Genomic DNA, 72,089 nt, shown 5'->3' with positions numbered 1-72,089 from the left:
CACCCCCTGCCTCACACACTGGGGGCCTGGGGGTGGGGGGCAGTGGGTCAGGAGTGAGGGAGGGCCACTGATAATGGCAAAGCTACCTTTTGACAGTCCTGAACTCTGGGACATTTAGGATTCAAATGTAACAACCAAATTCTGCATCCATATGGGGGGTTTCTCCCACAAGTCCTTGTACCAGTGTTTCTATAGAAGACCCTACATCCACTAGCAGTGGGGCATAGTCTGTGTAGGCCTGGGCCAGACAGTCAGGCCATCAGCAGCAATAACTTCAGGCCTTACCTCTCCCAGGGTTTCAGTTATGGCCTGCCTGCATTTGTACTCATCCCCAAGAGATTGTACCAGAGAGCATGAAAACTTAACAAGTCTACAGGTTTCAAACCACATTATGTTGTACCACTGCCGGTCATGGCTCTGATGAAAGAAAGTGTGTGAGCTTATATTGATGTTTGACTGGGTCTTCAGCACATGCTTAAAGTTAACCACAGGATTTAGGAGTTGGATGTTCCCCTGAATCAGGCTTATAAAATCCACTGGTGGGTATGGGTATGATAACTCAACATCCCTAGTGTTTTGGGGATGGGATAATCCTGAGCATGCTCCACATACCCACCCCTGCTCACAAGTGCCAAACCCAGACACAAGATGATGGAGCTGCTTCAGAGGCACCCCTGTAAGTGCTCTCAAGATCTTGAGAACCCCAGAAATGTCTTCACTGCCTCATTTCCAGAGCTGGCACATGCAAGCAGGAGTGGCTGGGTGCAGGCATGCTTGAGATCAGCCTGCCCAGGATAGCTGGGAACAAGGTATGGACATATACTGTCTGCAGCCATAAACCAGATTGTGTCTTGACTTGAAGCACATGCATCTGTACTGAAATCGAGGCTTGCACGTGGTATGAACATAGGGAAGATTTGGCCCTGTGGCCTAGTGCTGGAGAGTCTGTCTCCCATGCAACTGGCAGGAGAACTGAGTCCACACATAGGGGTAATCACAGTATCCTTATAATCCAAGGATACTGTAGTCATCCCCACTTACTATTCCCAGTTCCTTGAAGCCTGGTCATCCCCTTCAGGCCAAACCAGACTGTAGCAGGGGTTGTGGACCATGATCAAATCATTTTAATTAAACACTTAATGAGACACTTTTTCTTCCTGCCAATACTTGTTTCTTTCTTCCCTCTAAGCCCCTGGCAGGTCCAGGTTTGTCATTAGAGGAAAGATATTTGAGATAAATATCCCAAGCTGAGCAAACATCCCAAAGTCCTGTTACTGAGATAATTAAATCAACAGAAAGTACTGCCAACAGCAGCTCAGCTATGCCACAGGGAACAGTATGTATCTCACTGATGCCAGGTTTGGTCCACCAGGGCTCCAGCAGGGTAAGTGCCCTCCCATTAGAGCCCCGCAAATCACCATTCGGGTTCCAGCAGCAGGTGAGCTGCCTCCCAGAACTGCTTTCTTGGTGCCAGAGGCAGTTTATGACAGCAGACCAGGCCCAGGTGTGCCCTGACTTTGACTGGGCAGGGAGGTAATGAGCTAGTATCAGTGGGTAGAAGCCAAGGGGTCAGCACTGTCCGTGGTAGGTGGAAAAGCATGCTCTTCAACACAGCTGCTGCTCCCTCCCCTCCACTGCTTCTGCAGTGTTCACTCAGAAAGATCAGAAGCATGAACCGTAAGTAGGGCCTGCTCAAAGGAAGACTCCACCTCTGCGTCACCAGAAAGCCAGCTTCACCTTATCCACCTGGGAGAAGCCCACCATTCCTTCCCTTTCGTAAGGCCTGACTAGCAAAGGGAGGATTACTCTTCTTCCTCATAGTGGTGTTCCCCTCACTCTTCTATACATGTCCACCTGCCCTCCTCATCTCGGAGCTGTATGTGCAGGCAGATGACTAATTGGTGCAAGCATCCTCCACATTCCTGACTGGTCTGTGAAGCTGAATGGTGAGATATGAGCTTAGTGACCAGTGCTGGGAGACCAAGAGGTTCACTGCAGCACTGCACTGCTCACTTCCTAATAGATCAGTTTGAACTATTCCTCCTCCCAGGGGCCCTAGAAGAGAACAAGGATGAAGTAAAGTGTGCCCGCCCAGTATTGGGGCACAGTTCCCATGTCCCTATCTTAAGGTACTGGTGAGTTGATCTGCTTCCCAGAAGGCATGTGTGAATTCATGCCCTCCCTTGGCAATGTTGCAGTGGAGTTATGTCAGGCTTATAAATCCCAACTAACTGCACCTTCCCATTCACCTTTGTGTTTGCCCCCAGAAAATGAGCAGGTCAGAGTATACGGGCAAGGAGTTTCCACTGAGGTGGTGACAGCTCAACAGAACAGCTGGGTATGGTAGGGCTGGGAAGGGGCTGCAGTTACGGAAGTGTCTCCTTATGCCAGGAATCCCTTATTGGCCCAGCCTGGAGTCAGCAGCTGCAGTTCCTCTCCTCCCTTGGATAGCTTCAGATAGCTCCAATCTTGGTGGTAGCTCAGCTGCAACAACAGGGGACAGTCAGTGAACTCACCTCCATGCCTTCAACACAGGCCTGACTCTCACACAGTAGGATTGACATTTATGGATAGGCCTCTTCGGGGCATGTATCCCTGTGCTGCTCAATCTGGGCACTTCCTAGTCATTAGCTTGCTTGTCTATGGAACGTCACACTGGCTCAGCCAGATCCTGTCTTATTATGTAGAGGAGGAAATTAGCAAGATTAAACGACTTGCTCAAGGTCATGCAGAGAGTCTGTGATGAGGTGACACCAGCACTGGACAAACAGCCTATACCTTGTCTTAAGCCCAGAACCATCTTCCTTTGGTTCATCAGATACGTGTAATTACAGTTGTACTGCAGTGCTCAAGCCATAGGCATCAAAATGTAAGTAAGGCAGGTGCATCACTAGAGGTGAAAGGAGGCATGGTAAGCAATACTGATATGCAGTATGTCCACGGTTTCTGATACAGATGTGGAAACAAGATGCATTTTCTTTCCATACCAACTCGTCTCCCTTATACACTCACAGCTGGTTCCTTCCCAGAATGCAAACTCATGCATTTCTTACACTGTTATTCATTTACACTTTTGCCCTCTGCACTTTGCCTTGTTGTTTTCCCAGTGGCAAAGAGAGTGTGAAATGCTGCCACTCTGACTCAACACTGTCTTTCATCACCATTACATTCCCTTTGAATTACGTACGGAAGGGGTGTGCATCAGGATCTGGGGGAACGTATGTTCATGAGAGCGCCCCAAGGGATAACAATGACCAACAGTCATAAACTGCTCCATAACCATTTTAGGCTGGACATAAGGAAAAACTTGTTTACTGTCCAAGCCCCCAAGGCCTGGAATAGACTCCCTCCAGAAGTGGTGCAGGCACCTACTCTGGACTCATTCAAGAAACATTTGGATGCTTATCTTGCTGGGATCCTTTGACCTTAGCTGACTTCCTGCCCCTGGGGCAGGGGGCTGGACTTGATCTTCAAGGTCCCTTCCAGGCCTGATGTCTATGAAATCTATGAATTGGTGAAGACAGTATGAGATGCAGAACAACAGCAAATTGGCTCTGTCACACCAAACCATTTGGGAAGAATGTTGCTCATGCTCTTCTACACTCGGTCTCTGTGGATGGGGGAGCCAGAAGGTGTGGTATGCTCAAGAGTTTATTTTTTAACACAGCTGGGGTTTGACCCAGCTCCTGGCATACAGGAGCCATAAGAGGGATTCAGAGCTTTTCTGTCAGTGCAGGGACCACTCAGAGATGTGGGACATATGGACCCTCCAAGCTACAAGAGGTGGGGACAAAGGCCAAGAAGGGAGCATGTCTGAAGCACTTGGTGCTGCAGGTGGTTTTGGGCCTCAGGGAGGCCCCTAAACTGATATGGGCAGCTAATCTCAGGGTGCTAGAGATTAGCTGTGACTGGGGTACTACATCTCTGAGGGGAGCTGGCCACAGGATCTGGCACTCCACGTTAGACAGGATTAAATTTAGGGTGGAGTGGGAGCTTGTTGGAACTCACCTGGCTGAATCCAGTAATAGCTGTTAACCTTTCAGCATGGTCACTGCTCATCCCAGAGTGGGGCCATGCAAGCAGAGCCAGCCTTGGGGGTGGGCAAAGTGGGTGACTGTCCAGGGTGCCATGGACAGAGGGAACCAACCACACACACACACACACACGTGTGAACAGCCCGCGCTTACAGCAGTGCTCTTGCCCTGTCCCGCTCTGGCTGATCTTCACCCCAGGCAGGAGAAGCAGTGTCCAGCCCAGCCCAGCCTGCCTCCAGCCACTGCCCAGGAGGAGCCAGGCCAGGTACGTGCAGACAGGGTGGCCTGCCAGCCTCTGCCTCTACCTGCACCAGTACTGATGACTTGGGAGGGGTGCCAAAATACAAGTTTGCCCAGGGCTCCATTTTCCCTAAGGCCACCCCTGCTTGCAAGGTTGAGGAGTAGTTTAAAGCTGTGTTTCTCAATGTTTTAAGCAGCAAGAACCCCCTAACGTCTGAAAATGTTAATAAGTACCCCAACACTCAATTTTCCAGGAGATTTTCTATTTACAGACTAATGTGTGCTATATGTTGGAAGAAGGGCTGTGTATATAAGGCTGTGATATGATAGATGTCTGATCTGGTGTGGGTAGGGTTGCCATCTTCTATGCCAGGGGTGCACAACTCAAGTATGTACCCGGGCTAGAGGTGATGTTGCCCAAAGCCAGGAGGACTGAACCCAGTGCCGTACAAAGCGTGGCATGCCGAATTATTTCTGGGGAATTTAAAGTGCTGCGCAATCTGTGGTGCACCAAATTTTTTGCCATATTTTTGAGAGGAAAAGAGGGTAGGGAGAGAGAGAGAGTGTTGGGGTACCCGCGTACACCCTGCCTGTGTCTCACATACCCCCAGGGGTATGTGTACCACAAGTTGAGAAACTATGGTTTGAAGGAGTCTTTGACTGGGAGAAGAGACTTAAGTGAAATCTCCATCTGTGGCACCTTCTGGCAGCTGAGTGCCAGTGCCTCTCAGTGCCAGACCAAGTATTTTTACATTCCCAATGTGTCTACAGCTGCGGTATGTTCCACAAACTCGTTTTCATCTGCATAACAGTGCGTGGCTGCATGACTCGCCCTTCACAGCTTCCTCGCTTGGCCCTAGATCACCAGGTAACGTTGCCTGAGTATCTGCTGTGCTCTCCGTGCTTGGCACTGCGAATCCTCAGGGAATGCAGCTTTGTTCTCAGAGGGACATCAGTGGCTATCACTGCTGTGGTTACAGCAGCAGTGTACCCGTACCTGAGCTAACTTTTAAGCTAGCAGTGTGGCCACAGAAGTCGGGAGCTTAGCACAGATTGCAACAACTGCCCAAGAAGACAAGTAGCTACGCAGGCAGTCAGGCCAGGCAAAAGTCGACATGACTACATTTCTAATCTAAAACAACTATTCAAAACAACAGTGTCTGCAGAATGAACATACTGCCTCATCAGGGCAATCCAACTGGCAGCCCACAGGCCAATGGGTTAAGTTGCAGCCCCTGTGCTCCTGCTCCATCAACGCTCCCCCATTGTTGCTCCAGTTACATCAGCAGCTACAGTCTCTGGGTTCCCTTTCCCTTTTTCGGCTTTTGCTGTCCTTTCCGGCTTTTGGCCCCTGCCACCCTAGGGAAGGGACAGCCCAGGGGAGCTGAGACTGAGCCTGGGGCCATGCAGGTACACAGTTCAGCACTGGGAGGTGGGGCATCTGTGCAGGGTGGAATCCATGGCTTGCCTTGGGGGGTATGCAGACATGTGGCCCCCACTTAAGAAGGGCATTTGGCCCCTGGCCACTTAGAAGCTGGACAGTCCTGCCCTAAACCTAAGGCAACACTCCATTTTTAAGGATGGCTAATTTCTTTTTCCTTAGTAATTCCTCTGTGCAGATAAAGCTGGACTCAGCATCTGCTTTTCCATGCACTGTGTTTTACCCAGTTTTCTAGCTGGATGGGCCTGAGACCTAGGAAGGTCGAGTACAATGTCCAAGGTCAGGGGCAAAGCAGGGGCTTAAGTCAGATTTAGATTGCTGGCTTCTCTTGCCTCAGGATCTAATAATTTTTTTTCTTTGCTTTGCTTTGCTTTTTTTTGTCTGCTCTTTCTTTATGTTTAACTCCTGTGTTTGGGTGCAGGAGTTTCTCATTATTCAAAGAGTTCAGCTGCGGTTCTCCACCCTATCCAATTTAGCACCCTGGACTTTCCAGCATATTCTGCTCTCAGCTGCCTTTTCTCTTGTCAATAGAAAATCTCATTCTTCCATCAATGCTGCAGAAAATTATCCCTCCAGGCTGGGATTTTCAGAAGAGCTCAGAGCCAGATTTCCAAGGGCTCAGGACCCACAGTTGGGTTAGATTTTCAAGAGTTTGGCTCTCATTAGGGCAACAAAATTAGAGCCAGATAGAAATGGGCATCTGGGGTGCATGCTCTGAGGGTGTGGAATGCTTTCAAATGTCTGGCCATATTGTGTGGGTGCCGGAATAAGATTCAAGATCATCCTTTTCCTTCCCTTTTCATTCAGCCTTCCTGATGTCATCTCTAAAGTATCATGCAAGGACAGCACCTTGTTTCATTCAGGCCTACTACTGGGTTTTGCCAGCAGTATGTGCATGCACACTCAAAGCTCCTCTGGACTCAAAAGTCCACAACTTTTGGAGTGAAGGTGTGTGGAGCTGCTTGAAATATTCAGGTGGGGTTGCATGATGGTGATGGGTGCCGTCCGTTCTCACAAGTTTTAGCAGCAGGAGCTGCTGAGTGTAGGCATAGCTCTTATCAGAACAAGGCCTGTCCTGGGATCTCGTTTGAAGACATGACTCCATTTACCTAACAAGGCTTTCTGGCCTAATCAAGCAGCTCCCTTTTTCAGGCTCAGGTTACATGGCTGCCAATCACAAGGCTTGTTCTGTGGTTTCACTGAGCAGCTCAGAAAAGGCTTGACAAGAACTCTTATGGCAACAGCCAGGTTGGCATGAAACGCTTCCCATCTCAGTGTGGGCTGGGCTGAGGTATGAGAGAGAGAGATTAGAAGAAGCCAGGCTGAAATGATCCCAATTATCAGATCCAAGGTGCTGAGGTCCCTATTTAGGAATGGGCCATGTGCTGCCCCTCTGTGAGGAGGACAAGCAGGAAGCCTCCCACCTCACTGGTGTGGCTCTGCAAGGTTGCTCACTGTAAGGAACCACTCCACTCAGCGGACTGCTTTCCCCTGATCTCTCAGGGAGAACAGGTCTTTAGGAAGGGGATTGGGAAAGATGAAAAGATGAGACTTCAACCCTTCATCCCTTTGCTACTGGCTTGTAGCTCAGAGACACTGTACAAGGACTCTCGGAGAGCAGAGAGAACAACAGAGAGACCATGCCTGCCTCATGGCTGAGGTGTACAAGGCTCAGACAAATCGCCCCTGTAAGTAACTCTACTGAGAAACTCAGCCTCTGGCTTTGTTCTCCCGACCTTCATTTACAAGTCACCAGAACCAAGGCAGAGGCTGAGCTCAGCTCTTGTCTCCATTAGCCTTCCTCCTAATTCAGACACAGCGGCAAGCAGAATCCCATCCACCACTGTCTTGCTGCCTCCTTCACTTCCTCTCTGCAAATCCCATCTCAGTTGCACCAGCACTTTGAAGCATTTCTGAACTGCCTAGCAGGGGGGCACGTGTTCCTTTTCCTCTCTTTGGCCTTGTGTAACCTGTTCACTCGATACCCAGATTGGACAGTGTGTGTGTGTGTGCCTGTGCATGTGTAAGATACACTTTCCCTCCCCTCCTGTGTTTTGCATCTAGGCTGTCACCACATGCTTGTCCTGTCCCCTCCCTGTTTACAGGAACATTGGATTCCTGCAGTGCCATTGGAATGCAGTTTCCGGGCAGCACATTGTCCGAAGCTCAGCATGCACGCCCAAGGCCATGAAGTGGCTGCAATATTTTTCTTCTCCTCCCATTGAGACTTTTTGCCTCTGATAAGCTCTAGGCATTCATGTTTGCTAGCCTCTTGGCAAAGCAAAGGGCCTCTTTTCTTCCATTATTTAAAACCCTTTTTAAAACACTGTCCTCCAGCCCAAGGGCAGATTCTCTAGAACACAAAAATCCACTCTGGCAATTACCCGCTGTGGTCACTTCAGCAGAAAAGGCAAGAGATTGAGAGTGTCATGAAGATGGAGGGTCCCTCTCCAGACTCTGCAGTTCTCTGCAGAGCTGGGCTGGAGTCTACTTGTGGAGAAGTCTTCATGGCTGCAGCCCAGGCTGTCTGTACCCATCAGTTGGGAGCTGTCTGGTGCATGGGCTGTCTGTGTGTGGTTTGTACGCTGGGGCCCTGATGTCTGTGCAGTCCCTATGTTACCAAATTTGCCCATTACTTTGGGGTGTGCTCATTTATTAGGGATAGTTTCTAGGGTCTTGGTGATTCTGTCAATGTGCTGCTTGTGTTACTATACGGAGCTGTATCTCTCCCTTCTGCAAGCCCTCATCCCCAGTGGAGCTATCTTGCAGGACTCAATCTCAATGGGACTGGGTTCCTCCAGTCACCAAATCAATCATACACATAAACACACACAAATTAACGTGACACGCCTGACCTGGCCGGGCTGATCAGCATGGACAGGCTGACACCCTCATATGCCAAGAATCAGTTCATAAGAGCAACAATAAAATGCAGTCAGACACAAGCACACAGGTAAACACAATCCCTCTGAATCTGGCTGGGTGTCCAGCTGACACCCTCATGGGCCAGCATTCAGTTCATAAGGGCACATCTGAGTTAAACTGGGTCAATCAGCTTGTACAAGCTGATCCCCTTATGTGTTTCAAACTCAGCACATCCCAATCTTTGGCCTCTTGATGAGCAGACCCCACAATATTTTTGGGCTTCACAGGGATCTTTAGCTTAGGTAAAAGAAGCGTTGCTGCAGAGCACGGGAGGAAAGAGAAGCAGAGAAGGAAAAATATACCCAATTACTACCAGTTTGACTATAAAAGTTATTTATTGCTAAGCATATGAAATATATAATGGTACTAGTAGTAATAGACATGCAAAAGAAAAACAAACACAAACAATGACAATACTACCCTGGTTTCACTAAGTATTTGGGGAAACTTAGCTCAAGCTTAACTAATACAGTTCAGGTTCAGAAGTTTATGCCTAGAGAGGAGAGAGAGAGAGAGCTGGGATCTCACCTAGTCCAAGATACTCAAGCTGCAAAGCTAACAGGCACAGTCCGTAGCGCAATCCTTGAAGAGAGAGACGATCTGTTCTTCCAGCGTCCCAAGAATGACAGGGGATGGTGTCAGCACAGGAGTTTTCTTCTTCTCTTCCTTCTTCTTCTTCTTCTTTCCTCCTTCTTCTTCTTTCCTCTTCTTGAAGCACACACACTTTTTACAGATTTTTATACCCTCAGTTCAGCTGCTTCGAAGCACCCTCAGTAGTGTAAATCATTGTCTTTTCTATTGACAAGGGGTTATCTGGTTTGGAACATCTCAAGAAACTGATTGATAATCAGGAAACACTTAAGATTAGGGAGTAACCAAATACTTGGGAGCCAGCTTGAGATTCCTATGGATGGCAGATATACTGATGGGATATCTCATGGTTTCTTCAGGAACAATAGATAGCTTGCAGCATCAGGATTTTGGATTTTTACTTGTTGTGCCCAAGCCTCAGCTTAGCATGACTTTTCCAGATTTTACTGTAGTCTTTTAACAGACTTAAAGCAATTATTGGGGTGTTCATAACCTTTTGTGGAGAGGACTCCCACCAGTCGTCTTGGGAAAGGTATGACAACACCTGTGATTAGGGTTCCAACGGGATGGACGTTGTGATGAACACTTAACCATTGTTCAAATGTTGCCCATACCCCCTCTGACTCAGTCTCTTGCCTCAGCATTCCCTAACCCGGCAACCGAGTTTTAGTCAATCAAGTTTAAATAGGCCTCCCATAGTGGGACCGGGGAATGTACTGCCCGAGATGCCTATTAAACTTAGAGGTATGTGTGTGTCTGGGGGGGAAAAGTCCTTAGTAAATCCAGATTAGAACTGGTCTGATAAATGCTGAGCTGGGTGTGTGTGAACATGGGTTGATTAACATTTGGAGCACAGATTCCCCATCATGCAGTGCTCCCCTGCTTCTCTGGTCCCAGAATTCAATGCAGTCTCTGCTTCAGGCTTTCTGTTCTCCATCTCTCATGTAAATGAATGGTCATCTGGTTCCATCTCGGATGTAAATGAGACCTAGGGAAGTTGGTTCACTCTTGTCGCCCTTATCTTGAGGGTCTTAGGTACGTCTCTCACTTAATCAGTTTCGTTTAGGTAGAGGAGGGGAGGGAGGGGGGTGAGTCCTTGTGAGTCAGACAGACTGCATCCTGTGCCAGGGTTGCCCAAGAACACAGAGCTGAGACATAACACCTAGGCAACTCTCACAAGGGAAAATAATAAAAAATAACAAGAATGTGTTGATAAGCAGAAGATTGCAGGCTCCAAGGCTGTCTATCTGGCATGTTTCACTCTGTTGTGGCCCCATCTGTTGTCTGAGTGGATATGTCATCAGCTTCAAATTTACTGAAAAAATGTAGCCAGCAAAAAATGATCACTCATGGATGGGAAGGATGAACTCAAGCTGATAGAACCATGTGTGGTGCTGGAATAGCTGGGGCAGGTGCAGCATGCTGAATAGGGGAGGAGAGCATTTACCTCCTCCTTTATGGTGCACCCTTTGGTAATCACTGCATTAGTGTACTTCAGTGGTGAACAGCCAGGATGCTGCAGCACTCTGGGGTGCCAAGAGATTCTTTTAAGGGTGTCGCACACATTAGCACCAACACGTGATTCACAAGATAAACCCAGAGATTTCAAATAGGAATCCATACTGTCAACAAGTTCTGCTCTCTTTCAGTCTTTTTGAGTCTATTATTTTTCTGTAGACTAGAAACAAGTGAAAGCTCAGAGCTGGCATTTTCTGAGGAGTGCCTTGAGTCTAATGAGGGACGCCTTGAGATTAAAAAGACTGAGAACCACTGGTCTACATAATACTAGAAACCCTGGATGTAACCTAACTAATCATAACAGTCAGAGGCAGCAATTGTTAATAACTTATTCTAATTGCAACCTAATTTCTTCCTTTATAGCAGGTATCCAAATTTTTTACTAATATTTTCTATATAGGAATTTTGAAATACCAGGGCTGTTCCATTGTTACGATCATTCAGGACAAAAAGGCTACTGAAACAAGTGCCAAATTTCTTAAAGGATCAAGGATTTTTATGAGTAATACCTTTATTGGAAAAACTGCATAGTGGGGATAGACTTAGACAAGTTTTCAAGCATTCATGTTCTTCTTCAGGTCAATGGGCCAATGCTTTCTTCATTTTAACTCATTAACTAACTAATATCCTTACTTGTAAGTTCTTAGGTGTTTCGTTCTGAACTCCAAAAGCCAGTGCTGTAATGTCAGGGAGGAAACACTGTATTTATAAAGAGCCCAAATCCTTAATGGAGCTCTGGAGCCCCATAAGTAGGTACCCAACTTATGCTGATGTCAGCTGGCCTGTGGCAGAAATGAATGGTTGTGGTCATTTGAGGGAGATATGCAGGTATGGGTGCTTCTAAACCAGAATGTTTCTAAACTCAGGTTGCAGGTCCCCTTGTGGATGGCACGGGGTGGTCCTGGATTTCTTTATCCCTGCAATGGCAAATACTTCCCTCAGTAAGTGACTCTCAAAGTCCCACCTGTGTTCAGAATGGATTTGGGCAGGCAACCCAAATACAGTGAAATATTTTTCCCATAATACTCTGGCCACTGTCCTAGCCGTCTGATTATGAGTGGGAAAGGCCTTGGCATACCGTATAAAGTGGTCTGTTATCACAAGTATCCACAAGTGCTCAGTTATCACAAGTACCCTTTTGATTATCTTCCCCTTCTACTGACAAAAGGTCCATACACACCAATTCTAGCAGTTGCGAGCTTTCTATGGTGTGCAAATGTGCTGTTCTTGTGGGTAGTCATTCTCTTTACACACCTCTTGCAAGAGTTAAACTTATTTTTAATGTCGTCAGCCATCCGGGGCCAAAAGAACCTCTCCCTGGCCAATGTTAAAGTGTGTTCCACGCCCAGGTGGCAAAGTCATCATGCAGGGCTCGAAGAGCAAGCTCTCGCTGACTTTTAGGTAGCACTAGTTGCAACAGGGCCCTTCCCTCAGGATCTTGGATCTCATGATGTAACACCTCATCAATGAGCGGCCACCAGGTCTCAAGCAGGCAGATCACATAGTGCTTGGACTGTTTCTGGGGATATTGCATCTTGACCCATGGGTGGAGCCAAGCAGGAGAGCACATCCACATTTCAGTGGCCTGCCCGATAGTACAAACCAAAAGAGTAGTTGGCAAGAGCAGCCACCCACTGATGTCCCGTGGCATCAGGCTTTGCACTGATCAGAATATATGTCAATGAGCTGTTATCCATCCATACTTGGAATGCAGTCCCATATAGATAATCCTTAAACTTTTCTGTGACTGCCCACTTGAGAACTAGAAACTCTAGCTTGTGGGTCTCATTAGGAACCAAGCTAGTGATAGTGAGTCTAATTAGCTCCGGATAGCTCCGGAGTCTCATTAGGAACCAAGCTCCGGCTAGCATAGCCCACTGGGCGGCGGTGGCCCTCATGCAATTGGTAGAGGAAGGCTCCCAACCTGGACAAGCTAGCATCGATGTGTAAGATGAAGGGTCTGCTGGGGTTTGGATATGCCAGAATGGGGGCCTTCGTCAGCCAACAGATGACCTCTCAGAATGCTTCCTTGCACTGAGCATCCCATCGGGGTCCAAAAAGTTTGGTGGGACTCTGGGCCTTGTGTACTCCCTCTGAGGAGTACAGACCCTCTCAACATTTCAGAGGTCTCCCTCCTTGGTATCCTTGTGTGAGCTGATTTCGGGGGCATGTGATGGCTGCATAATTTTGAACAAAATACCAATAGAACCTGGCAAAGCCCAGAAACCTCTTTAGTTCCCTATAATTAGAGGGGCACAGCCAAGAGGTCACCACTCAAACCTTCTCTGGGTCGGTGCTAATTCTGTTATGTGACACTATATGCCCCATGTATTTGACAGACTCTTGGCAGAACTTGCATTTATCCAAGGCCAGTTTTAACCCTGTGGCCTTGAGGCAGTCCAGTAGATGAGGAAGCCTCTCATCATGCTCCTCAAGCATCTTTCCGTAAACTATGATGTCATTTAAGTACCCTAACACCTGGGTTAGGTGCATGTCTCCCACCACCTTGTCCATGAGGCATTGGAATGTGGCCGGGGCTCCTGAAATGCCCTGAGGCATGCGTTCGAATTGATAAAACCCTAAAGGACAGATTTCTTTTCCTTGTCTCCCTCCCTCAGAAGGATTTGATAATAGCCACTTCTGACATTATAATTGTCCAGGCTGTAAAACATGTATAAGAGAGTCACTATAACATGAGTGGAAGAAAAGGTTGATTATGGTGTCAGCCATCACCCTAAGGTCAGTGAAAGAGAGAGTGTGGCAGAGCACAGGGTGTGTCTGCCACTTTAAGGGCCTGGAGCTGGCAGCCTCCAGGTGCCTGATGAGGGCAGCCATTTTGAGGCAAGGGCTGCCTATATAAACAAGGCAGTTTGGCCTGGCTAAAGGGCTGCTGAGAACAACCTGGAGGTAAGGGGGAGCTGTAAGGGGTTGGTAAGGAGGCTCCTGGTCCTGGGCATGACCTGAAACTGCACTTTGATGGGAGTGGGTGGTTTGGTGGGGCTCTCAGTGGTGTGGGAGCCCCCAGGAAATGCCAGGCCAGTGGTCACCCTGGTGAAAGGTGGGTTGGGGTGCTTTAACCCCTAGCTCCCACTGCCACTAGGTGGGTTACCCATATGTTTGTTGGGGGGCCCAGAGGGCCAGTGTGGTGGGGGGCCCAGAGGGTGGACCCTGAGAGAGACAGTGACAAGGGTGTGGTGCTGTGGTTGCCCTGGGAGAAAGGGGGTAGCAGTGCGGTGAGCCTGGAGACAGAGTGAGGGGCTAGAGGCCTAGCCTGAAGGAGAGAGTACCCTTGACTGGCCCAAGCTGGGGCCAGGACCAAGAGGGTCAAAAGGTCCAGGGGTTCACCATGAGGGATGCCCAAGAGCCAGGGGCCTGGGGTCTCGACTGGCCTGGAGGTGGGCCAGGGCCAGTGGCCAAATGTCCCGGGGGGACCATGCCCGAGAGGGGAAAGTAGCTTCAGGGGGCTAGGTAGCCTGGATGATGGTGGAGAGGCTGCCTGATCGGAAGGATCATAGAGGGGTCCTGTATAGAAGATTCTGGGGCCCAGTGTGGGGCTGGTGATTATGTGAACACCATGATGCTATCTGTGAGGCTTGGGCTGCAGTATTAGGGGAGGTTGGAGCTGCAGAGAGCGCCCCCTGGCATCGGGGCACTAAATGGGTAGCCTCCTGCTTAATTGACATCTGTTACTGGATCAATTATCATCAAAGGCGTGGCGGGTGAGATAGGTGGGCGGTTGCCCAGAGACAGGTGGGCAGGCCACAGAGCTCGGCCCCGAGGAGGCCCCCTGTCACAGAGCATGCTCAATAAAATGTGATTCCTCAGAGAAGGTGTTGAGGATTATCACCTTTAGCACACGTTATCCATTCCTTAGGCATTCATGAATTTTTAAATCAGTGTATGACAGGGGTGGGCAAAATATAGCCTGTGGGCTGAATCTGGCCTGTTAGACCATTTTATCCAGCCTGTGGGGCCCCTAAAAAAAAAATTTGAAAATTAAAATGTATCTGTCCTTTTTTTTCCTTTTATTAACAGGAAAAGACAGGAATCAGGGTCAGTAGGACCCAGGGGAAGCCCGGAGGGCTCCTGCAAGAGCAGGGCCTGCCCGGCCCCGCGAGCTCTGGGAAGGCAGCAGCAGCAAACACTACCCAGTGTAGCAAGCAGGGGGATCACAGCTGCTGCCACTGTGCGCAGCCCTGAAGGGCGAGCCCGGAGCCACGCGGGGCCCAGGCTGGCAGCAGGGGTGGGTTACAAGCTGGTGCTGCTGCTCCTCTGCCCTGTGGCCAACATCCCACGCTGCAGCTGCTCGCAGTCTGCGTGGGGCTACCTGTGCCTGCTCAGGACAGCCCCACGCAGGCTACGAGTGGCTGCAGCAGGGAGAGCCAGCCATGGGGCAGGTGAGGGGCTGCTTTTCCCCATGCTCAGCACCAGCTCCTTCCCTGCCAGTGAGTAGGGGTTTGGGGCTGTGTGCTGCCCCCCACTTGTACTGCAGGGCTGGGGCTCTCAGAGTGAGCAGGTGCAGGAGCACAGGACCTGCGTTGGTGTCCCAGGGCCAGCGCCAGCAGGGTCCAGAGCAGGGTGGCAGGGGCTCCATGGAGCTGGGCAAGCTCCTCCCTCTCCTTGCTGGTGCAGCCCAGCCCAACCCAACTCCACAGACCCCTGCCAGCCTGCACCCTGCTCTGGGCCTCTCCGGTGCTGGCCCTGGGACATTGGTCCCAAGACTTTGGAATGTTGGTCCCAATGGTTACCAGGGTGTAGGGCACCTGTCAAGGGGTGGGGCTACCCATGCAACCCTCAACAGCTTGCTAAAACAGAGGTAAGCAGCCCTCCGCCCAAAATAATTGCCCTCTCCTGGTCTATGAGGTGGTCCAAGAGGTGAAATCAATGTACCTTAACCAAAGTCCTCCAACAAGGAACCAGCTTTGGAGGGGTTTGAAGGGAGAGGGAAAGTGAAAAGCAGAGACAAATTGCCTTGTTTGCCTTAGGGTTGTTAGCATTTGCTTTCATCAGTGGTGCCGCTGCTCTTGCTCCAGAAAGAGTAAGTGCTAATGCAGCTTGGGTTCATCTGTGGGGGGTTTTTTTGTTGTCCGTCCCCCCACCACGTGGTAAAAACCTGCAGCCCAAAATAGAACTTATCTTCATTTAAGCTGTGGGAGAGATCAAGGAGGTGACTTCTCATAAGTTCCAACTTGCTTCAAACCCTACTCTTCTTCAAACCCATCTCCAGACTTCTGAAAGGTCAGTGGCCTGACAGCTCTGATTTTCTGGGCTTCTGTGCGGTCATGAGATCAAGATGTTCAACTTTTCTTGGCCTGTGCAATTCCTCAGTTTGGAGAAGTGTCTGTCTCCTTCTCCCATACAGGCGATGGGTTCATCTATGGGGGGGTGGGGGGGGGGGTGTGACCCATCAAAAAAACAGTGGTTCAAAAACTCCATTGATACCAGCACTCTCAGAAGTAGTGTAATGTCTAGATTTCAGGACAGAAGAACTGTGTAGATGCCTTGTAATTTAAACCCTTTGTTGCAGGAGGTGAGGAACACACATGCTTTTGATTTAAAGTCCTCAGAGGGCCTGTGGGGATGCTTTGCATCCAAGATGTGGCTAACTACACCAGCTAATTTTCTGCCTATCTGGTGAGTGGTGTGGTGAGGGCTGCTCTAGTATTTGGAAAAGCTAGCTAGAGAGTGCATTCTAAAACTGAATGCACTAGTAAGGATGGAAAATAGACTCCCTATGTGGCCACTCCTAAAATGGTTCTGAAATATAGCCCTGCTCTCCTGGTACTCCCCAGCTCCTTTAAGTCACCCCAGCAGTTTCCAGAAGATTGAAATGCCTTTTATTCTCTAAGGTGCCACCCTGCCCTACCTTCCCTCTGACAGAAACTCAGTCCAGAAACTGCCCAGCCAGTATGGGATGGAGGTAGGTGCTCTACACTGGCCTTATTCCCAATCCCTGGTCCAGGATATGGGCTGAAGCAGGAAAGAAGAGAGCTGGAGGAAAGAGTGCTTTGGGTGTAGCAAACTATTGTATGGTTAGAGGTTTCCGAGAGCACATGTAAGCAGAATGCAAATTAGAGCCATTCTAACTAGCACTGGGGGCTGGGCAGGCACCTGCATGGCACCAGGACTAGGAGGGGCCCCTGTGTCTTCTCTTAGTCCTAACGTGCCCCAAACACATGAATGGAACCATTCAGAATGGTGGTCTGAATGGTTAAAGTGCTCTGACATGGGGTGAGCAAGTGCTTGGCCATCCTTTCATCTCCTGCAGACACAGAAAGAATGGTGTGCCTGAATGACTGTGGGTTTAGTTTTCATGTGTAAACAATGTTTGAAGCAACATGTTTTAGCAAGTTGAGGAGGAAAGACCGGCTGCCTTACGGCTAGGGTGTCAGTTTACAAATCGAGTGCTTTTTTTTTTTTTATACTTTTAAATGCCTACAGTAGTTTCACACCAAGATATGCTGCCAAAGTGCAGCCTTGGCCTTGCCAAGCCATCTTCATGCATGTTGAGAGGGGAGCAACTTTCCTGCCAGCCATGACCTTGCTTGTGCATAGCAGAACTAGTTCATACTAGCAGGGGCCCCCATACTTGGCTCAGGTTCCTACCTAACAGCCTTGTTTGGTAGAACAGGGGTTGCTTATGGCTGATGAGATGGGTTGGGAGCCATCAAGGAGGCTTGAGAACCAGTCATAAGGCAGTGTTGCACAGTAAACTGACTTCAGGCTCTTCTGCATTTCAGTTCTGCCTTTGTTTCTGGCTTACTCTGCAACCTTAAGCAAGTCATCAAGTCTCAGTTTCCACATCTTCAGGGGGGAGGAGGCAGAGCGATGTTTGTTAAGTACTATATAAGTCAACTTTTCTGCTGGTGACCCCAATTCCAGATTGCTGACCCCCACTTCTAGTTGTGAGCCCTAATCTGCAGTGGCCAAATGTTTAAGGGTTAAGTTAGGCTCTGCCTGAAGGGAGGGCCTTCAGGGTCTCAAGCAAGCTCTGCCTGAAGGGCCAGGCCAGGGGTAGGCAAACCCCGGCACAGGTGCCAGTGTAGCACTAAAAAAATATTTTGCTTGGTACGTGCACTTTGGGGCATACGGCAGGGAAGAGGCCAGGGCTCCACTGCCACAATAAGGAGTGGGCTCCTTGTGGCTCCCCCACCATCTGCCCCTGACACTCCAATGTCTTAAAAGTCGAAGTTGTGGGTGTTTGGCACTCTGCCCAAAAACATTGCTGACCCCTGGGCTGGGCTCTGCCTGAAGCTCCCCATACCACCCAGGAGGACAGTCAGCATGTGCACAGTTGCATTAGTTGTAGTGCACACCCAGGTTTGGGTAACTGGCATTTGATTTTTAGTGTCAGTACTGAGTGGAGGTGAGCACCCAATTGCACTCCCTCTGCTGTGTTGAAGGCTTCCTCTCTGTATCCAAGATGGAGGTCACTGGCTATGGTCACTGAAAATATGCCCCTCTTTCCCCTCTTCCTCTCCCATCTTCCTGATTGTGCTCCCATTTGCTTTCAATAGATTTTGGGTCCACTACTGAAACTTCCCCCCACCCTTTGCCCAGGTTCCAGCTACCTGGAAAAGACCCAAATATTTATTTTCCTTTCTGTTTTTAAGCAAAAAGCCTTTAGGGAGTATTGCAACAGATACAGCACTGACAAGGTTCATTGGCTCACAGAAGTTCTTGTACAATTTTTCATTAGCCCTGTGAGTGTTTTTTGTACCCAGGTAGTTCTGATTTCTCACCTAGCCCTTGGCAAAACCATGACTCATCAATGGATTTAAAGCCCTTAAAAATCTTTACCCACATCACAAACGGGCACTGCCATGCTCTATAACCTATGGCACTGGAGAGGTGCATTGATGGCGTGATGAACTTCATCATGCCTGTTGGTGATTATAAAATGGAGTTGCAACAAGATACCAGGGGCATGGTCCCAGAGCTATAGGGCAGGGCTGTCTCCTCTATGGTGGCCAACTAGGTCACTACCTTTTACAGTCACATGAATTCCCCAGAAGAATCTGCTGGTGTATAACAGCAGTTGGTCTTAGCAGAATTCCCCTTCGCCTTTGCAAAATGGCGTTTTCCTTGCTGCTTTGTTTTACAGAGCAGGGATACATCCTCCAGATGTGCAAACATAATGGCTAAATTTGGTCTCAACAATCTGTGCAATCTTTCCCCACACCCTTCTTTAACAGTATGCCTCTGCTGACTGTCATTTAGGAGTGGGTTTCTCATGGGCTGCTCAGCTAATCCTGACCTCGGCTAACAGGCCATCTGTTATGTTTCCCCAAGGATTTCTATCTCCACCTCAACCCTTGATGAGGGTCTCATTCCTGTTACCTCAGATGTTGTGCAGAACACCGCATACAGTTATAATTCTAGTGTAAAACTAGGGACTGGAGCTCTCCCTGGTCAAAGTTATCCTGCTCAGTTTAGTCTTAAAAGATGGAGGGATAGGGATAATGTAGAAATGTTTTCTAATACTTCTGTGATCATTGTGCATGTCTCAGTTTCCCCACCTTACTGTATACTATAATATATACTATACTATAATAGATTGGGATTCATTGGGTTAACTTCCGCCCTGGATTGTAGGGGAATGACACATGGGTATCTGCACTTGCAACCAGGAGGGTGTGAGGTATGTGAATGTGGTGAATCTGCACATGAATCTAAAGTTACTTTCTGTGGAATCTGCTAATGCCAGTGTATGTATAGTTTTACTTTAGCTTTATATGTTTACAACATATTCTGTGCCTGGTAGTTTGACAGTGCTCTTTTCCACATTTTTGTCTGGAGTCATTTATGAATGCCTTGGACAAACATAATATATGGCCTCACTTACTGTCAATTTAATAATCAGGCCTATATTTGTTGTTCATTGTGTTTCATTCCTGTTAACCAAGTCATGTACAGTTAACCTGTGTGACTCGCTGCTCGTGGGTGAAGGAACCTTGCTCACGGTTACTGCCAAGAAGGTGCAATTTAGTTTTCTTAGGCTTTTGGATTTGGGATTAAGTTGGCATCATTTGAGTTTGTTAGTAGGAGCTCTTGGAAATTGAGCCCAGAGCTTCCTACTGTCTGACAACATCTGAAGAAGGGGTTTAGATTGTAGCCGTGTTGGTCTAAGGATATAGGCAGACAAGGTTCCTTGGGTGAATTTGATATCTTTTATTAGACCAACATCTGAAGAAGGCATTTTATTTACACCTGTTGAGGATTTGAACTTTTATCATTATAATTTAAGTTTCTCTTTCCATAAATATCAGCAACACACAGCAGTAATATGATGAAAAATGCTATGGCCTGATTAAGTATAATGACAGGTCATTGATCCCTTTTGGTTCTGGAAGAGTTGTTTAAAAACCCCAGAAGTACCTGTCCTGTTTTCACTCGGTTTAACAAGGAAATAAAATCCATTGATTTCAATGGGTCTGATTTTCATTTACAGTGAGGTACTTCCATGCTGCTAGTGCAGCACAAAAGAGGCCTTAGGACATATCAGGTCTGGAAAGCGACTGAAGAAAATAAACTGAGTAAGAACTTCAGTACTTGTACTAATATATTTTTCCTCTTAGTGCATCACAATAGCATCCATCTGGCATGCAATAGTAGTTATGTTCATTTAGTAAAATAACATGAAATGCAGCATTGCTAAACTTCTTGCTTCATACAAAGTTATTAGATACATTTCAAGTGAGCAAGCAGTCCACACCTCAGATGCAATAGAAAAGTCAATGAGATTTACACTGTGGTTAATTCAAGTTTTCAGAGAGTGAAAAATACTCGGTCAGCTTAGCAGCTAGTGAGAACCGAGTTCATGTGATGTTCCCAAAAGGCCTAATTCAGTGTCCATAGAGATCAATAGGTGATTTGTTGCTGCTTTCTGTAGGCACAGGATAAACTCCCAAATAGGCAAGACACTGTTTTTAGTTTTGCAAAACAGGCTCCCCTCCATGTTACTAATTAAAATGTTAACCCACCTCAAAAATTGCTTCATTATGCAGCCATCCAGACCTGCCATGTATCAGTTAAAAGCTTGTACTTTGTAAAAGCCCAAAGCAGCTTTAATTTTTTTCAGAATGGTGTACTGGTGACTAACTGGCGTGGTCAGCAGGTCATGAGGATGACTTCCTGGAAAGGCAATTTCTTTGCTTTATGTAACCCACCTAAGCACGAGTGTCTGAGAAAAGCAGATGTCAGCAAGCAGTATTTTGATGTGGAATTTCAGTTGCTTCTTGGCATCCCCCACTGAGATTTTTCTTTTGCCAGAAACAGACAGAATTAGTTTTTCTTGCAACTGGGGCTGCAGGAGCTAAGCAGAACAACTAGCCTGTGGATGAAACTCACCTTTGTGTCAAGATGCATAACTGATGAAGCTTGCTCCAGGAGCAATCTGCTGCTGTAAATGTTAATGTGGAAGCCACCATTGAATTGTATATAGATTTGCAGTTTAAAATCTAATGTTCAGCTTTGAAAATTGAAGGTGAGCAGGTTTACCCACTCTGATACTTCTCCCCACAGCTTTCCCTTGGAGCAAACCAAAACAGCAGCTGCTGTGCTCTCCCTGCCCATCTCACACTCACTGTCTAGCTGCCAGTGCTGGTGCAAGGTGCAGAACAAGGGGCAGGAAGATGAGTTGCCCCCCTGCCTCCATTCTGGCATCCTCCTTCCCCTGCTTAGGCAGTGCCTAGAGCTCAATGCCCAGGGATCATGCCCACTCATAGTTATGTTATTTCCTTGTGTGTAAGACCAGCACAGTGCCTAACCCAATGATCCCACCCGATTCTGCCAAAGAGAGGCATGGCTCTTGTGCTGGCCATGAATATGGGGTTGAATCTCATTCTCTGCACCAAGGAAAGGAAGGGACACAATAGTGCACTAACAGGCTGCAACAGCCTAGACATTGAGATGTAGAAACTTTATTTATTGTGCAGAAAGTATATAACTTGCACATGATTTATTGATTCCACACTGTCATCTGACTTAGCCTTCAGCTAGTTCTTCATAACAGGCCAGGCCTTCTGGATTTTCCATGCAATTGGCAGATTCACTGAATCAGTTTGCATATTAGGCGGTACCTTCTGACTGCTCACAGTTTAGCCACTTATGTGGTAAAGCCTGCATGCTAATATGCTGCATAGGGCAGATAGGAAATTGGTTCAATTTCAGGTCACAGCAAATGGGAAGGAGAAAGGGTGGAAAGGCCACAGAGCTGGGAAGAAGGAGGCACTTGGGGAAAGAAGTGTTCAGACTTCATGGGGGTTTTTTAAGATACCCCTTTCCTTTTCAGATACATGTGTGTGCACATACACCTTTTCTATGGCAATCATAGATGATTTTCTAAACTGGTTGTGGCTGGTGAGAGTCCCATACTAGGTAATGGGTTTTAACATCTGACCCCGTAGACAGTGCAGATACCATTTCAGCTCATTTCCTTGGTCTGTCTGCGTGTCTGTCTGTCTGTCACATTTAGATTCCTGTTAGTATCTGAAAGGAGCTTGTTTTCTATTTTCCTGTGGCCAGCCCTTCTGTGCACAGGTGGACTGCTTTATTCACAGGGTGCCAGCTGAGTAAATCCAGTAGCTGTATTTTTATATATTACCTGGCAAGCCCTTGTCAAAGACCATCTGGGACATGAGGTCCAACAGCTGTAAGGAAAGCAGACTGTGGACCCCAATGACACCAGGTCCAGAGAAGGCAAGTTAAGACAAGAGGTTAGGGGGACTGTATTTAGCCTTATTCCTTAAAATGACCTAATGGAGAATTTCAAAGTAATGATCATCCTTCATGGTCCCTAAGATCCTTGAACTCATTGATATGCTCTACTGCAACCCTTTTACTGTGGAAGGGTATTTATTTGCTGTGTAGCAACTGCCTTTTATATAGAGGCTACCAAGTCATCAATAAGGCTGGAGCTAACTGGTGTCCTTTTTGCAAAAGGATCAGATCAACATTAATTTCAGTGGGATTTTCAAAAGTGAAAATCCCATCAGGTGCCTTTCTGCATCTTGAGGTGCTAAATAGTTTGAAAAATCTGGTCCTCAGTTATTTCTAGCCACACTTTGCATGCCGCCCCCCCCCCCCCCCCCCATCTGTCACCTTGTAACTCTGCTGACAGATTTCATATACAACCCATCTGACTGCTGTTTAAGGTGTTGAAATCATCCCAACCCTCCACAACTGAGGTGAAAAGAATGCCACACTGGGCCTCATTTCCATGGGAGACAGATCTGGAATCATATGTTCTCTGAGAGACACAGGGAGGTACCACATATCAGGGAATATGGGCATGGACAGACTTCTCTGAAATGCCAGGTATCAACCTAAAAAGTTACAGTGTCACACTTTGAGCAGGACACAGTTTTGTATTGCCCATTGGGAGTACCATGTATCTGAAATACCTTCCCAGACACTTGAATTGGCTTTGGATGCGCAGGCTATATTCCCAAATACTAATAAACGCTTGGGTTATCCATTAGCAGAATGTACAATATCAACGCAATTTCCCCCCCCCCCCCCCCCGATACACTGTTAGGACACATACTTCTTTTCTGCATGGCAAATGCATCATTTTCTCTTTTGCCAATGTGGAGATATTTTCCCTGGAGAAAGTGGTATTGTAAAAATCCAGGCAGACTTTGCACGAATTTAAAGGCACATGGAAAAGATGTCCCACCACTCAGTTTGGGAGGATACGTTCCTTGAATCTGTATGAACTTTCTGCTGAGTGGTGGGAGCATTCTGGAAAACCAGTGCCCTTTGTCCCCAGAATGAGTATTGCCCTCGTTCATATCTTTACACCCTAAATACTGAATTTGCCATGGAAATGCTGCTTCCCTGGTCACCAGGTATGGATTTGTAGGAAGTTCTCTTAACACTGAATTATATACACTATTATCCCTTCCCATATACTCCCACTGTTTCTTAACTGCCCCCTCTTTTTTCCTCCAGCAGATAACATGTCCTGTATGAGGCATGACATTGTGCTTTATGAGCAGAGATACATAGTTAGCTATGCTAGTCTTAAGTCCAGTAGGAGGCAGGACAGATTTGTACCTTATAGTCTAAACTAGATCGAACGAACAAACTTTTGGGAGCAAGATAGATAGCACAAACTTTTGTGAGCTAAAGCTCACTTCATCAGCTGCATCATCATTTGTACTCTAGTCTACCCCATAATTTGAGCAGTGACTAGCAGGACAGCTCTCAAAGTTTCTTTTGTTTTCCTCTTTATTCCTTTTCTGATTTCCAGGATCTGGAAGGACTCCATTTAGCTGAGTATGCAGCCTGGAGTGTAAAGGGAGATCAGAGACTGGGACACAGAAACCCTGGAGTAATGCGTGTTGTTCCTATGTCATGCAGTTGTGGTTTTGAATTATGATGTGGGAGAAGGATGCAAGGTAGAAACAAACCAATACTAAAAGACAATGCTATAGTAGTGTCTACTGGGTGAGGTAAAAATATGACCTACCTTAAATGGTCTCAGTCTGACAAGACAGGTCCTCTGGATTCTAAATATTTCCAAAAATGTGGTTTAATAAATCCAACACTGTGTTGAAAAGCACCCCCTGCCCCAGATTCCAAAGCTGCCATTTTTGTGTGGCACATTCAAAACAACATGAATTTGCTCCACTTCAGAAAGCAGCTAATGAACAAACATTACTCCATACGATGCTTCTAGCATCAGTTATGAGGCTAGTCCCCAGGGAGGAAGACAAGCAACATAGGCATATCAGCTACTGTTACCTAAAGAATCATGGGCAGAAAAGACAGAAATTATTTTGTCCAAGTTCTGAGAAACTCTGAAAAATAAGAGGAATTTAAATGAAAATTCAGTGCAAAAACCAAACAGTAGATACCACATGTCCCTTTGAACATTTCCTGCTTTATAATTCCCTTGTGCAACTTGTCTGTCACAGTCTGTGGAGTCCTTTCTTTATTGATATGCTAAGCTGAGCTTGGTTTAGCTGATGGTCTATATTAGATTTGATATAAGATTCTTTATAGCAATTTCCAGGCAAATTGGATTGTTCTGACATCCATATTCTGATCACTTTTTCCCAAGTTGGATGGCAGAGGCATGATCAGATCTCCTTTTCCCAATTCCATATGGTCTGTATGCACACATTGTATAACGCTCTTCCTAGGATGATGATGCAAAGGGAGGCTTTGGAGACTTTAAACCAGTTCCTTATAAGTCTGAGCAAGACAAAGGCCTTTCTAAAAGCAAGAGCTGAAGGAACATTAGGACCCTGGTAGCTGGAGTTTGCAACTTACTGAGTGTTCAACTTGTCAAAGCCATGATAGCTGGATTTCTCTTTCTGGCATGTCTGGGCTACTCATCTCTGCTGCTAGCTCCTTTTCAGTGACTGTCCAGCTGCCTGCTCCTTGTTTTCATAGATGTTAGGGTCGGAAGGGACCTCAATAGATCATCAAGTCCGACCCCCTGCATAAGCAGGAAAGAGTGCTGGGTCTAGATGACCCCAGCTAGATACTCATCTAACCTCCTCTTGAAGACCCCCAGGGTAGGGGAGAGTACCACCTCCCTTGGGAGCCTGTTCCAGACCTTGGCCACTCGAACTGTGAAGAAGTTCTTCCTGATGTCCAGTCTAAATCTGCTCTCTGCTAGCTTGTGGCCATTGTTTCTTGTAACCCCCGGGGGCGCCTTGGTGAATAAATACTCACCAATTCCCTTCTGTGCCCCCGTGATGAACTTATAGGCAGCCACAAGGTCGCCTCTCAACCTTCTCTTGCGGAGGCTGAAAAGGTCCGGTTTCTCTACTCTCTCCTCATAGGGCTTGGTCTGCAGGCCCTTGACCATACGAGTTGCCCTTCTCTGGACCCTCTCCAGGTTATCCGCATCCTTTTTGAAGTGTGGCGCCCAGAATTGCACGCAGTACTCCAACTGTGGTCTGACCAGTGCCCGATAGAGGGGAAGTATCACCTCCTTGGACCTATTCGTCATGCATCTGCTGATGCACGATAAAGTGCCATTGGCTTTCCTGATGGCTTCGTCACACTGCCGACTCATGTTCATCTTGGAGTCCACTAGGACTCCAAGATCCCTTTCCACCTCTGTGCCACCCAGCAGGTCATTCCCTAGGCTGTAGGCGTGCTGGACATTTTTCCTCCCTAGGTGCAGCACTTTGCATTACTCCTTGTTGAACTGCATCCTGTTGTTTTCTGCCCACTTGTCCAACCTATCCAGGTCTGCCTGCAGCTGTTCCCTGCCCTCCGGCATGTCCACTTCTCCCCATAGCTTTGTGTCATCTGCAAACTTGGACAGAGTACATTTGACTCCCTCGTCCAAGTCACTGATGAAGACATTAAAGAGTATCGGTCCAAGGACCGAGCCCTGCGGGACCCCACTGCCCACACCCTTCCAGGTTGAGACCGACCCATCTACCACGACTCTTTGGGTGCGACCCTCTAGCCAATTCGCCACCCACCGGACTGTGCAGTCATCCACATCACAGCCTCTTAACTTGTTCACCAGTATGGGGTGGGATACCGTATCGAAGGCCTTCCTGAAGTCTAAGTATACAACATCCACCCCTCCTCCTGTGTCCAGGCGTTTCGTAACCTGGTCATGGAAAGAGACTAGACTTTTATTCCATAGAAAGAGACTAGACTTTTATTCCTTTAACTTGAAATAATTCCAAAGCACTTGGCACACCACTAAAAAGACATAAAGAATTGATTCCAGAAAAGGACTTCAGGACATAAAAGCGGCTACTATGCAACTCTTCAGCTGGAAGATGGCTAAAAGGAAAAGACCCAGGAAATGGAAATGCATTTCAAACTAACTTCACTTTTTGGTAAATAAAGAAGCCAAGGCACTCTGGGGCAAACTGAGATACAATGAAAGCTCAAATGATCCATCACAGACAGATCAAATCTCCTGGAAAAAGTTTGACTACTACTTTTTTTTTTTGTTCTTTATACTATTGTGTTTCTTAGAGGACACCACTGAGACTGGTGTCCCATCAACATGTTCAGTTCCTGCCCCAGAGAGCATCCAGTCCAAAGGGTGGGAGGAAGGAAGGTTTATTATCCACATTTTAGACAGCACTGCACATTAGCCTAATAACACTGTGCAGCAGCATGATGGTTAAAAACCATGCTAATAGCCTACTGCAAGTGTTATTAAGCTAATGTGCAGTGAGCATCATAAAATAACTGCACTGCGCTACTGCCATTGGCAATGCATAGGGGGTATGCATGGGTGCATGTCCACCCCCTGAGATTGGCCGCCACCAATGCTGTTGGCGATGCCTGTGGGCAGTCACCATTTGCCACCCCACCCCTGCTGACACTGCCATGGCTGCCTGTGGGAGCTCCCTGCTCAGCCTGCCCCCTCTGCAAACACAGCTGTGGCTGCCTGTGGAAGCTCCCTGCTCACTGCTGCCTGCAGGTGGTCGCCATGCCCCCCAGCCTTGGGAGGCCCACGACGTTCATGGCTACTGCTCAGTAACTCTAGTTACTGTGCATTTAGTTAGTACTTTATTAAGCAAGCACTAAACTAAATGTGCATTATCTGAGGTACATTAACAAATGTGTAGATGCACCCAGGGAACTGTAGCACAGAGATCAAATGACTTGTCCAACCTCACACAAAGAGCCTGTTGTACAACTGGAAACAGTACCCAGGTGTCCTGACTCTGAGCCTAGGTATTTAACCACAAGACCGTCTTACTTCTTAAAGATGTACTTTCAAAATTGATTTATCGTCTCTGTACCCCTTTGCACTAACTTGTGCTCTCAAGAACAGGAAGCAGAAACACAAGAAAGCCATGAGTTCCTATTGGCATAGCATTTTTGGATGCAGATACTACTGGGAATCTACAGGTTGTTCCCATGAGATTTTCTGTGAACATGAAATATTCAGAGAATCCTCCAAATGGTGGGTGTTTTCTCAAGCCAAAAATGCTGCTGCTTATTAGGTTCAGCTATTACTGTCCATCATGGCTTTCTTTTGAAAGTGATACAGGATCTTCCTAACTTGCTCAGTTTGGGTTTAGCCTTTGTTTCCAGCTGTGGCCACTTTTAAAGGCCTAGGCAAAGATGTAGGAGCACAGCTAAACAGTAGAGCTGAACCCATTTTAAGACTCTAAGGAATTACACTGTGAATCTCAGTGTTGCCAACTCTCATGATTTTTGGCATTAGTCTATGCTTTGGGAATGTGAAAAACTTAGCCAAAAATCATGAGAGTTGGCAATACTGCTTTGTAAGCAAGAGGCATGTAATACCATGTCAACAGCTTGTTTAAATTAAGCCACCTGCCAGGTTAAGCGAATGATAAAATCTGCAATTTAAGACAGGCCTGGTGGAAACAGGCCAGATGTAGCTGTGCCATAATAGGTATACCTTCATTAATTGCCTAAGATGTGTTTTAAAAATAAAAGCAGCCTTCTTAAAGAAGACTAGAAAATGAGGGGAAAAACAGGTCTGCAGAAAAATGCCTGGCATTTAAAAGCATCTCTAAGTCTCTCCCAAAGCTTATCTAAGTCCAGTAAATGATGTCACCCACAAATATTCTTGCCTCTTGCATATTTTCTGGACCATCATGGCTACAACATTACTTCAGCACTACCACCCTCTACTGCAGTGGTTCTCAACCTCATTAGACTCAAGGCACTTCTCAAAAAATGTCAGCTCTTAGCTTTCATAGTAATATAGCAATTCTTCTGTTGCAAAGAGCACAGAAAGACGACAGCAGGTCAGAATGTTTACGACACCATGGATTCCTATTTGAAATCTCTGGATTTATCATATGAATCATGACTGCGTGTTTCCACACCTACCGGTGCTAATATTGTGTGACAAACTTAAAGGGATCTTTAAAAAAAAAAAAAAAAAGTGTCCAAGGTTCTCAGCAACATGATGTTACCTAGCTGCCAAAACAGCCCTTTGGGGAAACAAGCAGTTAAAACTGCCTTCAACTGCTCTTGCTTATGCTGAACAGACTGATAGGGACTGTCATTTGTTATGTATTCATTCAGCACCAATATAAATGTTTGATAACAATAGTATAATAACAACAGTGAAAATGATGATGATAGTCTCAAGCAGGTCCAAAGAGGTGAATCCTCTCCCTCTATGCAGCACTGGTCAGGCCACAGTTGGAGTAATGTGTCCAGTTCTGGGCGCCGCACTTCAGAAGGGATGTGGACAACATGGAGAGGGTCCAGAGGAGGGCCATTCGCATGATCGGGGGCAGCAAGGCAGGCCCTACGAGGGGAGGCTAAGGGACCTAAACCTGTTCAGCCTCCACAAGAAAAGGCTGAGGGGGGATCTAGTGGCCTTTTACAAACTAGTCAGAGGGGATCAGCAGGCATTGGAGTCCCTGTTCCCCCGAGCACCACCAGGAGTGACAAGAAATAATGGTCACAAGCTGGCAGAAGGTAGATTCAGACTAGACATCAGGAGGTGCTACTTCACTGTCAGGGCGGCTAGGACCTGGAACCAACTTCCAAGTGAAGTGGTGCTGGCTCCTACCCTGGGGGTCTTTAAAAGGAGGCTGGATGAACACCTTGCCAGGGTCATTTGACCCCAATACTCTTTTCTGCCATGGCGGGGGGTCGGACTTGATGATCTGCTCAAGTTCCTTCCGACCCTACCAACTATGAAACTATGATCTGAATGTGGTCAATGTGTTTTATGTGAATTATAGGCCTGATTCTGAACTTTTTCAAGCTAGCGTGCTGCCAGTACAGAGTGCATAAAGCTAGCGTGGCTTCCCTATTCTGCTTCCATTCATTCTGTTTATTGCTTGTGCTACAAGGTGTTTAACTTTGGGGCTTTTGTATTTCCAAGCTTGAGACTGGAAAAAGCATGTTATATAGCCTAGCAAAACATGAGAAATCAGCAGACTATATGAGTAGCCCCCACAGGTGAAGAGACTCCAGAATGAGACTGAAGTAAGATCATATGATTGGTAAAGAAAACCAGCACCAAGTGTGTTGTTCTCTGATGTTGGGTTTTTGGTTGTAGCCATATTGGTCTAGGGAGATAGGTAGGCAAGGCTTTTTGGGTAGATGTGATATCTTTTATTAGACCAGTGGCTCCCAACCTTTATTTGCTGCAACCCTAAATCCGGGTCGTGATCCCTGCCCCTGCTGCTGACTCGCTCATGCAAGGCACTGCCAGCAGAGCCCGGGCCGGTTCGGGATCTCAGGGGGCAGCAGCAGCGAGAGCAGCACGGACCATGTGTCGGGAGAGCCCCAGAGGCATGAAGGGCAGAGCAAGGGGCAGACCCCCTTGACCCTGATTTGGGTTGCGACTTGAGATTGGGAGCCACTGTATTAGACCAACTGAATAATTGGAAAAAAGTTCTTTGCAAGCTTTCAGGTGCAATCACCCTTCTTCAGGCATAGGGAGTCTCTGCTGTTCTGAGATCTCCAAGGAATAAAATTTCCACCTATTTACATTTTCATTGACATCCTGTCACACTTTTAGCTTTCTTTATTCCTTGGAGATCTCTGAACAGCGGAGACTCCACGTGCCTGGAGAAGGGTGATTGCATCCGAAAGCTTGCAAAGAACTTTTTCCCCACTACTCAGTTGGTCAATAAAAGATATCACATCTACACAATGAACCTTGCCTGGCTTGTTCTCTGATAAAAAGTTGGCTAGCCATTTTGATTTGCTCATAGACTAGAACACATTCCCCCATGAGGTTTCAACAGTTAAGCTCTATTCCTTCCACAAGGAGAGATGTTTAAAATGTGTGGGTTTTCTTAGCAAATATGGCCTTAGAGTGAAAGAACATTTCCAATGAACTTCAAGAGAAATTTGTGACCATTGCCTTGGCAAAAAGTTTCAAAATGAAATTTTTCAAATAGTCAAAAACAGGATCAAGAAGGAAAGTATTTCTACCTTGAAAACTGTCAGCACTATTCCCTAAAGAGGCTGTGGAGTCTTTGTCAATTTAAGTTTTTAAGTACAGTTTAGATAGACCTTTTTCAGGTTAATGTAAGCGGTAATGAACCTATTTTGAGCAGGAGCTTGGGACTATAACAAGAGAGCAGTTTTTGTCCTGTGTCATGCTTTGAATCTTGTCCTTAGTGACGCTATTAGTTGGTGTATTGATGCTGTAGTAGTTTTCAATATTTGTTCAAAGTGCTTAAAGGTTTTTGTGGTCTCACCAGAGAAGTGGGATACAATGCACCAACATGTGGCAAAACTGTTCCACAAATGTGACTGGAAAGTCACTTTTATGAGCTCTGTGTATTTTGTTACCAAGTTTCAGAATTTTTCAATTAACAGTGACTGAAACCTACAGGAACTTACAGCAAGGCCAAAACCTGAAGCAAGGCAAAATGTTGACTCACAGAACCTGCAGCTATAAACTCTCGTGTAGTGGCACACTTTAGGAAGTCAACATTGTAAGTAGAACGGTTCAAGAAGCTGAAGTGGATATTGAACAAATTATGCATCAGCTAAAAGCTTCAATGGATTTTCTGGTAAACTACCATTGCGATAAGAGCTTCGCAAGTGTTCTGACTGGTGCTAAGAAACTGGCTGTTGAGCTGGAAACTGAAGCTTGTTAACCAAAAGAAGAACAATTTAAGACTACAAACCAGAAAGAGAATCTTTGATTATGGACCCGGCAATGAACCTTTAACGAGTCCAGAAGAGAACTATAAAGTCGCTTTTTGATGCTGCCCTGCAGTCATGCTAATAAAGATTTCTACAACCTGAGCAGCACTATCAGCTGTTTGGTTTTTTGTATGATAAACACACAGCAAAGATGCCCCAAGGAGAATGACAACAGTGTTGTTTTAAGAGAACCATTAGACAACGGACAGATGGTGAAGACACTTAAATGCTCCAGGTCTTCAAGATCTTGATGAGCAGCTGAAGCCTGGTACATGCCCAGAAGCCTCATTTGTGCAAAATGAGCTTCTGTTTTCAAACACATCCATTGCATTCAGAATTCTGTTAATCTTGTTTGCATCTTCCGCAAGCAGAGCAGCATTCATTCTTAGGCTAGATATCGGAGTGTGCCAGTTGGAGAGGGCCTGTTTGTCAAAAACTTCCCCAAGGAGTGGTGTCAGGACCTCCTACAATCCTAGCAGGCCTCTGTAAGATCATCCCTTCCCTTCCCAAAGCTGGAGTATTCAACACATTACTGGACCCAGTCCCAGCACGGCAATGAGTGACTGCTAGTCAGCCGGAAGGCACAATGATCAGGTGACACAGAGGGGCATGCGGTACACAGACCTGGATGGAGAAAAGCAGCTTGATGTCCTGAGTGAACACCACTGAACTCCTTCTAACTGCAGGAAAGGGACTTCACAGAGCACTGCTACTTGAACCACTGCAAAAATGTTTTTTTTTAAGACAATGCAGCATTTAGGGAATGCCTGTCTGAAATGGATATGGTAACATCACGTGCAGTGTATACAACACCATAAACCCCCCACAGAGCCTAGCCTAGCTTAGCCCCCAATGTGTCCTGGGGACTCCTGGATACAATGGTAATACAGATAATGAACAGTAATACTGCCCCTAGCCAGCTCCCATTTTGTTTGTCCCAAGGCAACTGAGCTCTCTCCCTTTGCTATGTAGCAGCTGGCCCCAAGCAAGGTGCACTTCCCTTTAAAACCCATGCTAGTTCACAGCACAGGTTGGCTTTCACTCAAAGGGTCAACCAGAAGGCAACATTGCTGGAGGAAGTGAAGAGTGCAGTTGCCATGGCAATGCTGCTGGCTTACATCAACTGAATTGCCAATTTGCTAAAACCTTGTTCTTTTGGAGGCTCCAGAACTTGGCACTACTTCCACTCTGGATGTCCAGCCCGGATATGGGATAATGTTTGGGACAGAAAGACCCGTCAAAATAGCTCCATCGAGGCAGGGTTGGGTTTGGTGTGGCATTAAGCTTCCCACTGGCCGCTACTTAGCATAGGATTCACAAGGAGGGAGACTGCCTTCATTTATACACAGTGCATGCGTGCCCTTCTTTCCCTCTATCTGTTCCTCTTTTTATGAAAGGAGCCTTTCTCCCCAATTCAGCCAAGCCTGAGCTACTGCACTAGTAGTCAGTTCTCCATGCAGGCATCATCTTTCCTACATCTTCTCTGATCTCTCTCTTTGATTTCTGTTTCCCTCTTAGTGGCCATTGGGATATCCTTTATGATGTCCAGCTGGGCTGCCCATTTTGACGTCATTATCCAGTGGAGAAACTGACAAGGAACAAGGCTGCTCAGAAACTCCTTTCTCCCTTTCCAGACCTAGGTCCATGGGCTTGCCTGCCACCCTGCTTTTTACCATGGCTTGCAGCCCGGGATTCCTGACAGGTACCAGAAATAAAAGGGGATAGCCGTCAATGCCAGGAGCTGAGCATAAACTGGCAGCATCTAGCAGAGGAGCAACAGGGAAAATGTTAGCCCTGATTCTCCTCTCAATCACGAAAGTGCTTAAATCTGGAGGAGAGCTATTGCAATCATTGGAATCATACCTGTGTAAAATGGGTATGAAAACATAAGCCCTGCGGGTATGGTTGTATTCCACTAGTTAGTCACCCAAGTAGAATTAGATGTCTAAGTGCAATCTTATTCCACCCTGCTTGAATCCCTGAAAAAAATTTCACACAAAAGGTAGATGGGTCCTCCTATTGTCTGTTGCGTTTTGTGGTTTAGTCTTTAGGCTGAGATGATGATGTGTTACAGAAGTAGCCACATTCATGCTTTTTCAGGGACTTAAGCAGGATGGAATAGGGTCATACTTGGGCATCTCATTCCGCTTAGAGGTGGAATAGTATCTGGCCCTATGTTTTTTGCCTATATCCTTTGCTACCCTAAAGGCAACATTTTAGGAGCAGTGGGCTGAATTAATGGAGTTCGGTCCAAAGGCAGGACACCACTGCTGCCACCACATCCTGGCCTCCTCCCCATTGTATGGCTTCTGATTTCCCTGTCAACACCATCCTGTCGCCAAACTGACACCAATGTCCCTGCTTACCAGGCTGGATACAATCGCTTGACAGGCCAAATCCAACCTTCAGGCTATAGGTTGCCAACCCCTGCTTTAGGACCACGTGTGCTCAAGCCTGCCTCAAAATCCAGACTCTTGTTAATGGTAAAATCTCAGAGCCGGTCAAAAGCCTTCAGGTTCCTCAACCTTTAATTCCTGCTTTTAGAGTAAGCGAATCCCCATAATCTGTGCAGCCATTCTGATCTGCAGGCAAGGAGATGGCCAGATTCCTGGTTCTTGTAGCTCAGGAGAGTTCAGAATCAGTGGTCCTTGTGCTCAAAAGGGGGCTGTCATCTAATAATTCAGAACAGAAAAGGCCTAGGCTTATGGAAAAATGCCTGAATTTTCTCATTCTAACCTCCTCCTCCCTCAATAGTCCATAAACTATAACTGCCTCATACATGCTGTTTGTTTAGCTCCTTGTGGCTGTTAATGCTTGGCTGAGTAGAAACAGAGTTTGGAGCTGAAGGTCTGTGGGAGAAGAAATTAGTGAGGAATTGGCAGGATATTTTCACAGTGCTTAGAAGCAGGGATGCACAGCATATTCACCCATGCTCCCTGGGAATATTCAAAAGTGGTACACTTGCCCAGGATGGTTTAGTCAGGGATGATCCTACCATAGCAGGAGGCTGGACTAGGTGACCTCACAAGGCCCCTTGCATCTCTACTTTCTTGCGATCCTATGCTTAAGCAAATGCTAGATCCAAGCCAGTTTAGAACAGCACTTGCACATGCAATTGACTTTCTCTTGCATTTAATTTCTGTGGAAGTAAGTGTTAGCATAGGCTTAAATGCTTTCTTGAATTAGGGTCTAAACAAGAAGGGAGATGAAACTAAAGTTGACTCAGGAATGTCTGAGATCGCCTTGAAATTAACAGTAACTACAGAACATTCAACAGTTCAGATGACAGAAAGGCACATTAAATAGCTATTAAAAATTAGACAGTCTTATAAATCAGTGTTCATTAATCTAACGCTTTTTATAAACAATACTCATAAACTAATAAAGTCCTCATCCAGCCCTAAAAAATGGGCCGCACTGCAATATATTAGCCCAAAAACTCTGCAGAAAAATGACAGTCAGCAACTTGCAGGGATAACTTCTACTTACAGGAAAATTATGGAATAAAGGCCTGAGGGTGGAAAAAATGATTCACAACCTAGTTTAGTGATGAATAAGTCACAAGGCACATGCAGCACAGGTTTTATCAAGAGTAAGTCTTACCAAAGCTACTTGGCTTGTTTTTTTTTTCTGGCAGAATTATAAAATGGAAGAAGGGCAGTTGTAATATGTTGGGATGTCAATAATAACATGTTGGTTTTTTTTCTCAAAAAACTTGCTCTCACACAGAATTAATTCACATTACTGTGGATACAGACAGGGTCACATGGACTGTCAGCTAGCATGGAGAGAGGGAGGGGCAAGTGATAAACTGAGGAGCAAGTCTGTGAACTAGTTGGGAGGTTGCATGGTCTAATGAAAGGGTTCTCACATGGGGGTCACAGCTCTAGGGCCAGGGGTTTCACTAGGGGTAATATAGTGGACTGGGAATCAAGGGACCTGTGCCCTGTTTCTCACTCTGCTGACAACCTGCTGACTTCACCTTTCCTCCCATCATTTCTCCCTTTCTGGCAGTAGGATCTTTGGGCAGGGGCCTTCACTCACTTCCTCACACCAAGATCTAAAAAGCCTTGGACTGCTCAGCTGATGAAAGTGATGCAAGACTATCAGCACATATCATGTTTCAGAGTAGACTGAACAAACATAGCACTAAAGAGCTGCAGCAAACAATTCTGCATGGGTGGGACTCTCCCACTCTCTAGTTCATCATAATGCCCAGTCACAGATCAGCCTTCCCCCCACTTCCTCTGCCCACGTTAACCCCCTACCACAACTCCCCAAGATAAAAACATTTAGAAATCCCAAGCAAAATCAAGGTGCCATTGTTCCATGTACTGTGTGAACATACACACAGTCCTTGTCCCAGGAAGCCAGAGAAAGGAAGGATTACTCTTTCTAGTTAACAGATGAGGGAACTGAGACCCAAGCTTTGATTTTTCAAAGCTGGTCAACAATCTGAATGTCTGACACCCAGAGTGTGATTGACGGTAATTTTGTTGTAGTATTTCTGGTTTGAGTGTGGTCATAAAATCATAGAAAATGAGGGTTGGAAGGGACCTAAGGAGGTCATCTAGTCCAACCCCCTGCTCAAAGCAGGACCATCCCCAACTAGAACATCCCAGCCAAGGCTTTATCTAGCTGGGTCTTAAAAACTGCCAAGGATTAAGATTCCACAACCACTCTGAATAACCTGTTCCAGTGCTTTACTACCCTTGTTGTGAGAGTTTTTCCTAATATCTAACCTAAACTTCCTTTGCATGTTGTAATAGTGTTGCATGCCTCAGTTTCCCTAGCTTGTACAGGTAGGAAAGACGGGGCTAAGTGGGACTGAAGCCAGAGCTGGCTTGCCTGCTGTAGGCAAGATGCACCTCTGGCAACAAAGAATTGAATAGCTTGTTGAAACCTCAGGTGGACTTGACTGGTGGACTCAGGTGAGCTGGCTTCATGGTGTAGTCTCCAACTACACATGCAGTGCTATTAGGATGGAGTAAACTAATTAACAAGTACTATCCTACTGCAGAATTTTTTACTTCACAGCAATGCATGTGTAGATGCTGATGGGGCTGGCTGGGACACAAAGATGCTTCAGTGCAGGGACTGCCTGCCAGCTGGTCCTGCACTGACACATCCTCATGCCCCATCCAGCCCGTCTGCAGCACATTGAAGTGGGTTGGAGCAGCCCTTGAGCTGGATTGACTGGCAGGCTGACCCCCCTGGACCCTCTGCCAGCTGGGGCTGCTCCAACCCAGCTCAATGTGCTGCGGTCCCAGGTGCATGTGTAGACGCAGTGCCCGGGAGCAATAAACTCATGTGTGATATCCAGTAGATTTTATTGCTGTGTATTAATTGCACATGAAGATACACCCAGTGCCTCTCAAGAAGTGATTCTCAGCCAGGGTGCAACAGTGCCCTGGAGTACCACAGAATGCTTTTAAGGGTGTTGTGGGGTGCCATGCAATATTAGTACTGTCAGGTATACAAACACATACACATGAATTACAAGATAAACCCAGAGATTTCATATAGGAATCCATAGGGTCAAAAACATTCTGACCCATTGTGGCCTTTCTCAGTTCTTTGCAACAGAAGTATTGCTTGTTATTTTTGCACAGTCAAAAAATGAGTGAAAGTTAAGAGCTGGCGTTTTCCAATGGGTGCCTTGAATCTAAAAAGGGTAAGAACCACTGCTCTAAAGGAAACTCACACGGAACTTTTCCCAAACATCTGTTTCCCTTCCAGCACCTGGCTGGGGATTATGTGTAGGTAGTGTGTTCATCCTCCAGGTGGGGATGCTGGAGCACCCCACGCTGCTCCACAGCAGCCTCTTCTGGCTATTTCAGGAAGAGCACTGCTGGAGAGCACTGCTAGGTTTCAAGTGAAGTGAGATCCATTGCCTTGGGATGATGAATATAAGGAGAATCTCAGAAATGTGGCAGAAATGTATTCTAGAAAGTTGCCTATGTAGTGACTCTTAGGGGTTCTCGAGGGCCTAAAAGGAAAGAGGAAGAAGCAGTTTTCCCTACAGCCTAGATCTGTCAGGGATCTGAGTAGCTAGACATTGAGAAATGGACCAGGAATGGCAGAACATGGGAGAAAACTGCCCAAAAATGTCAGGACCTGGCAAGTCTTATCATCACTCACCCCAAACACAGCGTTCAGAAGAGGACTTCACCAAGAACTGCAACCCCAACATATTAGGCACCTGATTTGGGATATTAACCTCCTTGCAGCAGGCAATATATACTCTCTTCCTGGCCATAAGCCTTCATGCCATCAAACTTGAGAGCAGTCATTTCTGTTTGCTGGCTTAAAACACATTCTAAAATATGTGACTTCTGTGGAAGGGCCAGGAAGGCTGACATGAAACATATGGAACTAATTCATCCCTTCAAGCTGCTTCATTTCCCTGCACCAAACAATTTACATAACAGTATTTGGCTCTGCTGAAATCCAGCATGAGACATGTGCTCCTCCTGGTTATGGGTGTGGTGCTGAAGGGAGGAAGGACTGGATTTGAGCAAACACCTCCCTGGGGACAGAACACAGCAGGTACTTGAACCCAAGAGTACATGTTATATCACTGTCCAAGGAAGATGTTGACTGTGCTGAGAAAGTGACATCTGTGTGAAGGTTTGATCCTAGTACAGACATCTTTAATAGGCAGTCTGGATAGGTGTCTGTACACAAGGAATTGAACTAGGGTGCATCTGTGTGAAGGTTTGATCCTAGTACAGACATCTTTAATAGGCAGTCTGGATAGGTGTCTGTACACAAGGAATTGAACTAGGGTGCATCCCAGTAGGCACGTCTACATGTACAATTAACACACAGCAATAAATTCCAGTGCATATCACACCAGAATTTATTGCTCCTGGGCGCACCGTGTTTAAACATGCTCCTAGGACTGCAGCATGTTGAGCCAGATTGGAGCAGCTGCTGCTGGCAGCCTTCCAGCCCGGGGCTACTCTGACCCAACTCAACGTACTGTAAAGGGGCTGGATGGGGTAGAAGGGTGCTCCAGTATGGGACTAGCTGGCAGGGGTGCCACTGAAGCACCCTCATGCTCTAGCCAGCTGGGTCAGCATCTTCAGGTGCATTGCTGTGCAATAAAGACCTCCGCCATAAGCTAGTACTTGTATTTACAAGTCGCATGTGTAGACACTGAGACATTTACTGCAGAGCTAATTAGTCAGCTCCACAGTAAATGTCTTGTGTAGATGCACCCAGTATGTATCATTCTGAGTCTAATGGAAAGTCTGAGCTGGATTCCCTGGGACTGTCTTAGGTCTGGTTGTTCTAAAGCAGGGTTGTCCAGTCTGTGGTCCATGGGCTGCATGCAATGTAACCATTACACCCCCTGGACTCCTACCCAGCTTCTGCTCTCCCCATTGCTCTGGCTGTACAAGAATCCAAGGACTCCAGGCTTCCTCTCCCTGTGGATTCCCCTTCCCCACCTAGGGGGTGGGGCAGTGCAGTATGGCACAGCTCACAGCGCTGGCAGAGCCTGCACCTTGGGGTGCTTGAGAGGCATGGTGCAGCAGAGGCTGGTGAGCTTAGGGAGAGGTAGTGAACCTGGGAGCACAGCACAAGGAGAGGGTGGGGCAGAGCGACCACTATGGCACTTGGTGCATCAGGGGTGAGGGCCTGCAGCCTTGGCTAGTGTGGCCCATGGAGTGTGCAGCCCTTGCTCACTTAGAAGTTGGACAACCCTGTTCTAAAGCCTTATTTGGAGCCCCAGGTCCACTTTGCAGAGCTGTGTGGAAATCCCTCTAGAATGATAAGGTTGTTCTGTAGGTTAGGGACTGGATTCAAAGACAGCTGTGTGGGATGGAGCCTAGGACTGGAATAGCACAGAGTGTTAGATACAGAGTAGAAACTGTGTGAGTCAGTCAGGTTGGTATGTCATTCTTGGGAAAACTAAAGAAAACAGAGATCTTAAACAAAACATTGAGTGGGATTTCCAATGAAGCACTGCTGGTGGGTAGAGCAGAATCCTCTGAACAGCAAATGCTGGGAAGAAAACAGTGATACATGCCAAAAGGATGAAAGGAAGAGGATTTTTCAAATGTTGCAGCAGGAAGTATCCTGGTTTTAAAGACTGGGAAATAAGCATATTGAGACCAACTCCAAAGAAAGGATGGAGAGAAAATATTGCTGTTAGGGCATGACACTGCAGTTGGCAGAGATATAGCAGCAGTCAGGAACTCGCTAAGAAAGAGAGAACACTTCTTCATCTGAGCTTTCAAGAGGCTGAGAAGCACAACCATTCTGTCTCCATCTTTCTGCCCCAATGCTGCCTGGCCAGTTATTCCCATTTGTATTTGTATGTTGGATATCTCCTTCCTAAGTGTAGTGCTTTGTAATTCTCTTTACTAAATTTCTTATTAATTTGAAACCATTTCTCCAATTTGTTAAGACCAGTTGGAATTCTGATTCTGTCCCTCAAAGTGCATCCAACACTTGCCCAGCCCCTTCTGTCATCCACAGTTTTTATAAGTATAAGTACGGTCCACCACCCTTGTTGTTACTGAAGATATTAAATACTCTGTGGACCTGGGATGGACTCCTGGGAGACCCCAGCTCAGAACCTTCTTCAAAACTTGACAAGGAACTACTGTTACTTACTTCTCTGACAATGATTTTTTTCTGCCAGGGTGTACCCACCTGCTGGTGATTACATCTAGACCAGGGGGTTTCAACCTTTTTGGGTCAGTGTACCCCTGGCAGCTGGATGTGGAGCTGGGGGGGGGTGGGGGTGGCATGTGGCCAGATGCAGATTGGGAAGGTGAGGGAGAAGTGGTGCATGGCCAAATGCTGAGCAGCAGCAGCCACTGTGTGTGAGCTTCCCCTACCCCCCACGTCTAGCCAGGCAGGCGGTGCCTATGCACAAGCACGGGATGGTGCATAGCGGTGCTCTGTCCTTGCCCACCTGCACTCCCTAGGGCAGGGGAAGGCAACGTTTTTTGGCCAGAATGCTGAAAAAAACACAATGTCTACCTTGGAAGGTGCCGGGGTGCTGAGCCCAGAGGACCTGTTTGAAGCCTCCCAGCTGCAGCCGGCCCAAGGAGCCCTGTCTGCTTGCAGCAGGGCTTGCAGCCTCCCAGCTGCCTGCTGGGAGCAGCTTGGGCTCTTTGTCCGGCAGCAGCTGCTTAGAGCCCAGGCTGGCAGTGGTGTGCTGAGCAAAACGGCCTTGTGTGCCATGCTCAGCACGCTTGCAGGGGGTTGCTGACCCCTGCCCTAGGGCCTTCTCAAGTACCCCCGGGGGTATGTGTACCCCCGGTTGACAACCCCTGATCTAGACAATACTTGCTTAGCTTGCTTAGTAGAATGTCATCTCAAAAACCTCACTAACTTCAAGACATTTCACATCTATTGCTTCCCCCATATGAACTAGGCCAGTTAGCTTGTAAAAAGTTCTTCACATCACTGCATTCATTAAAATCTCCATGAGAAGCCTTGTTCCATTTAACACTTGATTATGATTCATCTTTCTGAGGAACTTGGTTGTATGAGGCCTGTATCTTCATATACAAGGCAAGATCTTCAGCTGCTATAAATCAATGCAGCTCCATTGAAACCAAATTGGTGCATCCTCTCTGAGCTCTGCTAGTTTATGCTAGCTTGGGATCTGCCCCCCCCAGTTCTTGCTCTGCCTTATGGGGAATAGGCACAGGTCTGCAACCTAGAAGAGGATTATTCTCCTCTCAGTCTGACATAGTCATTGACCTGTATTCCACCACCTAAATGGCATTCAGGAACTGAAAGGGGGGGAGGGGGGGCATAGAACCATACCCTAATACCTGATTTTTATTCACTCTACTTATACAGCCAGTCCTTGAGTGTTCATTTGATAAGATAGGGGCAAGCTTCTATTGCAATCCCCATTGATGTTGCATGGTTTAATAATGTGCCAGTTTTTGGTGTACATCCATTTCAATGTACCCATGGCATATGCTTCCAGGAGAGGGTGAGGAGGGCAAACAGGCTTCACGCCAGATATACGGCTAGTGTACAACACTCAAGCTCCACTGAACCTATTGATTTATATCAACAGTGATAAGTGCCAACAGGATGAAAAGAAGAGGATTTTCCAAGTGCTGCAGCAGGAAGCATCCTGGTTTTAATGACTGGGAAACAGGCTTATAGACCAACTCCAAAGAAAAGCTGGACAGGAAATATTGCTGTTAGGGCATGACACTGCAGTTGGCAAAGAGATACAGCAGCAGTCAGGAGCTCACTAAGAAAGAGAGAATACTAAGATCCAAAAGAAGCACAGCCCTGTGTTTGATTGCTCAGAGGCTTTACCAGAGCTAGGCTGCAGATGGGAGAGTAACAGCTCTGCAAGGCCCTGGGAAGAAGTAGCAGCAGGCAAAAGAGTCTTTGGTCTGACCTGGTAGGAGCCAATCCCTGCCCTCCTTGGTCTTTCTCTCTCCTCCCTGTTCTTGTCCTGCTGAGTCAAGTCATAAACAAAGAACACTATTCCCCACACTGATCTGGCCATGATCCCTGCTGGATTTCAAAAGCAGACTGGAGTTTGCTGTGTGCAGCTCAAAATAATGTCTTTTATTCAGTGCAGACCAAAGCGAGCTGGTAGGTGGAGAGGCAGGGTAGGGGGAAAAAATGTGGGAGTTGTTTCCAAACTCACATAGCCCCTCTTGCTGAAGAAAACAAAACCAAAGCTAGAGGAAAAACATGCTGTTCCCTTGCAACCTGATCACCTCTGCAAGAGCTGCTGCATTATACATCTCGCACAGAGGCCCTGGGGTGCTAGCTGCATGCTGATTGGGTGATGTGGGGAGAGGGAGATAGCTTACTGTTACCGGGCAGATTTGCAAGAGGGATGATGTCATGCATGTGTGTTTTAGCGCGTGTTTGGGTGGGAGTAGTAGGAGTTTTTGGTGGGGCAGGGGCTGGGGGAGGCTGGAACACGTACAGTGCTTGTTTTGTGTCCTGAGATTCCAGTTCGCCTCCTCCAGAGCCGTGGGACAGAACGTCAGCTGCTTCTTTCTCATGATCCTTCAATGGGGCAGGGAGATGGCAGAAGCTTTCAGGGGGTTGCGGGGGGAGAGGAGGGTGCCTCGCAGAAGAACAAGGGACTCGTGCTCCGTGAAGCACTGTGTGGCTGAATGTGGCTATTGTTTCGTTTGGGTGGCTGCTGGACGCAGTACAATCGCACATATCGCTTGCCACCTTCAAAGGGCTTGGCAGATAGTGGGCCATGGCCTCAGCTGGTGGAAACCAGGGAAGCTGGTGAGGCCAGGTGGGGAGGGTCCCATGGGAAACTGTGTAAAAAAACAAAACAACCCCCCCCGCCCCACCACCACCACTCTTTTTAATATTGAGGGCAGGGGGAGGAGTTTTTGACTTTAAATAAAAAATGCCACCACTGAAAAGGATGGAGTGGGGGAGTGAGGAAGCAACCACCAAAGCCAACATCCTCTCAGCTTTGACTTTTACAGTGAAAATTTGAAAATACACAAGTGAAACAACACTTCTCCCATGAAAACACCCCTTTCTTTCAAAATGCATTTGGGACCAGGGCTGGAAGCTGCATCCCTACCAGTGGGGCTGTGCCGCTGATGACATGACCTGTTAATCCTTAGTCCAGTCAACTTTCTCCTAAACCACCTAGGCATTCTAGGGCTTAGTCCATCTGTCTGCGTGTCTGTCTGTCTGTCTATAATGCTCTTGCAGGGTGGGGCTCCCAGCAGGCCATGGCAAATTACCTGTCAAGAATTATGGCAGGGACAGAGTGCACCATAATGGTGGAGACAGAGGGGATGGAGTGGGGGGGAGGGTGGCATGGGGCCAGATGTGGAGCAGGTTTGGGGAAGGGAGAACGACAGCAGGGATGGAGTGCTGCCATGATGGCGGGGACAGAAGCACTGCTGGCCTTGCTACCCCCGGCCCTGCTCCTTGGAGGTGATGGTGGCATGCGGTAGTGGTGACCTCGCCCCCCCCCACTCTTTGCCCCCTCCATCCCCACCATCATGGTGGCGCTTCATCCCTGCCGTCATTCTTGACAGGCATTTCGCTAGTTTTTCATAATTTTGCCCATTATCAGTTCCAATTTGACATTGTATACCCTGAAGTATTGTATACCTTGATTTCCAAAAAGTCTTTGATCTGGTATCTCATGATGTTCTCACGAGAAAATTGGAGGATTGTGGGCTTAACTGCGAGACAGGTGGGTACAAAGCGGGCTGTGGGGTAGGACCCAGAGAGTCCTAATGAACAGATCTGTGTCATCCTGGCGAGAAGTGGGCGGTGTCCCACAGGGGTCGGTGCTTGATCCAGTACTTTTCAACATCTTTATCAATGATTTGGATAAAGAGCTCATTGGCCAAGTTCGAGGACAACACTAAGTTATGGGGAAGTGTGGTCACGCTTAAAGATAGGCTACAGATGCAGGTGGATCTAGACAGGCTAGCAAGTTGGGCAAGCCGGAACCAGATGAAGTTCAACACTGAGAAATGTAAAGTGCTCCACCTGGGGATGAACAACCCCTTACACACCTAAAGGGTTGGTGGTGCCAAACTGACCAGCACCATGAATGAAAGGGACCTAGGGGTAATAATAGACCACAGTATGAATATGAGCTGGCGGTGTGACGCTGTAGCCAGCAGGGCAAACAATACTTTGGCATGTATCGACGCACCTCCAGCAAAACCAAGGAGGTGATTCTTCTGCTCTATCAATGGGTGAGACTGCAGCTGGAGTACTGCGTCCAGTTCTGGGCGCCACACTTTAACAAGGAACTGGTAATGCTTGAGAGAGTCCAGAGAAGGGCCACCCATATGATCAGATACTTGCACAGTAAGCCATCCAAGGAAAGGCTGAGGGATCTGGGATTCTTCAGCCTGAAAAAAAAAAGGCTGAGAGGGGACTTGGTAGCAACTTGCTGCTACATCTGAGGAGTACATCAAGGGCTCGGTGAACAACTGGTCACCAGGGCACCCTTGGGGAAAACCAGGAGTAATGGCCACAAACTCCTGGAAGACCATTTCAGGCTCAAACTTAGGAAAAACGTCTTCACAGTTAGTGTGTCCAGACTGTGGAATAAGCTCCCTCCAGAGGTGGTGCAAACACCTATCCTGGAAATCTTCAAGAGGAGACTGGACGGTCACCTTGCTGGGGCCGGCTGACCCCAGCTGTCTTCATCTGCCTGGTGCAGTGGGCTGGACCTAATGATCTTCCGAGGTCCCTTCCAGCCTTACAGTCTATGAACCTATGAAACTCCAGACCAGATACCTATTTGGTTTGTTTCTCTTTAATCTTCCTGTCCAGATGAATGAGAAAATTCTATCACCCTGCCCTTTGTGGAGATTATGTATAAATCGTCTTCTTATACTATGCCGGTATGATTTAGTGTTGTGACGGGCTAGCTGGCAGTGACCTAGCCCAGGGGTTTTGAAAGGGCAAAAGATGATTGGAGGACTTGGGATTCCCTTTCCTCACCAATCTGGTAATGATTTGGCCCAGGGGTTTTGAGGGATAAAAGATGCTTGGAGGACTTGGGATTCCCTCTCCTCACCAATCAGGCCCCAGAGATTCACCCGTCATGTCCCCTGATTGGCCCCTTGGGTCACCTGGAGGGGGATAAAAGGGGCAGCACGGCTGACTCGGGGAGAGACCAGCAAGGGACCATGAGGAAGGAGCTTCGAAGAGTTGGCAAGAGCTGAGCCAGCGGGGCCGAAGCAGTTGCCCCAGAAGACCCTGAAGGAGCAGGACCTGCAGGCAACAGTTGGACCCTCAGCAGCACGGTGTGTGGCTGGCAGGAGAGGCTTCCTGTTGGGCTCCAGGATCCCCTACGAGAGGCTGTGGCCAACAGGAGAGGCTTCCTGCTTCAGCAAGGATCTGAGCAGCGACCTGAGGGGTTCCCAGCTCGGCTTCCAGCTCCTCCAATCAGAGACCAAGCAGCTCAATGTGAGGCTGGGGCTCCAGGAAGGTTGAGACCCCTAGCAGTTTAAAGTAGTATCAGCAGTGGTGGCTGTGTGGTAGTGTTCCTGCTTACTACATGGGAGATCTAAGTTCAAGTCCCAGCTTTGGTGATTTGGGGTGAGTGAGCTAACAAGGAGAAATTCTTCTTGCAGTGGAAAGGGGCCATTGTGTTTTCCCCCTTTCTCCCCCTCCAGGTACCTAGGCCCTATATTTCTTTGTCCTTTGACATTTTGTATTTTGTGCCTTTTTATATTTCCCCAACCAGTATTGTTTGCTCTGCTGTTTGTGTTTTATATTTTGTTAACCCTGTCTTTTGTCAATGATTGTAAGTGTCTAACCTTTGTTGAATCCTGCCCCTTGGGGCATTGTAGTGTCCACTATTACCCCCTGTTATGTTCCCAGTATTGTTCCTGTCCCAGGGGAGCGGGGACGCTGGGAAACCCCCGCAGCGGCAAAGGGTTCCGCTTACCTCCCGCAGGGCCGGAGGAGCCGAAGGAAGTCCACGCGCTGGCGCTGCCGGAGCACGTCATCAGCCAGGTGTTTATCCGGCTGCGGCTCAGCAGCAGGGGCGGGGCACGCTGGCCGGGAGAAACAAAAGGCAGCCCCGCCGAGGCAATGGGGCGGCTGGACAAAGGAGGCTGGGGAGAGAGGCCCCAGCAAGCGGGGACTCAGCCACCACCCGCGGAGTGCGGGAGCGGAGGAGGTGGAGCCAGGCGCGGCTCCGAGAAACGGAGCAGAGCAGCTGGCAGCGATGCTGGTGGAGAGGCCAGCACTGAGACTATTGGCGGAACCGGTGGAGAAGCCGGCAGCAGCGCCGGTAGCCGGACGGAAGGAGGAGCTCGCCGGATCCCAGGTTATGGAGCGGGGAGCGAGGGCAGCTGCAGCGGGAGCGGCAGGAGCAGCAGGGAGGCCAGCTGCAGTGAAACAGAAGGCACCAGTGAGGCAACCAGGTGCCTAATACAGAGCAGAGCCAGCAGGAGAGACAGCGCCCCCGCGGACCCCTGGGGGAGCACAGGTACGAGGACGGAAGGAGCGGGCTGGCGTCCCCATAGGCAGTACGCCCAGCCCAAAGACCATTGCTGACGAAGCGGCGTGTTGAGGCGAGGGGGTGACAAGCCATGGGCGACGTGGAGACCCCCAAGAGGAAGAGCCTAAGGTGGCGAGTGGACAGGGTGTAGGGGAGGCCGGAGCCCCAAGGTTACCTGCCGAGGGACGCGCCGACACCGGTGGATACCCCAAGGGTGGCCCCCCCACTGAAGATATCATCAAAGTCGTGGCAGGCGAGTTCAGGGCCCCCCCTGATACCAGCCGTGGTAACCTCCGGGGTACCTTTCCAGAGTCAGGGCGCATGAAGCCCGGGGCTCGGGCAAAGGTGGTGCGTGAACACCTGGTAGAGCAGAGGCAGGTACAGTTCCCTCATTAAAAGGTATATGGTTAAGTCCCCAGTGGTGGTCTGGCTCTGCTCTATAGGGGGAGGAGAGTCCCTACACCTCCCACAGTGCTTGTGCACCTGCTTTGATCCCTTCAGTTGGAGAGGGGGTACCTTTTGGAGTACTGCCCAGGTTACAGTGTGTATAACCCATCCGGGTTTGGTTGGGAACTCATGGTATTTCCGGTTTCCATGAACTTATTTCATGACCTTTAAATTAATGGACTTTTGCAAGAGTAGACACATGGATTAGATACATGCACCATTAGGAATAGCATCTGTAGGGACAGTACTGTTGCAAACCCACAAGGACTATCGGTCCTTCTGTTGTGAGGCATAAAATGGTCACCAGCTGAGGGTACAAAACATTTGTCTGTCTTCCCATAATGTAGCTTTTACAATTAAGTGCACTGCTGTTCAGGGAAAAGTTGTAACTCCAATGAAAGCATCCAGCCTGGCCCTTTTCTCAGGAGGGATACTAGAGTGGAAGTACTATTGCTCTGTTCCAGTAATGCCATATATATATATATTGTGCACAAGAACCATGTAACACAACTCTTCCTTCTGCTTAAATGTTAAACCTGTGTAAGAATTTGTGCTGTGGCATCCTCTCATGGAATTCCACTCCCTACTAGAAGCAGGTGCAAGACATTTTCCCTTAGTGCCTTTAGAGGCATGTGTATTTGGGAAGTAGAAGAACTTACCCTCATTCTGTATAGAGAGTAGAAGATCTTACCCCCACCCCACAACTATGAATGAAGCCAGGGATTTCTTTATGATGTCAGTCTACATAGGAGTCATTACACAGGTACATTTTCAGGAGTTTCTGTACTGCCGCCCTGTGCATTAAAGACACCATGATCACTGTGAAGAATCCCAATGTACCGCTCAACAGCCTGAGAAAACTTGCTGGAGGTCATCTGTGGTCAGAGGGAAAGATAAGGTACGTGGTTTATGTCTCGTTGCAACTGGGGAGTCTCGTTTAGAAGCAGCAGCACATCTATCTGCATTTGAAAATAAATAAAATAAAACCCAGCACAAAAGTGCCCATGGAGTTCATGCTCATTAAAGCTGGGGTGAGGTATTTAAGATGGACATTTATGCTGAAGCAATCTATTCATGACTCCTCATTAGGACACAAACAACCTGTGGACCTGTCCCAAATTTTGGTTGGCAGTATCTAAAGCACTATCAGTTTTTAATCTTCTGCGTGGCACAGCAGAGGGAGGAGGAGGTAAAGGGCTGAATTCATTCAAGTTCCTGATTCATGGACAAACAAGAAAAGAAGAAAGGTCCACATCATTAAGAAGCATTTACTTTGCTTTACTTCTTTGCAATGAGATGCAAATGGTCATTTCCTCAGGAAAGCCCCTGTGGTCAGTCCCCTGGGAGGACACACGAGTCCCCTCCTCTTGTTTACTCTGCAACCAGGCCAAAGGCAAAATCTTTTAATTAAACCTCTTTTTGCAAAATTGAAAACCAAAGTGAGATAAATTTCCTAAAATAAGAAAGGTGCTTTGCCCTGCCCCTGGCACATCAAACCTGCAATCTCTTCTCTATTCTGTTGAATTCACATTCTGTGTCTCACTCCTCATCTTTAAAGTGTTTTATGACTTGACCCTAAGACCTCTAAATGACTGTTGACAGTCCTTGGATGAAGACCTTGGTGGACAGCTATACAGTGTAGATGGTGACAGCTATATGATGGAAAGCTCCTTTGTGCAGGAGACAGTTTCCTTGGGTGTGGGGGAGTAGGGAAGGATCTGAGCGGAACAAACTCCCCCAGGAACAAAGCACTGTTGCAAACCTTAGCATCTTCCATTCCAAATGCAAGGTGCTTTTCTTTGACCTTGACACCTTGCATTCAGAAGCTTGTCTAAGTCTATCCCAACCACACAGTTGATCCATTAAAAGATATCACCCACAGTAATCCCTTACCATCAACAGGTATATTTAGTAAAAATAATTATAAAACACAGCGCTTCCACCCTCACCCGCTCCACTCACAAAGCAATACATTGCACTGAACGTGCTCTATCCTCTGGGAAGAAGATGAGAAAACAAATACAACCAGATCTGGCCAGACATTAGTCACACTGATTAACGCGCTGCTGGAAGATGCTCAGAACCTGTGGTGACTGATGCGTGTGGTATTAAACTTATATGGAAGAGAACTCGTCATGGCTGACACCACCAATGCAAGTCACAATGGTAACAACTTTTAGTTGCTATCTATTGAGGCTGGACTTGCATCAGTGACTTAATGGGAAAAAGCACCATTTTCTATAGTCTATCCTTGAGCGATCCCCTCCCACTGCACTGATTATAACTATCTCAAAACCTAATTATACCCTCTCGCTTAGGAAGAACTAAGCATTACAACAAACTCCGTGATGCTGAGGCACACAATGGTTAGATATTTGGCTTGGGGTGAGATCCTACTGGTAGTTTGAGAGGTATTTTAAAATGGTAGATTGCCACAAACCAAAAGCCCTGAACCCAACAGCCCTGAATCTTGGGAGGAGGTTAGACATAAATTCACACTTTGCAGCCCAGGCCCATGTGTGATTAAAACCCTGCACTCAGCAGTCAGGAGAGTCAAGGTTTCTGCTTCACTGCTATGTCTCTAGTCTATCATTTAAAATATGTCCTAGTTTTAAGTGTCTCATAGACTTTTTTTTTTAACTTAAAACAGGAGATTTTATGCAAGACACTGCCCTGAACTGCTGGAAAATACAATATTGTTTTGTTGTAACAAAAGAACATGTTCACGGCCAACAAGAAAAAAAGCTAAAGCCACTTCATTCTTCTTCATATCTATTTGCAAAATCCATGTAATGATGCCATTTCCTAGGGAGATTCCCTCCCCCTCCCTACCAAACATCAAGAAATATCCTCTTTAAAATAAAATCAGCAGCCCAGAGATCCTCTGCAGTTCTGCTCCAATTCTGGGATTTGTAAAGGATGGGGGGAAATCTAGTAAGAAAACACCTCTCATTTTCAAGCTCCCAAGGATTTACTGGTAGAAAACCTTCCTTGTTACATTTTTTTTTCTTTTCCAGTTAAATCATTTTTCTGTCCTTACAATATCAGGCAGGTATGTGACAAGATCATTAACCTGTCAGGTACACCAATGCTTGCATAAATTACACGTTCCAACTTCATTAGAAATGGACTTGGATAAACCCTTCCTCTCTGAGCCCAACTCCCACCCTCTCCCTCCGTCACCTTGGGAAAGTTTGGGTCTAAATCTGAACTTCCTGGCTGGCTCCATCTCTGTAAATAAACTGGACAAAGACGCCTGATCCCAAGACCTTGAATGTCTGGTAAGCTTAGATGCCGCCTACACTTTTCAGCTCAGGCCCATTTCCATTAGTGATAGGTTTGCATATATCTACACGTAGAGAGGGTTGCACTGCTTTGTCCAGGTCCTGACTTAGGGAGACCCTGTGTGGTGACAATAGGCACCCCCGCCTCTGTTTAGTTATTCTGAGCTAGAGAGAACCATAGGGTCCCGTCTTCATCCAGATCAAAGGAGTCCCATTATTTTATTTATAGGAAAGCCCTCTCACTTCTGTACTGTGGGAGACACTGGACCATCAATAACACCAAACTGGTTTATAAGACATGACAAGCCAGTTGACAAAACCAGGACTAAAGATCACCTTTACTGGACTCTGACATGTAGTTGAAGTCTGTGAGGCTTGCATTTCCTTGTTTGCATGTTTGTTTTCCAGAATGTCCCCTGTGCCTTGGCACTTAGTGCTGGCCAAGGCTGGAAGCAGAAGTGCACAAACACCATGAGAAAAGGCTGCTTGTGCAATATTTCCAGCTTACTGAGCAAGTAATGGGAATCCCATGAGAAAGCTGGTTCTCACAGAGCACCAACCCAAGAGCTTTTGGATAGGCCACTGAGAGACTGGCTTTCCTAACAACTGTGCTCACTCCCATGCTCATGTGTGGAAACAGAAGATTTTAGAAGGGCAGGGCTTTGCCCTACCATCCTTCGCCACAGTTCCCTTTCCTCCCACCCTTGTGCAAGATGCTGCTGTCTAGTTTCTGTCCTGCCACCCGCAGGTGCCTGTTTCACATGTGCTGCTTGTACAGTTGGGGATGTACTTCAGGCCCCAACGGGAAGTTATTATTTTGCTTGAACATTTGTCAAGGGCATGTGTTTAGGACTAATCTCCTAAGGTTTGAATCTTTCTATCATCCATGCTATAAACAACAGAAGCCAGTTCTAAAATATACCCTAAGAGTGTCCTTTCAGGCTTAACAGTGTAGTAAATATTTACTGTATTGGATATGATTGACTCTATATATATTTATATAGAGAGGCAGGCTGGGATTTTCCAAGGCACCTTATGGGACCTATGGGATTTCCCCCTTTGAAAATTGTGGCCCTGCACATCTTTAGTAGTAAAACAATTCTTTTATTGAAGGATTTTCTCTGCAAATGTGCTTCTTTTGCTTGAAATGCTGACAGTTTTCCAGGTCATGTGAAAACGTGTGCACTGAGGGAAAACGGCAGAAAGGAAAATAAGTACAGATCTTTTTGGGATGGCCTCAAGCTTCAGCGAGGTTTGGCTCTTCTGCTAATTGCAGTTATATGAGGCTCATGCAGATCCCTCTACCAGAGGAGCCCAAATATAGGCTACCCTGTGGGACAGAGATTCAGAATATGGGGAATGCTTGAGTATGATACAGCATGGGGTGGGACCAGTGCATATTCCTTCAGTAGCAATAGTAATGTACTGGGATCTCTGTTTCAGTGCAGCTCACTGCTCAGCTGTCAATAATTCACAGCTAAACAAGTTGATGGCAGATTTGTGCAAGAGATGCAGCTAAATTTGGGTCTGAAATAAATTACAGCTGGAAGGGTGGTCTGGTCTCATAAATCCAGTGAGGTATTTGAAAATAACGCTATGGGCAGCGCCTCTTCCTGCCTGGAGCTGCCCTGGTATTCCACACAGCAGATGCCAGGGGGTCAAATCCTGCTCCAGTGAAGTCAAGGGGAATGTTAGCACTGAAGTCAATGGGGCCAGGATTTCGTCCCTGGAGATTCTGTTTAGCTAATCGCCATCTCCAGGAAGCAAGAGCACAAGATAGTAAATATTCAATGAGAAGGGAGCATAATAGAACAGAGTAACTATGGGAAAGATGCATCCTAGTTCCAATCTTTCCAACAGGTGGGTGTAGCTGTGCTGCCTGAAGAGACACTATTTAGAAGGAAGGAACTGAAACTAAATGTCTTCTCTGACCCTCTGCCACCCTCTCACACGAAAGCTTTCCACAGTACATTGAATCATAGAAAATTAGGTTGGACTGTATCCTCCCTAAGTTTCTGCAGGCTGGGCAGGGTGGATGGGACTTTGCCAAGGCTTCATGCCTCCCCAGCCCTGCCCTGACAACCTTCTCAGGTGCATGGCCCTAAATGCTGCTGTTAAGGGCCATCAGGATGCAATTAGCAGGGGCTGCAGGTCTGGCAGGTTCTTGCAGCTGGGAAAAGCCAGGTGTGAACTCATGTGCATGAGTTCTCCTCCCCACCCCCAAAGAGAGTGACACCTCCTCAACATTGGAGGTGCAGCTTTGCTGGGTCTGCTAAGAAGGACCCAAATGCAGGGTTCATGTGGTCCAACCCCACCATCCTCCCTACTCTCCTGGGGAGTGGAGGCAAGAGAGGGTGGTCCTCTCAGGACTGCTCCCAGAGGGCTTTGACCGTACATTGCATTGGAGGCTGGCTTTGGCCGTGGGGTTTGTTTTCTGTTCTGTTTATCCCACTGAGAAAAACAGAGGAGATCAGTGTGCAGGAATCCTGCCCCCTCTTCCCGCACCCAGGCCACATGAAAGCTGCTGAGCAAACAGAGAAATCAAAGATGATTACACCCTGCTGGAAGCCTGATGTGCTTCCGCGTGGCTGACTGCTGCCAGGTTCTTACATAAGCAGTGGGCTTGGCTCAAGGTTTTAACCAAACAGCTGCTTGCACGCAGTCCGCTCTGATTCTGTTGTTTTTCTCCTTTTGCCGTTCCTACGCCTATGGGACAAGCTCCTCCCTGGGCCCTGTTGGCTCCAGATTCACAGCTGTTCCTTCTTGCTTTGGGTTTTGGAAGGCAAATTCAGTGTTTGCAAAAGAGCTCAGATCCTTGCCTCCTGACTCTGTGAGCCTTATTCACCAGTACGCTACAGCCCCTTCCAGTCAGCTGGACATGTATTAAGGAGCTGTTGAATAGTGTAGTTCCCTGGAGTTGTGTCCCGTCCAGAGCAAAGAGGGCACTCTGGGGCAGGCAGGGACCGGGGAAGAGAGCAGTGTACTGGGGAAGGAAAGGCATATGGCTGGGGGAGACCTGAATCCCACAGCTTCTGTTGCCTTACATAGGCCCCACAGTCCCTTTGTACCAACAGGGGTGTAAAGGCCCTCTTTCTATCCCTGCACTAGCAGAGGGGCTGCAGCAAGGTTAGAAGAGGAGCATTGTAGGCCCCCTTTTCCTTCCCCTGTGCTGCCCCGTGGATCAAAGGAAGGGAAGCTTGAGCACCCCAGATTATGAAGTAAGCCTAGAGAGCCCTGGTGGGAGAGGAATGGAAGCGATGTCATGAGAATAAGGCCGTCTGAGGATACTGCCTCTGCATTCTGCCTACAGCTGGGGACATGGGCAACTGGTGCCTTAGCCTGGGGGGCACCCACAGAAGCTGGCATTAGTGGTGGGGACAGGGCTGGCGAGCACTCGCAGAAGACGGCATCAGTGTCAGTGGCAGGGACGGGGCTGGCGAGCACCCACAGAAGCTGCTGGCAGCAGTGACAGCAAGGGATGGCCCTGTTGGGGGGGGCACGTGCCTCCCCTTCCAGTCACCTATGTCTGGGGATGCCTTTCCCAGTGCAGAGGCAGCCATGTCTCCCTAAGCTGCCCCTGACTCCACTGTTCCCCTGCTGCATGTCAGGGAGAGTATCAGGGGAGCAGCAGTTGGATGAGAGAGCTGACTGTTTGCTGCTACTTTAACAGGGAGCGTGGGAAGAGTCTAAGAGACAGCAGCGCCTACAGCACCTACTCCTAAACCCAAACATGGTGAGATCAGTTGGAGTAGAAGGAGAAATCTCATATTTTCTCCCAAGGTGCAAGAGAAGAGCTGTCTCCACCTTTTTATGAGGCTGTAGTGCAGGGGCGGGCAATTATTTCGGGCAGAGGGCTGCTTACTGAGTTTTGGCAAGCCATCGAGGGCCGCATGACAGGCAGCCAGGGGCAGATAAATATTAATTTTCTAAATTTTTTTAGGGGCCCCTCAGGCCGGATAGAATGGCCTGATGCGCTCATCTGGCCCGTGGGCCGCATTTTGCCCACCCCTGCTGTAGTGGAAGGCAAGCTCATTAGCAAGCCCTTCTTCACCAAGAGCCTGGTTGCCTTGCAGAGAGCCCTGTTGGCAGTACCCCCACACCTGCTCAGTGTTTTCTTTGTGAAAGCCCCCTTTTTTTTTCTTGAAAGGGGAAAGTTTGGGGTTTTCAAGTGGAAACAAAAAGTCTATGGAAAATTTAGAGGGTGGGAAAAAAAGAAAACAGTGACATTCTTTTCCTGTGTTTCTCTTGGAAAATCTGTATTGTTTCCAGACAGCTCTGAGCCCAACACTCACTTCACTCTTGGCCTTGCCCCTGTGCTTTCTTCATGAGTCCTGCCTCGCTCTGTGGGAAGACCCTGTTGCCCAGATACTCAAGAGAACTCAGTGCATTAGGCACAAGAGGAGAGGAACTGTGCTAAAATAAGGCCTTAGAGGTACAGCTGCTCCTGCCCTCAGCAGGTCCATCTGACATAGACTTAGCCACGTGGGCACTAGCTACACAGTGGCTGCTTTCACACTGTACGCCCAGAAACACCACTGTGAACTGCCTTTTTATAAAAACTCAGGATACACCCAGGGTGAGATGGATTGATCAGTTCTGATACTTGGAAACAGTAGACAGCTGGTAGAGGCCTTTAGGTCATATTTTTAATGGTATTTAGTTTTGGGGGTGGGGAAGGGGTGGGAAGGGAATTTAAAGCACTTCTGAAAAATCCCCATTTAAACCCTGGTCCCTGGAGATTTGTGTTTGGCGTGGGGCAGGGAGGGGAAAGAGCGCATGTATGTGTGTGTGTGTGCGCAGTAGCAGCAGGAGAAAATATTATTTGGTGGGGACTGAGGGCTGTTGCAGGGCCAGCACAAGCCAGAGGGGAAGGAGCATGCAACGGGGGCACTGGGTGCAGTGCTGTGGCAGCGGAGCATGGCAGTGGCACCAAACAGCGCCAGGTGCTGCAGGACGGCAGTGCCGTGGTGTTGCTTCTGTTGCTGGCCGCTGCAAAATTAGTTTGGGGAAGGCTAAGACCCATTAGCCCCAGCCTTCCAATGCCTATGCATGAGCGTGTGCATGTGTGTTTCACCAAGGACAGAACAGGAGAGAGACAGGGGTCTGAGGAAAGGTGCTTCTGAGGTTTTGCATTTCAGGGGTCATTATGTTAGCCAGCAGCTGTGCAATGTTGAATTTGCTTCTCAGCCTTTTGGCGTAGACCAAGCGAGACTAGAGGCAGCTGAACACCAAAGCCTCTGAGGCTGGGGCTTGCAAGTAGGATGCTTGCCTGGATTTGGGGAGTATTCAAAGCCCCAGACGGATGGGTCTGGGAGGGAGGATACTTGCCTGGTGGTAGAACCACATAGACTTGACAATTGAGCTCTGTTCAGTCGAATTTTGGAACTTGACTATTAGACTTTGCCCAATTGAATCTGGAACTGATTTGGCCCCTGAAATGAAAAATAAAACATAAAATAACCCAGCTGAATTGTCATATAATTAAACAAATGAGTGCAAGGAGGAGGAGACACCAATGCCCTCTAGCTAGGCTCTAGGAGCCAGCAGGGACTTTCCTTGATCTCCCAGAAACATAGCCATTGGCACAAGTATTTACTCAAGAAAGGATCAGGCACCCTGCAATGTGCAGCAGGTGCTCAGGAGAACATGACACACAGAAGCCAGTTCCACCTGGTCAGGGAGGTTATCAGCACCTGATTAGCCCCGCTCTGCAACCATTCAGACACCCCTGGGGGCACCACTGCATCTTCTAGTTTCCCATCGCCACATAGGAAGATTTTCCTAACTGTATAGGATGGAGGCCATCAATGTCAGTTCATGTCTTGTGCATTTCTGAACCTGTGTAAGCTCCTCATGGTACCTGGTGGTCACCATGATGGTCTCACCCTCTGATGAGGGTATGGAAACAAGGACAAGGGCACTTGGTTTGGTACTGGTTGGCAGCATCCCATTTCCATAATGTAACCTGACAGTGGCCTTTTGAAAACCCCTGAGACCTAGCAGGGGAACCTCATTCTCAAAACTCCTGGACTCATGGTCCTCAGCTCTGAACACTTCCTGCCTAACCAAAGTTTAAATCTAGGAGCCCCTTTCCTTGCTGTGTGTTCCAGCAAAAAACATCTTGCACATTTCCTATGTGTGAAAACAATATTCCACCCTTGCAAAATAGTTTCCAATGCAACTCAGCTGCTCGTACTACAAAGAAAGCCTGAGTTACTTGGGATTGCTTGCATGCAAATTTTCGACAGGCTGAATCAGCGAGCTCACCTTTTGGGCAGGCATGCCACAAATCAGCCCCACACCCTCTCCAAGTGCCACTCTGATCCCTATCCCCTGCCCATTTTGTTGCTCTGATTTCTACTTCTTGCCCTGTCTGCTGCTGTGCTGCCTGTCCCCTCTGATCTGCCATGGGCCACAAAGAGAGGCTGCCCATGCCACTTGGGATGCCTGTGCCACAGATTGGCTGCCCCAGGCTAAATAACCAAGTGCCAGCATAGAACTATGGAGGGGGAAGGTTAAAGGAGTTCTGTGGACTCCTCCTTCTACCTAGCAAACTGCACAAGGCGTGGTCTTGCCTGTCCCTCATACAGAGAGGCGATTCTCTGAGACTGGCAGGCAAACAGCTAATCTAATAGGGACACGATGGAGCTCAGCTATCGTTGCCTTTTCTTCTTCATTTATTTTTTGTGAGCCTTCCACTGTGGGAAAACTGTTAACGTGTGAAGTTTCTCCCTGTGCGGCTGCGCTCCATCTAGCCAAGAACCACGTTCTGAATAGAGCTGCCTCTCCCAGAGCCCCGTTTTCTCACAGCAGGCCCACTCGGCCATTGTCCAACTGTCATTACCGCTTGTACTGGTGCAGCCCGCAGCAATGGCCAGTTACATAACTGCTGCAGAAGGGGCTGCTGAGAAAGGGATCAGAGGGAGCACCCGAAGGGTAATGAAGAGCTTAAACGTGCTGGAGAGAAAACGAGGGAGTCAGTCAGCCCTTTGCTTATTAGCTGGAGTGATAAACCCTGCTAAAGGCTGTGATTTTACAAGACTGTTTAGATTCTCAGAACAGGACATGCTGTACATTGGGGCAGCTGCCAAAGACGCCTTCCCACAAAGGACTGGCCCCTCCTCACCTCTTTGTGACTCTCCCTGCTTGGAGGACAATCTACTCCTTTGAGCAGGAGGAGCCCTCGGTCTCCTTTCTAATTCCACTTGGACTAACCCTGCTGTTCCAACAAGGTGACATCTTCCAGCCTTCAACATAAGGCCTCTTGGTCAAGGGGGATTTGCTTCTTTCTCTCCTCCCTGCTACTCCAGCAACCGAGCATCTTCTCAAACTGGAGGGCCCATTCCGTAGGAGCAAAGGGAGAATTTGGTTTTCATGTTGCTTCCAGTGCTTCCCCTAGCAGGGGATCTCCCCATAACTCTCACTTGTCTGTAAAGAGCATGGAGTCAGCAGTATGTATAACACACAGGGTCCTTTAATTTGGTGTGTGGAAGAGAAGGGAGGAGACAAATATTCCACCAGTTCACACACTGTCATCATTGCAACAACCTATAATTGAAAAGGAAGTCGCAGTGGCTCTTTACAGTAGTTGCATAATCCTTGCTCTGTTGATGCTTGCTTTACTCGCATTATTCAGCCTCACATGTCATCCAGTGACTGTGAAAGGTTGGCTTGGTCCTAAGTTCTGGCAGAGAGGAAAACTGAACTCATCTGCCACTTCTGTTTATCTTAACTTACTGCTACTGACAGTCTCCTTTGCCTGATGTTCATTAATTGAGCTAGGATATGTCCAGGGCATCAAGGTCTATACCACTGCTCTTGAGAAAAGTGCTATGAGATGTTTGTGAACCAGAAGTAGGCAGATTCCTGGTTGCACACCTATTCATACTTGGCCCCTCTAAGAATCAGACCCCTCTCATGCAGCGCTGGGACTTTGATCAAGCACTGAATCATCACCAGCATCACTTTCTATTGCAGTCCGTGCTGTTTTCTTGATGATCTCTTATCTGCTGATCTGGCCTGACTGTCTAAGCTCCAACCAGCCAGAGGCACCCTGGCTGTAATTATGGTTAAATGTTAATCTGCATCTAGCAACAAACTAGGTCTCCCTAGACATCATTTCAGGTAGCTTTTGACTTTACCTACAAATCTTTCTTGATTATCCTCCTATCCATGTGTGATACTCTTTCTGTCTTGAGAGTTGTCCAAGGTGAACAACTAGGCACAAATCTGATTCCACTTCTAAGTGGCCCAAAGGGGCACAGAAAAGTTCAGATCATTTGTTCATAGGTAGCTCTCAGCCTACTTAATTCACAGTAGGTTGTCAAGTAAAGGATCAGCCATTTGCTTTGGCTTGTACTTCGGCCACTTCTCTAATCAGCAGTGGGCCCAAGCAGCCCATTGGAGAAGCAGGAACTATTTTAATAAAAACTATACTAAACAGCTAGTGCACCTCAGTGGTCCTGCACAGCTGTTTGCTGTAGCTGTGTATAACCCCTGGATGGTTCACAATCCCTCATCTTTGCACAAGCTAAGGAAACCAAGCCTGCAATCTATCCAGATTCTACTTTGCTTAGGTATCTAAGTGCAATACTATACCACAATAAGCAAAGGAAACCTGCCTGTTTTTTGCATTAACATGTTTTTAGGGACTGTAAGCAGTGTGAGCTAGGAAGACTGTACTTAGATACTTATGCCATGTATGTATGCCATGTATACTTGTGCCATCTATGCCATGTATACTTGTGCCATGTATGTATAGGAAGTAAAACAGGATTTGGGCATTCATAAATTTCCTTGTAGGAAAGCGGGTTCATCTGATGTAAGCTACAATGAGCAGCTCCAACAAGAATGAGTTTATTGGCTCACTGATATCACTGGCCTCTAGATTACATATTGAACCTTTTGGCCTCTTGTTACATAACTGGGAAAGTTAGTGCCCTGGGCTGGGGAGAGGAGTTGCGGAGTGGTACTGAGGGCTAGAGAACAGGGAAGTGGAGCACGATGGGGTACTGAGCAGGGAAAAGTCTTACTGGAGACTCAGAGGACCCCAGCTGTTGCTTCTGCTAGTGCTGCCATGGTGCAGTCTCCCCTCACACTGGGGCTGTTTCCCCTGCTACTGCCACTGCTGCCACCACCCCTGCCACATGGGCTTCTCACACACCAGTGACTGTTTCTGCTGCTGCCATTGTGTGGGCTCCCTGGGGCTCCCATTCTGGTGCCCCCTTTAAATCAGCACCCAGGACTGGTGCTCCACTTGCTCACCCCTATTTACACTAATGAGTTGAAGTTCCTTAGTAGAATACAGGCTTATGATCAGCAGCAGTGCTATTGTGCTCCATGCCTAAAGCAGCTTCTGGGCTAGTGGTTGTACCAATGAGTCTTGGTGCACAGGATTAGCCAGTGTGTTCTGCTTAATTCAACCCCCACTGAAACCAATGGAAATGCCCCCATTGCCTTCAATGGGGAGCATAAGCAGATTCTAAAGCACTGCTAAGGGCCCTGTGCAGTGTCAATCCAGTGCAGTACCAATCCAGAGCGAACATACACCCTTGAATTCTGGTGTCAGTCTATCTAGAGTCACCTAGCTTATCAGGGAGCAGTCATTTTCATAGAAATGAAGAAGGAACTGTGAGGGGTCCTCTACTCCAACCCCTTCCTCAAGGCAGGGTCAATTGTACCTGAGCCAGTCCTGACAGATGTTTGTCTAATCTCTTAAAAGCCTCCAGTAGTTGAGATTCTACATTGCCCCCAGGTAATTTATTCTACTGCTTACCCCCCTTATTGATAAAAAAGTTTTTTTCTAAAGTCTAACCTATATTGCTCCTTAAGAGCATTACTACTTGTTCTGTCCTTGGTAGATATGAAGAACACTTATAACCTTGCTCTTTTCAGTCATTTTTATTATCTCTGCTTGTTAATGTTTAGCTTCTTGCCTTTTACATAATAAATGAGTGTGGATTAAGATTGTTTAAATTCCCCACTCAAATGATGAAAGCTTAGAATTACCAAGTCTAATGCATGGAGACATGGGGGTATCTGAAATCAAACCAATTTCAATGACCTTGTTATTTTCCTATTATTACTGTTATTATTTCCTATTATTTCCTATTTTGCTGCTGTACAAAAGTCTAAACCTCTCTGTGAGCTATTGCTGAGTATATAAAAAAAACAGCCACTTTTACCCATATACTTAATGGTCTAATATTTACCTCATAATTGCAAAGCACTTAGAGACGCCTTGAACAGGACAGGCATTACACCAAACCAACTGGAGTATTTGTTTCCAAACTCAGTTCCAGCTGTGCTGGCACATGGGGCAAATCCTGGTCTTTGGGCTATATCTTTGCAACTATACAGGTGGAAACAATAAAAAAGCCCCAAATTCATGTAAAGATTTGGCTTGTTCCCCAGCAATACCAAGTGGAGTTTTCAAGCCCTGCTTCTAATCAGATTTTTCAGGCTGCTGGGACATGGAGACAGGCCCTGAGTGTTATACAGGTGGAGGAAGGCCAACCCTTCATGCCACAGCTTTCTGGGAAGGGTATGTACCATGTCCAAGAATGTCAAGTGACCTGTGATTTCAGGAGTCTGACTTAAAGACACTTCCAAGGGGTCTGCTTTCCCAAAGCTGAGTTCTCAAGACTTTCTGAAGATCGGTTCCCTTTAACGAGTCTCCAGCAAAAACAGCGAAATGAAAAATCACTGCTTGCTATTGTAACCCAGGTACACCCAAGGGTGTGCCCTATTCTCACTAGGATGGGATGGGTAGGCAGGAGGGGTTGCTGTGAGAGGGATGCCAGAATTTCGAGCAGATCCCTCTTTCCTCTATAGAGTTCACCCAAGCCCAAAGTTCTTAACTATATACAATGTATTGAGTTATAATATACATAAACATAAAACGAAAATTGTATACATATATTTACACAGTGCACATTAACCAATAACCAAGGTCAAACCCTACATAATACTATTTACCCATCACAATCAAACAATTTCAGCAGCATCAACACAATACAACATTTCAATTACAAAATATAAGGTGCAAACATGAACAATCTTAATATCATCTATTCCTTAATATAGTCCCTGACCCATGGCAAGAGATAGTCCTCCTTCCAATGGGGTCCCTTGGGCAGGGGGTGTCCAGGAAGCACCAGGGGCCCTTCCCCTTAGGGCTTTGACTAGGCAGGGGGGCTGCTTATCCAGCCCCTTCTCTGGGGTTGCCTGCCCCAAATGTCTTTCCCCTGTGGGACCCAAGGGTCCAATGACTCACGCTCCCTCAGATGTCAGTGGTCAGGATGCATTTCAATGGGGTCTCCTTTGCTGGAGCACCTCTCCAGGCCTCTCCCACGCCACTGGGCTCCTCCCTACCCTGTGCCCCGCTCTGGGCACCGAGGGCTCAGCTCCTCTCAGATGTTGCACCACTGCTGCTGGCTTCTGGGCCTCACACTGCAGCACTACTATTTCCCTGTGCCCTAGCTTCAGCACTGAGGGCTCTTTTAACACAGGCCGGGCCCTTCAGGCTCTGGCCATCTGCCTACACACCAGGTAGCTAACCCAAGCAGACTCTGCTGCTCCCTGGCTCCCAAGGCTCAGGCCCGTGAGCCACCCTGCTCACCATGGGACCTGACTGCTTGCCAGGAGATGGGGCCTGAGCTGCCTCACTGTAGCCCCCAAGGCCCTTGCCCCATGCGCTGCTCCGCACTGGGGTTGCAGGCTCAAGCTGCCACTTGTAGTTCCCAAAGCCTGGGCTCCGTGCACCAAACCACGCACCATGATGGGCCCGAGCAGTCTCACACCGCTCACAGGGCCAGGTCTCCCCACACCATCCCCATGTGCCGTCAACAGCCCGAGCGATCTCACACCACTCCCAAGACTGCTCCTCCAGTGGTAGGTTCAGGAGTGTTGGGCCTACTGCCTGCTGGGGAGAGCTCCCCAGCTTTTCCTGGCTCCGCTCTTCTTGAGCCCCTCACCGCATCTGCTCAGCCTGTTGAGCACGCTCCCCTTTTATACTCTTCAGGGGCTCCACCCCTGAAGTTCTCCGGACCTGGTGGCGCAGTTCCAATTCAGGTCCAGCTGCTCTTTGCCCCATCCCTTCGAAAAAGGGGGGGGCATTGTTTCCCTTGTGCTGCCTCTGGATTGGTGGGCGGGCTCCACCAATCAAACAGCAGACCCTCGATCCTGGGACTCAACCCAAGCTCCGAAAATATAAGCCTGCTACACTGTTGAAAAATCTTCACCTACAGCTTGAAATACTGTCCACAGAAACAGATGGGGAGGAATTTCCATTCCTGACCCTTGAGTCTCACTGGGTTAGTAAAAACAAATGGCATTACGGATGGCAAAGGACTGGCACTGTTATAAACGCTCTCATTCTGTTATTCTGAGTGCTATTTTTGGTTTAAGTAGCTGTATTGACTGTACTGATGATTACTGCTGAAATAAGCAGCTGCTATACCTGCTCCCAGAGAGATGTTTATTGCTTTGCCATTTCCATACTAATGTTCAGCAGAAAATAAGGAATAAACAAAGCAGAGCTGCTTTGTCATTTGGGCTACCAAACTCAGTTACACCTTGGCAAACATGAAATGTCAAGCATCATACAAACCATTTTCACCAAAGTCTTCCCTCCTACTAAGTGAAAAAGTGCTCTAGAGCTTTGTAAGTTCATCCTGTTCCGGTGACCATTTCTCCATGGCAAGGTCACTGGTATCCATATGAATGAGTAAGACAGGGAACAAGGCTTTTGTTCTCTTATCCTCCTCTGCCAGTTATTCTGAACCCAGATGGCTCAATGTCTGTGATAAAAAAATTGGGAGAGGAAAGTATATATGCTCTACCTGCCCTCCCAGGGCAGAGACAAGTCAGTACCAGTCCTTTTGGACTGTCCTCCCCTTCAGCATCTCCAGCATTGGTGCTGTCTGGGATCCCACTGTCTAGGATCCAATCTTAGAGTAGCTGAGTAACACAGTCAATAGGACTGGGGGAAGGCAGCAGCATGGGAGCAGAGGGCAGGCTGGTGGGTGAGGAGTTAGAAGACCAGTCTTCTGTTCCTACATCTGCGGCTGACCTGCTGCAAAACCTTGAGTGGATCATTTATGCTCTTAATGCCTCTGTTCCCTTGTGTGTCATCTGTTTGCCTCATAAGCTCTGAAGAACAAGGATTGTTGCTTACCAGTGCCTATGCAGTACCTGGCACAGTAAGGCCTTGATTTTTCTTGGGGCCTCTGGATGCTGCAATACTGTTAATACAAAAAAGGCTGTGAAAGGCTGGAGAGGTTCAGGCTGCAGGAGGAAACCTTGAAGAATGTCTACACTTTGTCCTTGGCATTGCTGGCTGTTGCTTTCCAGCCCACACAGAGACATGGCAGCAAACCTGCTGTAAGGTACCCCAGCCACTCTTGAAACTGGGGTTTCAGGCATGCCAGCCCAGAGCTGTTTTACCAGCGCATTTCTGGGTTTGGCATGTGCAAGTGGGCATTCCTTCCAGGCCATGTGGCCACCATGGTACAGACACATTGGCATCTTCTGTTTCAAGTCAGAAGGAGCCATCCAGAAATTCTGTGGCTGCTGTGTTGCAGGAGGAGGAGAAGAGACAGTCAGCAACTTAGGAGCCCCTTTGCTAGAGCATGAGATTAGCAGAGGTCTGGAAAGAGTTTGTCCCTTGGCTGAGAAGATGAATTACCTGGTAGTGGGAGACAAGCCTGTCTGCTTCCACGGAAGCAATTATTTTGATTGTGCATTGACAGAAGAAAGTTCAGGGAATCCTATGAAGAATGGTTAGCATTGAAGGATGGAGAGAGACTAAGAGAGGGGAGACCTTTTAACAACACACATCATTTCATTAACTTTTAGAAGGCCTTGAGCTTCTAGGTCTTTGCCTCCCACCCACAGAGTGAGCTACCACACTCTAGGACAGTGTGATTGCTAGATGCAGGCCGAATTTCCCGTTGGGTAAAGTCCTGTGCACTGAGCCTTAGTAAAAGCAAAGATTCTTCGTGTCTTGGCCAACTGTCTTCCTCTTGTGTTTTTCTTTACCTTTTATATGCTTTTGCTCTTACTATAAGCTGCCATGGATTGTTGCTATCCATGTTAACAACTGCTGTGCTCTTCCTCGGAGCTGAGTGCATTACAGTGTTCAGCAGAGCATTCTCCCTCACAAAAGGTTGATGAGGCATAGCTGTATCCTTTTTTATTTATTTTTTAAATAAACTTCGAAATTCTTGGAAGCCAGTCATGAAAGAACAAAGTATTCCATCTCAGGACAGCCTGGAATTCATTCCTTAGTGGCACAATGGTTGTTTACTTAATCATTTATATATTAATATCTAAAATGTTGGAGTTGTTTGGTTAAAAATCCTGAGTTCAGTTCCAAACAAAGAGTGCTGGCTGACTGCGTTTTCTAGTTAACAATAGTTTTGAAAGGCTAAATTCCATATTGAAAGGCATATTTTGAGTGCCTTCATTTCTAGGTTTGAGAAGCTTCACTCTGAAGCACCATGATCCATTTTAAATGCAATATAATGACATTTAAAATTCACACACAAGAGTACACTGAGGGAGATGAGCTATATAAGTGAGATGCCAACATTGGCACAAAACCAATGAGTACAAACTGGCCATGAATAAATTTAGCCTGGGAATTAGAAGGAGGTTTCTAACTATCAGAGGTTCTGGAACAACTTTCCAATATGAATGACTGGGGTGTGTGGGGGGAGGGCAGGGAATAAACCCCTAAATAGTTTTAAGATTAAGCTCCATGAGTTTATGAATGGAGTATATGATGTGTTGGCCTGGAATAATAGAGGCCTGAATCTGTTGATTTAGGAGGTCCCTTCTAAACTTATGATTCTATCAAACCCTCCATGAACACAAATGAAAGGTCATCTGATCCCAGCCGTCTTTCCTGCCCAAGTGCAGGGGGGCTGGACCCGATGATGTGTAAGGTCCCTTCCAGCCCCTAACAACTATGAAATTATGAACTATGAAACTATTGACAGCAGGAGGTTTTAGCCACTGCTAATCTGGGTTTCCTTTTGTGATAAATTTGTTTTGGTAGATTTTGATATGGGGTCAATAAGGGGGTAAAGATAGAGAATGGGCAGCTGGTGTGTATGGAAAGAAGTAAAGGTGGCTTTGGGCACAGGTTGTGGTGAGTGAGGAGTGCACATGTGCATGGGTGGATCCAGGATTGGGGTGAGGAGATGTGGCTGTAACCCTCCTTAGCTGTGGCACATGCACAATGAGCTTTCTGAGTTCACCAGCGTGTCAGAGCTCTGCATGTGCTATGAGCTCCAAGCTCATCAGCTGGTCAGTTAGGAGCCAAAGGTGTGAGCGCTGCTGCCATCTGCCTCTGTCACCTCCTACCCCCTCACACTCCCAGTGAATTCAGTGGCAGGGGAAAAGAGGGGATGAGGAGTAACAGCACTCACCCCCTGGGCTCTAGAGCTGTGTAAAACCAAGGGCTCCAGCTAGAGTTTGTGCTTACATGCTGGTGGGCTTAGAGAGCCCAAAGGTGGGGGTGACTGTGCTGACACCCCTCCCCACCCTGGGATCGCCCCTTCACATTTGTGTGCATGAAAGCTGTTCCTCCCTGCTCCGTGCTTTCTCCAAGGGGCAGGGCTTCATGCCAAGAATAACCAAGTTGTCTACAACTCTTCTTAAGCTGCAGATAAGCGAAGGACTGGGAGCATAAGGTTCATATATCTTATCGTTGCTGCTTTCAAAGGGCAAACCTGGAGACCTGGAGATTGCAGCTTGCTGAAAAGCCTCAGGTGGGTTGTCACCCAGCCCTTGGGCGCTAAACAGCTGCATCACCTTCACTCTCTGATAAAGATGCTGTGAGCCAACAAGCACCAGGCTGAGGCAGGGCCCTTGCCCTTGTTTCTTTCTGGTGAGCTGACTTTTCATTGGAAAACACTGACTTGGCAGCTCAAGTGACAGAAAACCTGTGGATATTCAAACTGCAAATACAGCATAGGCAGTGGCAGTACCAACTGCCCTTAAGTGACATACTTGTCCCCTGGACAGAACATCACATCAGTCCCATCTTTCCTTTTCCGCAGATCTCTTGCAGGGGCAGCCCATTGTAGTGGATATGCTTATTCAGTGTAAACACGTTATGCCAAAAAGGCCTTCAGATGGGAAGACCTTGCCATTGCTAACACCTTTGGCTACATTTGATCTAGTCCAGCACCATCTGAGTGTCCATTCACTAGCCTCTGAGCCATCAAACAGCAACACTGACAACAAATTGCCCGGCTGCTCTGAGTTAAGATAAAAACTAAATAAGTAGGCATATTGTAAAGGACAGTAACCTCTTCTGACTCAGATGCTGTCATTTTCTCATACCAGCCTTAGGGAATCTTGTTTAGTCTCTTTACATCACAACACCCATCTCTTTTTCTTATCAGTGAGTTGTGTATGTCCTGATCAAGGATATCTGTTTTCAGGACATGGATGTGTTCAGCATCTTGATGCACTGAACAAGATTATTGCTTTGTTATTGTGCACACAGCATCTGACCTTATGTGCACACTGTGGATACAATTTTTGTCAAAGGAATTGTAGAATTCCTTTCCATGAGTGAACTGCACTCTGGTATAATTAAGCAGATGGATTTAATGTTTCTTCTAAATGAAATCACTGCATGTTGTCCTTGGTAGTGGTTTACAAGGAGCTGCAAAGGAAGGTAGCTAGCTTTATAGTCAAACCCAGGACATCCCTTGTCAGATCAGCCTGGCTCATACAAAAAGAGACTGAGAACAAAATGCCCTGCTCTCTAAAAACTGAAATGAATCCTGTGAACATCAAATTAACTCTCTACATCCTATGAATATCAATTGAGGTACTTAGATCTCAACAATGTGCAGCTGGTTTACAACCCGCATCTCAATTATATGCCAGTAGACCCACTGCCTCATGAATATGCCAGAACTCTCTGGATCTTGCTGCGATGAAATGACATTCTGGGTCACACAATAAGGCTTCTAGATTGTGTGACTGTATACCCTGAGCTAAGGAGCATGAGGTATATGACCCCAAAAAGCTCAGAGGAGCAGCAGCTCTGAACCTAACTGGAAAAAGGATCATGTATAGAAGAGGTGACATACCCTATAGTTAATGGATGTGGCTCGCAAAGGGACAATCATCCTTCCTTATGCTGACTGGGGACAGATGAACAAGGTGCTTTACAGTGATTGGGCAAGTATGGAACCCTGCAGAATTAGAAACACCAGTTTTCATCTATTTGTCCACCCCTCAGTCTTGAGAATTTTACTGGTTTCAATTTAAATGCAGAGTTGTACCCTTAGCTGGGGTAAATCAGCATAACTCCACAGGGAGCTACTACAATATGCACCAGCTGAATATCTGGAGAAAAATATTTTAGGACCGCTACTCATAATGGGAGACAGTCACTGCTGTAAGCAACCCCCCAACTTCAGCAGACCATCTCAGGTAAGAAGTTGCTCAGTAATGCATACATGGATTGTGCAGCCTCACTCTCGGGGCCAGTTTCTGTTGCATATACTGCAAGTCCTAGAAAAACCATCAACATGGTGTAACTAGCCATCACCTCAGCTTTACATCTGAATCACAGAAAGCAGAGATTAGGAGGAAGAGGAAGCACCCACCATTGGTGTTAATGGTTTTCCAGGGACTCAAGCAGGGGGGAAGAGAATTGCACTTCACAAAGTAATATTCTTCATGGGAGGGGTCCATGACTTGCCACATTAAGCACAGACCACCTCCCCACCCTTTGTTTAGAAGGGAAGGTCCTCCATGGATTCCAGTTAGCAAGGTGCAACACAGCCCCTGATACTTTTAACATTCAGTATTCTCCCTGGTAGCAAAGTAATGGAGGGGGACAAGCAGTGGAGGAGGGGGTCCTGTATCCCAGTCTCCACACCTGTGGCAAATGAGAGAGCAAGAGAGATTGTGTGAGCTAAAGGTAGCCATGAAGTATCAGCTTTGCCTAGAAGAGAATGAAGAAAGGGTGGGTACAATGGTATTTTGCAGTAAGTTTATTTTTTCTTAAGGGGAACACCCTATTCTACTAATTACCAGGACAATAAAAAATATCCAGAAATAAATCAGTTTGCATCTCAGAGCACCTCTAACCCAGAGCATGGTACTGGAAGTAGCTTGCCATTAAAAAAAAAGGTTAAGTCCAGTTCCCATAAATCAGTGAAAAGCTTGGCCTCCAGGATTTCCAGATAACTATGCTGCTTCGTATCAATTCAGGATCTGGCTTCATAGGACCAATTGGATCAGATCGGATCAGATCAAGCCACTGTGGCCTTGGGTAACAGTTAAAAATCCAGTCACCATATCACAACTACTGTTTGTACAGTGGGGCACACTGCAGATAGGGTGGGGGCTAGCTTTCTGACCTGCTGCAGCCAGTTTGCATCAGAGGCAGGAGAAAGAATTGTCTTTATATCCCACGCTATCATCAGTCATCAAATCAGCCAGTCTGTTCTATAATGCAGCTCCAATATTTGTCTTGAATGTCCCACCCTTGCCTGGCAGGTGGTTTCCATGGCATGCCTATACGCACTGGAGGAGGATGGATTTCCTTTTATTTGATCTAAATTTACCAGCTGCTCAATTCACTAAGTGCTTCCTTATTTTCTTAATTACTTTTCCAGCTCAACCTCCTTCCATAACAGTGGCAGCCCTACACTCTGTGGGCTTAGAGGCAGCTTGTCCACTCAGCTACATTGACGTTGGTCTCCCCGGATTACCCCCTCCTCCACTACTTGTCCCCCTCCATTACTTTGCTACCAGGGAGATGAGGAGTGGGGCTGGCAGGATTCAGTCAATAATTCAGTGAATAGGAGCTGTCCTACTTCCCTGTGTGAGCAGACAGTGCCCCCTGCCGCTTCAGCAGAGACCAAGATCCTGGAAGAAGCCGGATGCAGGGCTGGTCTTGCGGTGCACCAGAATCTGGCCAGGAACATAGGCTGGGTTAAGGATTTCCAGCCAGAGCATTGCAACAAAGTAAAGAAAGGACCTTTCCTTTGGCTTAGAACCTCAGCTAACTGCAGTTGTTACAGCAGCTATTTGAGCAAGGGTGGTAGAAAGAGCACGACCGCCCCTGGCTTCCTGTGAGGTTACTGTGACCTTAGGAAACTATTAGGACATAATTTCTTCTCCCTCCTCTCACAGTGCTGTAAATGCCCAGCAGCAAATGTGGGATTTCTGAACACTATCTTAAGGGAACATCCTTCTGAGAAGTGGCAAAAGGGTAGCAGTGCAAGGGTAAGTGGTCACTGAGATCGTAAGCAAACAAAAATTCCTGGAGGGAAACAGAGCCTGGACTAAGGAGTGCTTCATAACCTCACCCCCAAAACGCCCCTTCACCTTGGGACTTTCCCATGTGCATGCATGTCTGCTCTCTCCCTGGAGAGTACTTTCCCTACAGGCCTTCAGAGCACGGGGAGAAGCCAGGGCAGGGAGCAGCTTGGGGAGAACCAGTCCTGGACACTGACAGCAGTGCTGTGTATCAGACCCAAAGAGCATTGGTGCTCTAGATGTAGCAGTAATAAAAGACCAAGAGTCAAGAATAGCACCATCAGAGGAGAGTGTAAAGTGGAGGCTCCACCCAGGCTGGGGATTGTCAGTGATTACACCTGACAAATTTTGTCAGACAAAAGCTGCACGGCTCCTTCAGATGTTTCACAGCTACTTTCCATCCCATGTACAGCCACTCATCCTAACCCAAATCCTCAAGTCCTTTCTTGGGCACCATTCCCATCATATACAAAAGGACTCCGCCACAGCAAAAGGTGGGGAAGGACCTCAGAATTTATAGAAAGACTTTTTACTTTTTAGCTACTTTATTCAGGGGTTCGGAGTACAAAAAGTTGGCCCCTCCAGGGTCAAGGTTCAATATACAAAGCAAAGACAAAAAGACAAACAAACTACCATCAAACCAAGAGCACCATGTCATTACATTCATAACATCACACCACGGCAGACACTTTTTCTGTATTACATGTTGTGCCTAACACGCCGTTATGCAGTCAGGACATCGGCCACATGGTCGTACAGACCAAAGCCCTCTATAAACAAACGATTCCTACCGTCCTCTATCCAATCATACACGTGACAAAACCTTCAACTTCCCACACAAAGAAAAAAAGCCAAAAGCAGTCTGGTGAGGGCCCAGGGTGCGGCACGAGCTTGGAGTCTCAGTCTGCCACCGAGCCTGCCTAGTCGCCCAGACCGGTTATGACATCAGAGCACATATTGAAGACAGTCATCCTCCACGTGGCACAGTACCCCCTCAAGGGCCCGGCATGTTTCAGCGGCGGGCACTGCCCACTGGAGCACAGTGTGCTCAAACTTCAGCAAGAAGCATGCCCGCACAAAGAGGCTGAAAAGCCACAGAGCATCATCTGAGCCAGTCTCAGCAAGCCAGTTGCAGCGACTCTTGAGGATGGCCATCTTGGCCTGATCCAGTAGAAAGTTGGCCAGGCAGACACGCCCCACTCGGCCACCCAGTAAGAAAGAAAGAAAGTAAGCAAGTAAGCTCAGAACCAGGAGGAACGAAAAGTTATGCTAGGAAATGCAAATCTAACACAGACCAAGGAGAGCTTGGGAGGACGGTTAGTAATGGCCTGCCAGTAATGTCAGTCAGAGAGGAAAGATGATCTTGTGATGAAGGCACCACACTGAGATTTAGATGTGGATTCAGTTCTTGCCTCTGCTCTTGATTTCCAGGGTCACGCTTGGTGAGTCAGTTCCTCCTTCTGCAAGATGGAGATGAGATTTCCATTCTTCCCGTATCTATTTAAATTGTGGACTCTCTGGGGCAGGGACTCTTCTACTCTGGGTATGTCTGCCCTGCAGGCAAAGGTGTGACCGTGGCTCTCACAAACATAGCTAAACTAGCTTTAAATCATGGAGCTCGGGTATCAGTAGCAGGATAGCCAGGAACCCTGAGTACCTGCTGAGCTCCCTGCTGCTGTGGCTACACCATTCTCAGCACCTACGCTGGCTCAGGTGCTCTACACAGGCTGTGTTTACACTTCGGACTGCAGGGGAGACATATGCTATGTGTATATGTAGTGCACTACTCAATGAGGCCCTGCCTTGTAATATAACAACCAGTAAGATTAGTGCCAACTAAATGCCTATTGATTTATTCAGTGTTGTAGCAAGCGAGGTAGGAGGGGCAAGTAGGGCAACTGCTCTGGGTGCCGAAGCGAAGGGGCACCAACAGGAGCTGCCCAGATGGGGCAGGGTGTGGGACAGAGTTGTGAGAGGCTCATTTGGGGGGGCATGGGGCAGGGGAGGGCGGCTCCCACTGCTGCATGGACTCCCGGGCTAGCATGGGAGAGGCACGTGCCCCTCGGATCTGTGCACGGGGCAAGGGCAGGCTGCCACTGTGGGCTTGGGCCCAGGTGCCAAACTTCCTTGCCATAGCACTGGATTCATTGATCCATATTGCTGAACAAGAGGGCACAGACTGGACCCTAGGAAGCCCCATCCTACATATTTGCCATGTACACAACTTCTTGACTTCCCTGGGGATCCTCTGCTTAGGCTTTGTGTGGTCTCCTGGGATCACTCAGAGCTCAGCTGGGCAGCTGGTGTTTGGTGCCACCAAAACCAAAGAATAGCCACTTTTCATCCTACCAAGCCACCTGCAATGCAGTTAGGCTTGAAGTGCCTGAAAGTGGTTTTTCACTGAATTGGTTTTGAAAGCAAAGTCCATTCCCAGTTCAATAAAATGCACCTTAAGAGATAAGCACGACTAGGTTATTGACTCCAGTGGAGTAATACAGGTTTACCCCTGCTAGAGACTTGGCTCTGCGTGGGTTTACGTGACACACGGCACATCCAGAAAGATATTCATCTTCTGCTCTTGAAATGAAAGTGATCCCCCCCACCCAACCACAGAGATTATACCTTCCTTATCTACAGTTGAGGCAAAGGTCACCATTAATGTGAAGCACACTGTTTTTAATCTGTGCCATTCAGCCTTCCAGGAATTGTGGGTGAACAGTCCATGGTAATAAGCAGAG

At 47.5% G+C, this 72,089-nt stretch overlaps 1 long non-coding RNA gene across 3 annotated transcripts; it reads left to right on the top strand.

The window, feature by feature from the left end:
• Positions 1–13,640: 13,640 nt before the first annotated feature.
• On the top strand, positions 13,641–36,175 carry LOC132250813 (uncharacterized). Of its 3 annotated transcripts, XR_009462446.1 has the most exons (6): positions 13,641–13,656; positions 15,897–15,987; positions 16,277–16,383; positions 16,599–16,669; positions 24,005–24,152; positions 31,021–36,175. It is a non-coding gene; the product is annotated as an uncharacterized LOC132250813 (long non-coding RNA). The 3 variants fall into 3 exon arrangements; XR_009462445.1 differs by lacking the exon at positions 24,005–24,152; XR_009462447.1 differs by lacking the exons at positions 16,599–16,669; positions 24,005–24,152.
• Positions 36,176–72,089: the final 35,914 nt, after the last annotated feature.

This window comes from Alligator mississippiensis, chromosome 5 (assembly GCF_030867095.1).
Source record: "Alligator mississippiensis isolate rAllMis1 chromosome 5, rAllMis1, whole genome shotgun sequence".
NCBI classification, from domain to species: domain Eukaryota; kingdom Metazoa; phylum Chordata; order Crocodylia; family Alligatoridae; genus Alligator; species Alligator mississippiensis.
This window is presented reverse-complemented; position numbering and strand designations above follow the sequence as displayed.